This window comes from Lemur catta, unplaced genomic scaffold (assembly GCF_020740605.2).
Source record: "Lemur catta isolate mLemCat1 unplaced genomic scaffold, mLemCat1.pri scaffold_53_ctg1, whole genome shotgun sequence".
Lineage (NCBI taxonomy): Eukaryota > Metazoa > Chordata > Mammalia > Primates > Lemuridae > Lemur > Lemur catta.
Window position 1 is genome coordinate 1,197,818 of NW_025423858.1, and position 57,667 is coordinate 1,255,484.

General features: G+C 42.8%; 3 long non-coding RNA genes and 1 pseudogene across 5 annotated transcripts; 1 reads left to right on the forward strand and 3 right to left on the reverse strand.

Moving 5' to 3' along the window:
* Positions 1 to 357: 357 nt before the first annotated feature.
* Positions 358 to 8,398, reverse strand: LOC123629831. Its single transcript, XR_006732306.1, has 5 exons — positions 8,329 to 8,398; positions 5,094 to 5,178; positions 2,487 to 2,613; positions 2,341 to 2,399; positions 358 to 467 (listed from the first exon to the last, which is right to left on the reverse strand). It is a non-coding gene; the product is annotated as an uncharacterized LOC123629831 (long non-coding RNA).
* A 5-nt stretch (positions 8,399 to 8,403) lies between these two features.
* Positions 8,404 to 14,380, reverse strand: LOC123629834. The gene is made up of 3 exons (XR_006732310.1): positions 14,309 to 14,380; positions 9,454 to 9,531; positions 8,404 to 8,493 (listed from the first exon to the last, which is right to left on the reverse strand). It is a non-coding gene; the product is annotated as an uncharacterized LOC123629834 (long non-coding RNA).
* An 11-nt stretch (positions 14,381 to 14,391) lies between these two features.
* Positions 14,392 to 20,498, reverse strand: LOC123629833. Of its 3 annotated transcripts, none has more exons than XR_006732308.1 (4): positions 20,318 to 20,498; positions 17,508 to 17,887; positions 16,179 to 16,332; positions 14,392 to 14,496 (listed from the first exon to the last, which is right to left on the reverse strand). It is a non-coding gene; the product is annotated as an uncharacterized LOC123629833 (long non-coding RNA). The 3 variants fall into 3 exon arrangements; XR_006732309.1 differs by lacking the exon at positions 14,392 to 14,496 and adding an exon at positions 15,229 to 15,413; XR_006732307.1 differs by lacking the exon at positions 14,392 to 14,496 and having other exon boundaries at positions 16,066 to 16,332.
* On the forward strand, positions 20,440 to 54,045 carry LOC123629830 (annotated as a pseudogene).
* The last annotated feature ends 3,622 nt before the right edge of the window (positions 54,046 to 57,667 follow it).

Here is a 57,667-nt window from a genome sequence, read left to right on the forward strand (position 1 = left end):
AAATTAAGGAACCACAGCCAGAGGTAACTGCCGTGTGCTACTAGAATGAGGCGTCCAGACCACGGTGTGTCCTGGTTTGTCTAAGCAGGGGTCCCGTTCCCAGGTCTCCACACCAGTCAGCAAAAGTTCAGGACGTGCATGACCCACCCCCCCATCCCCACCCCCGCATCTAGGCTGATTCTGGGCTTCTGCTCAGTGGAAAATTAGGAGAGAAAACTGCAGCAGAATTCTTTATATTACGGTTTGATGCCACCCTGACTCGTAATTAGTGGAGATAAAGTTAGAGACGCACCCAAATGTTTTCTCAGTCCTGGCCTTCTGTTGTTTATTTCCTCTGAAAGAAATGAGGCAATGATATTGACAAGGCCTGTGTCCTCAGGGTGGGCTTTATTTTATTTATTTGCTTCCACTTGAAAGAGAAGCCCTTTGATTGCAGAGTATCTTTTGTCCAATTGTCTCCTTTGTCACTGTTTGGTTAGAAAAACACTTCTGTCAGTAGAAATGGAAAGAATTCTGGTGGAAATAGATCAATTGGAGATTATCATTATGCCTGAGATGTTGGCTTTTCCGATTATCACCAGTTGATACTGTTACTCCCTGACAAAATAATAACAAATGTAAAATTCCAGCCCAGGAAAAGGCAATTTAGGAAGGAATTACAATGTTCAGTACAATAATTAATACCTTTGAGGCAGTACCTGTCTTGTCTGTTTCCAGTGCCTTGGAGGTATTATTTGTGAATCTTAAACTATAAAATTTTAAGTCTGGAGATTTCTCTTTCCACATGGCATTTTTGGAGGGTTTACCACCAGAGTTCAAATAATGCAATGGTACTGCTTAAGAAATATATTTTCACAAGGTGTATTTGTAATGTAAAAGTTTTGTATATTACTTTAAAATATATTAGTATAAAAACAGATCGCATTTTACCTCAAATTTAAAACTTCGTCTGTATGATGTTTAATTATGGAACAATCATAGAAAGTCATGGACTAGGAGTCAGATGGCTTGGTGTCTAATCCTAGCTCAGCCGTTCATTGGCCCAGTCATTTGTCCTCTCAGGACTTACGTCTCCTTTATGGTAAAATGATGGTGTTGTGATTCCTGGAGTGTTCTCTAAAGTGTGAAATTCTATGATTCCCTGATGCGCTAGGATCCATGTATACTTTCAGATATGCTGGGAAATTTAGCATTTTTAAAAGTAATTTTAGGAATAATAAAACAATTGAGGACATTTAAAAACCCTTCCTACAAGTTTATTTCATTTCATTTATTAATTCAATTTTTAAAACTTCATCTTTCAGAAATAGAAGTCACTCTGTCAGGCAGCATGTCACTTGCCTTCCTGTTCAATGAATTTGTGAAATTGTGTACCACCTCCCGAGTGCCACGTAAGGGGCGGGCAGTCTTGCAATCCTGCATAGTTATTAATAAAAGATAGCTGTTCTAGTTGGTGGTCCACCTCCTACAACAGTCCTGACAGACACTGGCTTTCATCTCGTAACTGGCAACCATGGTGGTAACAGATGACTTTCAAACAGCTGTCACAAGCTGAAAACAAAGCAAAAAAAGCCACCCTCCCACACTATATACAGACAGCTTGCCAATAGCTGAAATGAATCCTTCCTGGAGTATTTTAACAAATGTTGTTTTCTTCTTTCTTTCTTTCTTTCTTTTTTTTTTTTGGATGCTGTTACAATTAAACAGAAACATAAAACTCAGACAAGCCGGCTTCATGTTTCCCATAAACCTAACTCCCTAAATTTTCTAATGGGATCACAGCAATGAGTGGTTTCCAGATGCATTTAAAATGTGTTAATTGCCTGCATGAATTGGCTTTTAAAACCTACACAAATCTTCAAATTCTTCAACCTCAAGATTCTACTGGAAGTCCCATGAGGTGCTGTGCTGTCTTGGTAATGTTTGTCCACAGTTCAGTGCTTAGGTTGCAAATTATATCAAATAGAGAAAATGGGAAATGAAAAAATTCTGTGTCTTAAGCACACTTTTTCCTCCTCCTCTTATAATGATCGCATCACCAGAGCCCTTGTTATTCTGAAAATCATGAAAATAATCATTCATTCCTACTGGAGAAAAAGCTGGTGTGGACGCCCTTCCACGAAGAAGGCTGTTGGTGTCCTGGGTCATTTCTGGAGAACTCATTTCTGTCCTGCGGTTAATTAAACTACAAACACATCCATCTGACAACTTGGACAACTTTTCCACTCTCTGTGTTGGAATGTCTGGCTTTCTCTCATTTGCTCCTGGACGATTTCTACCTGTCATGAGCATCTTCCTTAACTGAAAGCCCCGAGCCTGTGTTTACACCCAGTGTTTTACCTTTGATTAGGACCCGGCAGAAGGTAAGCTTGTGGTCTGTCTTCTCGCATCTGGCTGGGCTGAAAACAAGACATGAGAATAAAAACATGGCTTTTGATGAAAAAAACGCATTAATTTAACAGGTGATTTTTCTTTCAGTGACTGACATAGTAAACTTCATTTGAGACACGTCTGAGCCTCACGTCCTTCATTTTTTTTTCTTTTAGATTCCGTGCGGACAGCTCATGAACAAAGATGAGAAACTGGTGGTGTTCACCACTCCGTATGAAGACTCTGAAAGGTAATAACAACACTTTGTTTAGAAGTTATAAGCCTCTCATAGTGATATTCTAATGAGAGCTCCTCTGTTTTCTGACAAAGATGGTGAGTTTATTAAGAGTGGATGAGCACCTATCAGGTGGAGCCTTGCAGAAAAGACAGAAACAGATGAGGTGACAGTGAGGGACAAGAATCATGGTAGATAATGAAGGTTATTTGATTTATAAAGTATTTGGCAAATTTCCATTGACAAACCTTGATACTTAGTTTGATTTCTCTTTAATGGCACAAATTTTCTCCTAGGAAACAACTCTGTTTTAGGAATAAGGTGAAGAAGTAGCTGTATCTTTCCTCCTGATTTGTTTAATCCTTAGCTCAGATATATAGCAAGAAGTTGACTAAGTTCCTTATGAAAAAATTCCTTCCTCAGCCGCTTTCCACATTCTTCCAATCTTTCAAGGTTTTGCTCAAGCTTCACTCTACTTGTTGGGGCCCAGAATTATGTCTTTGATTTCTTATTTGGCACCTTTTATGTGCACGATACCCTGCTACGTGCTGGCAGGAGAAGAATCAGATGCGGATCCTACGCTCTAGCTGTTTGCAGTTTAGAAGCGCAAGGCCATGCACACAGCTAAGTACAATATACAGTGGGATGTTTTGCCGCATAAGGAGACACAGACAAACTGCCCTGGGAAATCTGAGGAAAGTAGATTGCTAGAGGTTAGGACAGGGTGCAAGAAGAAGCTGTTGGACCCAATTTCTGGCAAAGGGAAAATGAGGAGAAAGATGGAATAAGAGAAGGGGAGAGTATTCCAGACTGAAGGCAGAGTGTGCACAGAGGTGTGGTGGCAGGAGAGTCGAGTGCTGGTGTCAAGACCAGTGACCGAGGCCGGGCACGGTGGCTCACGCCTGTCATCCCAGCACTCTGGGAGGCTGAGGCAGGAGGATCGCTCAAGGTCAGGAGTTCGAGACCAGCCTGAGCAAGAGCGAGACCCCATCTCTACTAAAAATAGAAAGAAATTATATGGACAGCTACAAATATATATAGAAAAATTAGCCGGGCATGGTGGCGCATGCCTGTAGTCCCAGCTACTTGGGAGGCTGAGGGAGGAGGATCGCTTGAGCCCAGGAGTCTGAGGTTGCTGTGAGCGAGGCTGACGCCACGGCACTCTAGCCCAGGTGACAAAGCGAGACTCTGTCTCAAAAAAAAGACCAGTGACCAGTGACCCGTCCGCCTCGGCCTCTGCCCCGGGCCTGCGGCACAGAAGAAGGACGTCCGGTGGGCATCCCGAGTGAGGACTGAGCGGCCGGGAGTGCCGTCCACAGGCCAGCGTCTCTGTTTAGAAAGACAGAACTTCTGTCGTGCAACATCTTTTGGGCGAAAGATAATGTAAAGAAGTAATAATTAGGTTTCTATTAACACATCAATGTTTCTTAAACTAGGACTCCCAGACCCTGTGTGTCTGGGGCATCTGCTCGGGTTCTCTGTGAGAATCGTTTCATTAAAAGAGACCCACGCGTATTTCCGATATGAAAATCATGGTTGGACGAGGGAGGCCATTACGATTTGGGGATGGGGTCACTAACAGGCTAGCGTAGCAATGGTGTCTGAAACCGACTGGCAATGTGGAAGAATAGGGCTTGGATAAATACAGACATATTGATTTCTCCCTTTCCCCTCAGCCGGTTCCATTCAGTATTTTAACAAGCATGTTAGCCTTTAATTGTGTACGACTCAGCATTTCTCCGTGTGCCGCTCTTCACGACTCTGCGCGGTGTGTTTGGGGTCTCGCCGGCTCAACGCGGTTCCCTCCACCCCGAGGGAAGAGCCAGCACACGGCGAGGCAGCCCTGGGCGTCGTGGGTCTGCAACAGGCCTCGACCCATCTCGTGGACATTTTTTAAAACTTCAGTAAAACTCAAATTTGCCTCACAGGAACAGTCTGAGGACTAACTGATTCTATCAAAAACTTCCAGGATACCATCAGCATCATGGAAACATAGAAAATAGATGATGTTGAACAATTTCTAGGACAGAAGATGCCCCATGCTCCTTTGGTAGCAGAAAAACATGTTTGACTACATGTTATAGTTCAAAAAAGAAAGAATGAAAGGGAGAAGAAAAGAAAGAAAGAGAAAAAGGAAGGGAAGGAGGAAGAAAGGGAGAGGAGGGAGGGAGGGCGGGGAGAGACCCCTGCTTCCCCAGGGGCCGGGGTCACCTCGCCCCAAGCTCGGACTCCCACGGCCATTCCCTCCGTGCCGAGGATCGTAGGGACTTGTACGGGCTCCTGCGTCCCACCTTACAGCCCCCTCTTCCCGGCGATGCTTATTAACGTTCCGATTCTCTGTATCTACTCACGATGAAGATTGTACAGAATTTAGTAGGTAACATACTTTTTTCTCTAGTGGTCAAAAACCCGTATTTCTAAGGGAGAGAGAGAGAGTTGGGGCCTTTGATAGTAATCTAAAATGCCCAGAAGATGCCTTTCAAGTTACCTGTAAGGTCTGCGTGATCCGGGGCTCGGAAGGAAGGATGCGGGGCTGAGGGATGAGCTGCCGTCGCGTCTTGGTCTCAGGGGACCTGGGGGAGAAGGCAGAGAGCGGGGAGATGAGAGGAAACGGCAGGAGCAGAGCGGCGAGCACCTGAGTCACCTTTTTACAATAATTGCAACACTGTAGATTCGGCAAGGGTAGCACTTGCCATCTCCTGACACATTATATTAATATATTGATATTATGGTTGTCATCCCAAGCAAGGTTTCATAAGAAAAGTCAAGGAGTGGAGGAAACAACTTTGATTCTCAGCGTGGGGGATTATCAGCGTAAACACAGTATTTTGTAGTTTTTATGTTTCACTTTCACATAGCCTGGAAGCATATCATTTTAAAGGCAGCCCCATTCCACCTGTTACGATCCTGGGGTCATCCTTTTTTTTGTTTGTTTGAAGTACTCTTATAATGATGCTAGTTCTTCACTTTAATTTCTCAAAAGCAGATGTTTCTCTGTCCAAACAATTCTTTTAAGAAGTATATTTTTAAAAAAAAATGATTGTGCATGCAGAAAATTACAATTATAACCTTGCAAAAAAAACTTTTTTTTTTTTTTTTTTTTTTTTGAGACAGAGTCTCACTCTGTTGCCCAGGCTAGGGTGAGTGCCGTTTCGTCAGCCTAGCTCACAGCAACCTCAAACTCCTGGGCTCAAGTGATCCTCCTGCCTCAGCCTCCTGAGTAGCTGGGACTACAGGCATGCGCCACCATGCCCAGCTAATTTTTTCTATATATATTTTTAGTTGTCCATGTAATTTCTTTCTGTTTTTAGTAGAGATGGGGTCTCGCTCTTGCTCAGGCTGGTCTCGAACTCCTGACCTTCAGCGATCCTCCCACCTCGGCCTCCCAGAGTGCTGGGATTACAGGCGTGAGAAGGAAAACTATTATGATTCATTTTAGCCTGAAGTAGAGCTCATCTCAGAAGAGTAGGATGAACCCAGGTTCTCATGAAGTGCCCATGTCACCTGGCATGAAACTCACTCCTAATGGCAGTCGGTCACCTGCTCTTAAACACAGGGGAATGACATCACTCCCTCCTTGCCTTCTGCTAACAATATACCGGTTCTCACAGGCACATAAGGAGCTCCTGTGTCTTTCCTCCTATTCAAACCATTCAAATGTCTTTATGTAAACCACTGGCATCCTTTAAGAAAACCAACAATAGTTTTGTCTTTTTTCCCTCCGTGTGAACAGCACGCTGCCTCCCAGATACAGCGTTGAGCAGCCAGACAGCTGCTGGCTATTAAAAGTCCCGTAAAGCTCCATTATTTTGCTCATAAAGGGAAGAGAAGTGCAGGGACGTTTATGGGGTGACAGGCAGATGTTTTCGTTGGACTACGCAAGCGGTGAGCGAAAACTAAAATGATCTCTTTTGTGATATCATCAGCATTTTTACAATTCTTTTGGCCTCTTTATTTTTAACCCCCTTCTTACCTGCCCTAAAGTAAGCTATTCTGGAAATGCAGAATAAAGGACCATGGACACAGTTACTGTCCACCTTGCAGGGAAGTTAACGCTGTCTGCCGCTTTCTCATAAAGACAGGCATCCCTGAGTAAGGCTGGTGGCAGGCATCGTTCCTGGCGGGTCTGGTGGGCTTCTTCTTTTTCCACTGGGGAGGGGAGGGTGCCTGCCACCAGCCTTACAAGAACATCAAAGCCACCCTGGGTTTCTGTCCAACAGCTTAATTAAGTTTCTTCTCTTTCCACACTAAGAAAGTAGCTTCTCAACCATGTGTTTATATGTAATATATTAAACAAAATGAACTCTTATTGGATTGGTAAATCCACAGAGATTTAAGACAAGGGACTTTGGGAAAACTTGTGCCTTCAGCCACACTCTCTAAAGCACCTTCTGGAAAAACTTCTTCCATGCAAACAACACTCATGCAGTGGACCTTCCGTTCTCTGAGGCCTGGCTGGGACACAAGGCCCAAGAAGATCCCTAGAGTCCATCTTCATATCTGTCTTTTTTTAATACTTTATGCTTACATAAGCTCTTGGATTCGAAGCAACAATTGCTTCTAAAGCTGCAACCACGTGCTAAGAAGTATTTGGGAGATACCACTGGAAAAAAGACCAGATTAGAACTTTCCCAAGAACCAATTTATCATTTGTCTGGGAAGGATTGGTATTGTTTCCCAGCATGAGATTTGTATGTCTGGAGACTGGAAATTGGCCAGGTTTTTACCTCAATGGAAATGTCTTTGATAAAAACCTCAGAGAGGCCGGGCGCGGTGGCTCACGCCTACAATCCTAGCACTCTGGGAGGCCGAGGCGGGAGGATTGCTCAAGGTCAGGAGTTCGAGACCAGCCTGAGGAAGAGCCAGACCCCATCTCTACTAAAAATACAAAGAAATTATATGGACAACTAAATATATATAGAAAAGAAAATGAGCCGGGCATGGTAGCGCAGGCATGTAGTCCCAGCTACTCGGGAGGCCGAGGCAGGAGGATCGCTTGAGGTCAGGAGTACGAGACCAGCCTGAGCAAGAGCGAGACCCCATCTCTACTAAAAATAGAAAGAAATTAGCAAAACAACTAAAATATATACAAAAAAATTAGCCGGACATGGTGGCACATGCCTGTAGTCCCAATTACTCGGGAGGCTGAGGCAGGAGGATCACTTGAGCCCAGTAGTTTGAGGTTGCTGTGAGTGAGGCTGATGCCGCGGCCCTCTAGCCCGGTCAATAGAGTGAGACTCTGTCAAAAAAAAAAAAAAGAATAACTATTGTCTTTTATTTTGGGGAGTTTGTTTGACTTTAAGGCACACAACATAATTCTTAGAAACTAATTTTAAACACATGAGACACAAAACGATGCCCCGTAACCAGATGTTCCACCGCGAGCCGCAGGAGCCCGGCCGTCCTGCACGGAGCGCCTGTGGTTTCGTGGCCAGCCCTGCTGGGTCCCTCCAGGCACTAACTAAAGCCTGGGCACGGCCACCCTGCTGTGCCCTCTCATGGCACGTCTGATCATCAAGCTTCCTGAACTTTTCTCACACCTCAGAACCTGCTTTCTTGCCCCTCCCCATCCAGACTCATCGAAGCGTCCGGTGACACAGCGTGGAGTCCATCCACAAGCCACCCGGAGTCACCATAGCCACCAAATTTCCCCCCTGACCTTCAAGTCCCACCCTCTTCCCCCGCACCGGGTTCCGCTTTTACTGAGACTCAGAGCGGCTTACCAAAAAGTGACCTTTACTTTCACTCTCACCCGGCAGATCCAGAAGCCAGTTTCACTTTGTGGCACCTTCCTCGGGCTCAGTTCCACCGTGACAGGTTAGTTTCCAGCACAGCTCGGTGAGCGGACGGAGGACTCGGATGGCCGGCTGGGCTGGAGCTCCAGGAATCTGCAAACAAAAGTTTCTCTGAGGCAGTTTACATAAAAATAAACAAACAAAAATGTCTGTTGAGGAAAGGCCAGCCAAGGTGCCTGACTGCCGGCAGGGACTCTCTGATCAGCGATCAATGGCTTCGGCAGGGAGTGTCGCCGCGGTTCTCTCTGAACCGGATCGTTCTACCGTAGGAACAGAGGGCAGCTCGTTGCTGGCCGGGCCCTGTGTGCTCGGGGGTCTCTTTATGACCCCGCAGCCCGGCAGTGACAGCTGCCCACGGCCAAACCTCTGTGTCAACATGAGAAGCGGTGCTAAGAGGCGCGGAAAACCCCGCAGCCTCGCAAGTGCGACCGAGGGACAGATTTGAGAAATCGGGTCTAAATAAAGACGGCCGCGGCCCCCCGCGGTTTTTGAGAAACCGTGGCCGACCGGTGACCTCTTCTTAATGTAAGACTATGCAAAAGGGAATTTGCAATTTTCGTAGGGTCTTCTTTGTAAAAACAACCCTTCTTTAGTTGTTCTGGTGAACCTGGCGCTCAGCAGTCCCGGGTGCGGCTGGTGTCACCTACCCGGGTGAGAACAAGAGCCAGAGGGACCGCCGGCAGCACACTGAGTCCATTCAGGGCAGTAAAGGACGCCAGCGACAGTGCTCACGACGCCCCGACGGACAAGCGAACGAAGTGCCAGATGCCATCCCGGTGTTGCCGGGTGACGGCCCGGCCTGTGACGGTGGCTTTTGGAGAGGGACACTGTTCCCAGGTCGCCCCCAGCCTATACACAGGTTCGCCCTTGCCCAGCATGTGCCCCCCCCACGAGGGCCCTCTGGGCTTGGCCAGGTCCCAACCCTCCCCCAACACGGCAGCCTGCGCGGGACGCTCGGGTGGGTCCCCTGACAGTGACCGGCTCTCACGTCACCTGGCAAAGCTAAGTGTCCTTGGCCTCCCGTGTTCCCTGAGGAAACCAAAGGACACTCACCGCTGGACGTTGTGACTCTCTCTCCTCGGAGCCATTGTTCCCTGGCTGCTGCAGTTGGTCACACACCGTCAGTTCCAGCTGAGTGGGGGGTTGGGGAGATAAAAATCAGTTCACAATGGGCGCGGTGGCTCACGCCTGTGATCCCGGCACTCTGGGAGGCCGAGGCGGGAGGATCGCTCGAGGTCAGGAGTTCAAGACCAGCCTGAGCAAGAGCAAGACCCCGTCTCTACTAAAAATAGAAGGAAATAATATGGACAGCTAAAAATATATAGAGAAAAAATGAGCCGGGCATGGTGGTGCAAGCCTGTAGTCCCAGCTACTCGGGAGGCTGAGGCAGGAGGATCGCTTGAGCCCAGGAGTTTGAGGTTGCTGTGAGCGAGGCTGACGCCATGACACTGACTCTAGCCTGGGCAACAGAGCGAGACTCTGTCTCAAAAAAAAAAAAAAAATCAGTTCAGTGATAAGCCCAATCATGGGTTGAAATCTCTAATCAAAGTCGCCAGTTGCCGCCGCCGCCTCTCCCAGTCCATTGACCCCTCCTCTAACCGGGGCCTTTGGAGTCCTTGTTTTCCTGCCAGACGATGGCATTTCCAAGTAGAAGGACAGAAACATTCGTTTCTCACAGGCCCATGCCTGGCTTCTTTTGCTCTTAAATGAAAACACGGTTCAGTCACAACCAGCCCTACAGGCACCTCTGCAAGCTGCACCCCCTGCAGGTGTTACGTGCACATCCCTGGACGTCTTCTCGCTCCACATTCGTCCCTCACTGGTTCCCTGAGCTGGTGCCACCCCCGTTTCCATGGTGTCTCTCAGGTGTCCTTTTCTCTGGATTTTTCTCTCGATCTTCTATTTTTGTGTCTCATTTTGTTCTATTTTGTATTTTTTTGCTTTGAACTATCTGTCTCCTCTCTTAGCACTCAGCTGGGCCCGCCATGCCCCATCTGGGTTTTCTCACGTTTTTTGTTTGCTTGGTTGGTTGGTTTTAGAATTTCGCTAAACTGCCTCTTAATTTTTTACAACTTTGTATCTCTGGCCATCCAAGAGGATCTGTACTCTTTCCAAAAGATCTCTTTAAAAGATTTACATGTTAAAGACGATCTCTTTCTCATTACCCTCCCTAATTCTTCACTTTTATTAAAAATATTTAAACACCTCAGAGCTGTATGTATATTTTATGACCTAAAACAGTAGATGCTCTCATGAGTCACAACTCAGGCCACAGCAGTCACCTTTGAGAGGAGGGGCTGTGCCCGTAACATGTTCCATGATTTTGTTAACCCTCTCTTTGAACATATCGATATTTTCCAAATAGATATACTAGTTTTTAACTCTATCTAGAGGCAATTAATCTTCCTGATACTTGAGTTGACTTTCACTAGATCTTCCAAGATGTGTTTATTAAAGAACATGACTGCAAATTCACTATAGATTTGTTCAGAGGCAGAATAATGTTACAGTCTTTGTCATTTTTTTAATGGAAACTTTGACATGTAAGCTCCAAAAGATCAGGGATTTTTTTTTCTGTTTTGTTCATTGATACAAGAATATGCCAACCACCAAGAAAAGTATGTGGCCCAAAACAGGTGTTCAATAATTATTTGCTGAATGAATGATAAAATCTAGTCATTTTAAAGTTTTGCCATGTAGCCCTGTAAGGGTAATTTCATAAGCAAATAATCTACAATGCCTTGTAACTCTCTTTGCAACTGAAAGTTTAGGCCGCAAATACCGAGTCCATTTGTTCTGGTTTTTTTCTCTGAATGCAATTCTTTACGATGAAGCCATGTGTGACCTTTCAGCCTCTTCCCACAAACTTGTGCACTTCTCCTGCAGTTTATTTCTTTTGCTTTAGCATTTTGGTTTGAAAAGCCTTAGTAGTATCATTGTTTATCTTTCTAATAATTTATAAAAGAAACAAGAATGAAAATTCTCCTAGCCCAAATCCCCAAGAAAAATCAAATATTTATACTCACCCAGAAATGTCTGTTATCTGTACCCTTTGATTCTTTTCTAGAATCTATTTTTTAAATGACAAACATTTTCATATTTATTCAATGGTTTAAACTGCCTTTGCCTATAAGCTTAGTGACGGTTTCACATGTGTATTTATTCAGCAAGAAACTGTTCCTTCCACAGATTAGATGACTTTATAGCAGTGAGTCTGTATCGTGGCAGTCCGGTGCTCACTGGTGAGGCATTTGCGTTTGTTCCAGGGCTCTCTTTATTAGACAAGAACAGTATCAGCAATCCTCATTTCTCCTTCATGGGGGCTAACATATTTTCAGCAAGGTTTCTAAATTTGCCCTCAAATTCCTTTTGGTGATTACGAGGAGTCCACAGGGAGGTGAAATGCCAGCCCTCGGAGCCAAGGTGAAGGCCTTTCAAGGTTTGGGGTTTTTGTTTGTATATTTTGTTTTTTCTTTAAGTATTATGGCAGGAATATTCACTTCATTTTCTGAAATCCTTGGGCTAGAACAGACCATCAAAGTAATTTGATTCACACAAATGCTCTTCTTCCACATCCTTTTAGAAACACAAAACAAAACAAAACTCTAAATCATCTTAGTTGCTTTGGTTAGCGCTAATTTCACAAATCCCAAGAAAGATTTATTGGCCTGAATCTTATTTCCTGATACATAATGAAATGCTATTAATAATTTCATTTTTATAAAGTGATTTCTACCTTGAGCATAATTCAAGGATCAAATCAGATCTCATTTTTTAAGCTTAGTATTTTAAGTACTTTCTCATGCACTTTTAAAATACTTTCAAACTTACCAAAAATTTCTAAGAAGTGTACAAAAATATGTTTTCCTCAGCCATTTGAAAGCAAGTCATCACTGGGTGACTTGGTATGCATATCCTACAAACAAGGATGCTGTCCAATACAGCCACAAGATTGCCATCAGAATCAGAATGTGAACGTTGATTGATACAGTACTCCCATCTAATACTCAAACCCCATTCAGGTTCTGCCAATTATCCTGTCAATGTCCTCCACAGAAAAAGGAATCCAATCCAGGATCATACATTACATTAGTTTTCATCGTTTTTATTCTCTTGAAATCTGGGGCAGTTCCTCAGTCTTGGCCTGTATGTCCAGAACACTCCAGAAGACCATGGGCCTGATATTCTGTGGAATGTTTCTCAGTTTGTTTTGGGCAAACGCTTCCTCGTAGTTAATTTCAGGTTATGCATTTTTGGCAGGGACACCACAGATGGGGAGCTATGTGTCTTGTCATGCATATGGTCCAGTTTTGATTTTTCCCATTACAAGGGATTCTAACCTCGATCCTTTGATCAAGGTGGTATCTGCCAAGATTCTCCAACGTGAAGTTATTCTTAGTATTTCCTTTAGTTGTCTCTAAGTATTTGGGGGGGACTATGGAATTATGTAAATATTCCATCTCTCATCAAATTTTCAGCCACCAGTTTTAACATCCATTGATATTTCTCATTTGAATTATTAATCATGGTTGTCAGATAGTGATTTTCTAATACCATAATGCTCTCTACATTTATTGGTAAGGCATTCCAATGTAAAGAAAAGCTTTGTCTTATACCCATTTATGTTTATTGGAAGTTTTTTCATCAATATAAATTAATGATTCCTATTTGATGAGTTACAATACATTCTCATCATTATATATTTTGATGTTGAAAGTGTCCTATATCTGATCAGTTCTCTGAGTATTTACTAATTTCTGTCACAAAAGAAATTCCAGGCTCATCAATTTCACATCCCTATGAACATCACAAAAGACAAGAGAGAACACGAATTATTGCAATTTTTTGTAAAACCGACTTACACATGACAGTGTCATGTCTGATCTCTGGGGGACTGTTCCCTGTCTTTCCATCTGGCTGATAGGGTGCAAGCCACTTTTTGTCAGATTCCCCACACTAGTTTTGCTAGAGGTGGTGCAAAATACCCTGAATCAAATCATGATCGGTTATTATCATGTGTGGGGTAACTCGATGTATTTATTAGAACTGTTTCTGAAAAACTTCTACTTAAGCTGTTTGATGTAAGTCTATTACATAAATGTCCAACATTATTGGCAACTCAAAAAACTTTATTAAAAAAGAAGTAATTGTGCTCACTTCAGCAGCACAGACACTAACACTGGAACAAGACATGGAATACACAGGAGTTGGCATGCTCACTAGGATGAATTGTGAATTTGTGAAGTGTTCCATATTTTAAAAAAAGAAAATAAAAGAAATAATTTTCATTAAGAGTTTTAAAATAAATAAAACAAATGAGCTATAATTATTACTCACATGGACACCACCTATTCTCTAGCCCCCGCCTTCCTAAACTCAAAATTCAAAATGAAAACCTTCAGAAAAAGGGGCCTTCGGGAACTTTCTATGGGAACTGAATGCAGAGCGCCCTCTAGAGGCAGCATTGAATTGATGCAATATTTCTAACAGCAAATGGACTATTTTTTTTTCTTTTTTCTTTTTTTAAAAATTTTTATTTATCTATTTTTTTGAGACAGGGTCTCACTCTGTTCCCCGGGCTACAGTGCCGTGGCATCAGCCTAGCTCACAGCAACCTCCAACTCCTGGGCTCAAGCGATCCTCCTGCCTCAGCCTCCCGAGTAGCTGGGACTACAGGCATGTGACACCATGCCCGGCTAATTTTTTTCTATATATATTTTTAGTTGGCCAGATAATTCCCTTCTATTTCTTTAGTAGAGACGGGGTCTCGCTCTTGCTCAGGCTGGTCTCGAACTCCTGACTTCGAGTGATCCTCCCACCTCGACCTCCCAGAGTGCTAGGATTACAGCTGTGAGCCACTGCGCTCAGCCAAGAATGTGATTTTTACAGAACTTTGTCCACAGCTTACCTCTCACTGGGGCTCACACCAGCACCCGCAGCTGCACTTCATCTCTGCTTCGAGTTGGCTGCTCTGCCGGCACTGTCCACCTGGGCACAGATGCAGGAAGTTGGGCTCAGGTGTGCAGCATCAGTACAGCGACCCAGCACATCAACAAAGCAAAGAGGAAATACACAGGGATCCAGCCAAGAATGCACCTTGAGGGCAATGACAGAGTCCGTGTTTGTAAGAAATATTCCCCCATTCTCTGAGCTTTCATTTCAGACGTGCAAAATACAATTTTGAGACATTTATTTAAATTATGAAACCACATACCTTTGGGTAAAACTTTAGAAATATTCATTCTTGCCCAAGGACAATGCTAGTTTAAAAATTCTCTGAGCAAACTTTTTCTCTTCTACTACCTTTTTAAGCCACATCTGTCAATATTTGCAATTACTAAAATAATTCAGATACCTGAACTTAATCACCTAAAACCCATGTACACAGAGTAATTTCTTTATCAAGTAATTTGTTTCTCCCCAAATAGCCAGGAGCAAACTTAAAGTACTAATCGAACACTTAAAGTACTTCTAAGTGTCTAAAGTGTTTAACATAACAGTTTGCAAAAAGTTGAAAACATGACCCTCATGCAAACATAAAATGAAGATATGTCTAAGATTTTATTGAACTCATTCATTAATGAGGTATCCAGAAAGATAAGAAGGCTCATTCAAGGAGCATTTGAAGAGCTGGGTGCTTAGGGGCAATTCAGTAAAGGAATGTCAGAATAAGATGGTTAGATTAGATACAAACCTGCCCTACACAGCAGTAAACCATAACCTTTGAGGTTATCTTTTCTCCCAGACAGAATTCTACAAGTTAACAATGCCTAGGCTCTAATCATCTAATAAAATTTAAATAAACAAACCCTGGATGAGCCTGATAAAGGCATTCAAAGACGCTGCATCCTTTAGGTAATTTTTTAGAGACTCCTGTAAGTACAGATGCTTTTGAACAAGTAATAAACGTACGAGGGCTCCAAATATACCTGCAAATCATTCATGTGTCTTCCCCTGTCCTCTCTGCTTGCTCACTGGGGTGACAGGGCAGATTGTCACTTCCCAGTGTTAGTCTAGGGAAAAACAGCTCACAGTCGTGGATCATGTAGGGAAACTTTTTTTTGAAAAAAATTTTCAGTGTCAAATTGGCTTAACCAACTACCCTGTTGGTAAAATATAATTTATATTAATATCGTTCCTATTTACTTTCTGTGTTGATTTATTCTGTGAGTGAAGGGCAGGAAGGAGGGATTGCACCAAAGGAGGTTTGTGTCTATATAAGTTCAAAATAAGTCATGAATAAGCCACTTGCCAAACAGGGATTTACCGAATGTCACTCTCAGCTCGAGCTCTTAGCCCAATGGTATGGCTTCTATAATTCCCTGTTCACTTGCAATTTAGTAAGAAGGGCCCCTCAAATGAAGATTTTAGTAACTGTGTTTGATTAAAAGATCTATTTCTGAATTTTTATAGTTCCTCCATGGAAAAAAGAAAGAGAAAGAGAGAAAAGAAAGGAACAAAGAAAGAAAAAGAAAGAAAAGAAAAGAAAAGGAAGAGAAAGAAAGAAAGAAGAAAGGAAGAAAGAAAGAAAGATTAAAGTATACTCTTACACCAAAAAAAAAAAGCCACAGTGAGATTTGATTTTAAAGGAGTCCTCATGACAGTAACTAAAGTTGGATCTGTGTGTTCCAACTTATAAGCAGGACAAGAACGTGATAAAAACTATAGACCTTGTCCTCAGAAAGAGACAATAAGCACATAACATTTTTTATTTAGCTTCATTAAGGATGATTCACGGACCCCCTGAATCCTAACCATGGAACTGGTCAAGAACTCACCACTTTAAAAACCGGGGAGTTCCAGAAAGGAGGGGCAAGAGTGGATTCCCGACCCTCATCTCTTCTCTCTCAAGCTTCTCCTAACATCGCCTTTACAAGCCGCCTACATTGCAGCTGGAGCCACCAACAGGTTGTTTTCTTTAAACAGAAAGGCCTGTCAAAATGGAAAATCTAAAACGAATTATTTGGAAGTGAAAGAGCCCTCCACGGTCCTGCTGAATTTATGGTTCCCAGCATCACTGCGAGCCCAGGGACAGAGTGAAAAGTCTCCGGCTTCAGCGTGACCGTCACCCTGCCCATCACGAGTGACGGTGGAGCAGGCACTTAGCCCCACTGACCCCCAAGTCTCCTCACTGAAAAATAAGGATGAGCTCAGGCCAGAGCCCAGAGCACAGGCCACTGCAGTCACAGTTCTCGCTGAATCAGCCGGGCAGATTCAGGGAACACATCCCAGGGCGAGGATGATGTTAGAACTAACGCAAGGATTATATAGGACTGGTTCTGTTTGTGTTTAAAAGTTTGGTAGGGTGTTTCTCTTTCTCTATTCCACTGCAAACCTCAGGTCTTAGTGCTATATTCAGAGTATATAAAAAAATGACACAATTAATGCATTTTTCTCGTGAGTTGTGTTTTTAATGAGAAAATTCCTCCGTCATGCCAACATGATAAAAAGGGAAAGAAAAATCTGATTGGAGGAGAAGATCTGGTTTAAATCTCGGTGTTATCAGTGAACGGTTAAGTGACAGTGAGCAGTTCACTCTGGTTCTCAGCTACATGAAGCCACTGGGCTAGCTTCTCCTTAAGGTAGCTGCCAGATACTCTTCGGCTATAATATAATATTTCCATTTGGCAGCAAGTAATTGCTTAGGGATTTGCTCCCAGGTTAATTGAAGATACACAACAAAAATGGTTAACATGGGCTATAGAATTCTACAGATCTGAGTTTGATCTTGGCTTGCCAACATTTCACAGTTGACCTCACCTAAGTTAGTAAGTAAAATGCAAGGACAGTGACTACTTCAGTGGGTTGTTGTACTCATTGAATAAGAAAAATGTATTAAAGTACCTGGCTCACTGTGGGTGCTCAGTTCTTGTGATTGTTATACTATGGAAATCTCTAAACTTGTCTGCGTCCTCCTTTCCCACTTTGCGTAAGTGTGCAAGTAAGGGAAAATCGAGCTCTAATACTCTTTCGAAGGGCTTTTATGTCACGAACTAATGAAAACAAAAGAAGGTCAGAGTCTGGGAGCTTCTAGAGAGGTATCCGACACAAATAACACCTCCGTGTCATTCACGAGCTCGCTCCACCCTTGCATGATTTGTGATCACCTTTGTAAAATGTGACTTTCCTGTGTCCCCCTGGGCAGGTGTGAAAGCCTGGAGCTGGACAGCCAGATCCGGGCTCTGATTGAGAGAAATGCTTCTGGTGCAAAGCGGGTCACCACGGAGGCCGGGCCGAGTCGCAGAAGTTCCTGTTCTGCAAAGGTAAGAGAGAGAATGCCTTCCTTCCGCTGCGTCTCAATGTGCCCTTCCATAGTTTACTCACCGAGAAGAATCTGTGGGGACAGTCCCCAAATCATTTACAGTCAGTCTCGTACTTCCTTGTCGCCCGAAGTGGAGCCCTATAAACCTTCTCGCACCCAGTCACTTCCTGTCACTAAAGAGCTCCTTCAGCACACGGCACCTTCCAGCTGAAAGTGCTCCGGCAGCTGTGACCACAGGAGAACGAGGAAGAGATCACGCTATTAGAAAGAATGTTGAACACAGTGACAACTCTTTCCTCGGGAGGAAGTAACCCAGTTTGAGTAAACCCATTCAAATTGGGTTACTAAAATCAGCCCAAACGCTGTTTTTGTGTAGTTGCTGTTTCTGTTTCTGTTTTGTTTTGTTTTAAGAAAAGAAAACAGGTTGTACTGATTAAAGGAGTTGTTTGACTTTGGACTTCCTCCTGTTTGAGGAGCTGGATGTCTATGGTGCTTCAAAGAAGCAAATAAAATGCAAGGGTAAGCTCACGCTAGGAACTTTGTGAACCACTTTCTAGAAATGCATCCTAAATTAACAACAGGAACTCAGACTCCATGGTCCTCCTGAGTAGAAACCATCTTTAGTGATTATTACAAAAAAATCTAATGAGTAGATTGACAGCGTGGCTGGCATTAAAAAAATGAAATAATTTATACTTCTGTTTAAAAGTATCTTTAGTTCTTTCTAAAGTAATTCACGCTCATTGTAGGCAATGAATAAACAACAGAATATTGCATGGGACATATGTCTACAAAAAAAAAATTGTTGTCTATAAGAAATTCAAATTTATCTAGATGTCCTGTACTTTTCTGGCAACTTCAGTGTGGAGGCGTCAGGGTTTCAATAACGTACCCTGTGACACTGCCATTGGCACAGATGTAATCTACCCTGGTGGTCTTTTCATCGGTCTCTCTCCTCGGTAGCAGCCACTTAAGCTTCCAGCACATCTCCTGACCTTGGGTCCATGTACTTTGTGTTCAATTTGACGTCGAGCCTTCCTCAAATCCACTCAACCTCAGTTAGCCACTTCTGCATCCTTTCCCAGGAACACAGGAAATGTCTGGCTCTACTTCCACACCACTCTGGGGGGTGAGTTGTCTCAGGACCTCTCTACCTGGACGTGTCACTAGGCCCCATCACAGCTGTGCATCCCGCCGGTAAGGGGAAATTGGGAAATTCTCTGCAAGACGCACCTTTCCTGGAAGGCTGAAGCTGGCTCTGCTGTTTGAGATTCAATCTGGGCAGTTCGACAGGTGATGGATGAGTCCCTACAAGTAGGGGGGTAGGGCTTAGTCTCCTCATGAGGACTGAGTGACATTCAGGCAGTACTCTTCTCCCTTCACCCCACCCTTTTTTTTTGTTTTTTAGACAGACTCTCGCTCAAAAGGAATTAACAAAAGGAATTAACTTTTAAATTTTTAAAAAAATTATTTTGAAAACACTAGTTCTTGCAATTCAAAGGTTTGGGCCGGGTTGTTTTTCCTTCTCTAATGAGCAGTTTTAGTGTTGATAAAGTGTCAATCTCCAGGAAATTTCTGCTTCCATCCCGTAAAGTCAGACCCTGTGTGAGCTGTAACTTTTAGAACTCTGAATGAGCAATTTGATTCCCACCTATAGTTTTGAATACTGCCTTAAGGCCACGTCATTCCTTCTTGGCTCAAGTGTATCCCCAAAACAGACCAAGAAACCAGCAGGAAGTAAACACACAGGCACACTAGCCAAAAGTCTATAAATTGGGTGCCTGGGTATTCAGCTAGTCATCCATGTGTTCATTCAGCAAAACGTGTTGAGCACCTGGCGTGGGCCAGGCAGCCTGTGGCCGAGGTTCTGTGGATGCCACGGTGAAGACAGGAACATAGAAACACAGAATTGTTTTTTTTTTTGTTTGTTTGTTTGTTTTTTGAGACAGAGTCTCGCTCTGTTGCCCGGGCTACAGTGCTGTGGCGTCAGCCTAGCTCACGGCAACCTCAAACTCCTGACCTCAAGTGATTCTCCTGCCTCAGCCTCCTGAGCAGCTGGGACTACAGGCATGTGCCACCATGCCCGGCTAATTTTTTTTTTCTATATATATTTTAGTTGGCCAGATAATTTCTTTCTATTTTTTTAGTAGAGATGGGGTGTTGCTCTTGCTCAGGCTGGTCTCAAACTCCTGAGCTCAAAGGATCCGCCTGCCTTGGCCTCCCAGAGTGCTAGGATTACAGGCATGAGCTGCCATGCCCAGCCCAAAGATAGTCTTAAACTTGAAAGCCAAGTTTAACCTTTCTGCCAATAAAGAAGATGAGATTAGCAAACAATGCCCTTTTTTTTTTGCAATAAATTATTTTCTCTTTTAGGTGCATAAGAACTGGTAGCACTTACAGAATTATGGATGACTCATTAAGTTCGACAAATCTAAACTCACATTTAGAAGGCATTGCCAGAAAACTTTGCCATTAGGGAAACAAGTAACCGAGCTGTCAAACAGTCAACAGTTACCTAACTGCTCTGGGAAGCACAATGAATTTATAGCAGTTCGACTACTGAGGAAAGACTTGGATTGCCCAGGCTTTCTGCGGTGGTGAACTTCCTCTCTCCAGTGGGAGAAACTGCCAGTAAAGGAAGAATGATTTACATACCAGAGCAAGGCTGATCTGCCACAGGTCTTAGTCAGAGCCTGCCCATTTGAGACATCCTGGGAAATCCCCATTTGGAAGAGAAGAAAAGTTAAAATCACAGCTACTGTGCTTATAATCTTATTTTGTGTAACTCATATCCAGAGTTACTTCTGTTTATTTTTAATGAAAAACTATCACTGTTATCTTCTATCATGAGTTAACTGCGGAGTATGTTTTTTAAATTTTGTATATTTGCTCTCACCCTAAAAGATACCATAAGAGACTTTTTTTCCCCTTTTTTTCCCACTGCTTTCCAAGACTCCAGGAAAAACAGCTTCCATGGCACATCTTGTACAGGAAACTTCTAGAATGAGTGCTGCAGAAAGTTCTATGGAGCATGCAGAGGTAAGAACACATTTCTAGGGGATGAATTGAGCACACCTGGCATTGGTAGCATTCCTAGCAGTTAATTGTGCATTGATTAATAGGAGTAGAAACAGCTAGTTTGCTTTTTTTTTAGCTAAGATGTGCTCTATATTTTTAATCAATGTTATTTAACACAGAAAAAGTATCTGGGTAACTGGTGCATTGCTTTTACCCTCTCTGGGCTACATTTCTTCTTTTACAAAATGAGAGGATTAAATCTGTCAAAATTACTTTTGGCCTCCCAACTCCATGGGTTCCATATTTTGCTCTTGATTTATAGGAATTTAGTTCAATATAAAATGTAAAAAGAATATTGGTCTGGTTAGAGATAGAACATATTATAGCAATAGAGTATCTATAGTAAAATTTTTACATATTTACAACTGATATCAGTATTCTTCTTCAGTTATTGCAATAGATACTTGCTAATAATGAATGAAGTAAAGTGCTTTCTTAAAGTTTTTTTTTTTTTGAGATAATCAAGGTATAATGGGAAACCAGGTGGAACTCTTTTGTTCATTTAGGTATTTAATGTAGTAGTGTCAGACCTTAAATATACTAGAAGTTGGTACGGCTGTTATGGTAGAGAAAGGAATGCCCAGCTACTTTGAACACAGATTATACTTCACAAGGAGTAACCATAGGGAATTATTTACAGGGAATAATTGCTCTGTAAGCAGATGCTTACTAGAACCAGTGACTAAAAATCTTTATTAGATACCTTCACTAGCAACTGGAAAGCAAAGTAAATACAAATGAAAAGTGACCACAAACCTTTGTGTTTGATTTATTTCACTTCATTTTAATACACACCTGAGACATATGAACCAGAGTAAAATGTTGCTTAATCGCCAGTGAAACTCCTAGTGACACATTCACGGCTTACGGGCCATTCCGATTCACTGTGCCATCTACCTTCCCTCCCTCTTTCCTCTCCCGCTTATACCTGTGCATACTTCTGAATTTCAGAAATTAGTACTCCTACAGTTACAAATAGATTCTCTTGCAGATTTAGTAACTAGCTTTTCAGTAATCCTTGTTTATAAAATAAAAATCAAGGGTCAAATATTTTACACTTTTCTTCCAGAGAAAATTAGTTATGAAGGTTAAAAAAAAAAAAAAAAACACTGGCTGGGTGCGGTGGCTCACGTCTGTAATCCCAGCACTCTGGGAGGCCGAGGAGGGAGGATGGCTCAGGTTCAGGAGTTCGAGACCAGCCTGAGCAAGAGTGAGACCCCCGTCTCTACTAAAAAAATAGAAAGAAATTAGCTGGACAACTAAAAATATATGTAGAAAAAATTAGCCGGGCATGGTGGCGCATGCCTGTAGTCCCAGCTACTCGGGAGGCTGAGGCAGGAGGATCGCTTGGGCCCAGGAGTTTGAGGTTGCTGTGAGCGAGGTTGCTGGTGGCAAGTTAGGCAGATGGTGGTTTCCGGAGCTTTTGAGCTTTCTTTAAATGAATACTCCCCCTTCTGAAAAAAATACGTCTAAAAAGAAAGGTGGTTAAATTTTTCATTATGCCAATAATTTATAATCAATCTAAATTTGTAATCTAGTGGCTTTACTCAAGGAGCTGACTAAAGTTACAAGGTACCAGATAATCTATGCCCACCTCTATAACATACTTGTGTCATGGTCATTAAAGTATTTTGGTTTGGTTTGGTTTGGTTTTGGGTGTTTTTTTTCTTTTGTTTGTTTTTTGTTTTTTTAGAGACAGAGTCTCCCTCTGTCACCCAGGCTAGAGTGCAGTGGCCTAATCATAGTTCACTGTAACCTCGGACTCCCACCTCAAGCAATGCTCCTGCCTTAGCCTTCAGAATAGCTGGGACTACAGGCGTGTGCCACTATGCACTGCTATAGTTTTTATTTTTTATTTTTTTTGACACAGGGTCTCGCAATGTTGCCCAGGCTAGTGCTAGGATTACAAGTGTGAACCACCACATTTGCAATCAAAGTAATTAACTTATTTAGTTCTGGAATCAACTTGCCACATTTTAGCTGTATGTGTTCTTTATTCTTGATGGTTCTATCACTCCTCTGACTTTTGCTAGGGCTACTCTTCAGAATCTCACTCACATACATGTTCATGGGCACAACTATAAAAATGACTTCTTAGAAATGTATACTATGTAAATGCCTAAAATGTACCCATGAAACTTACATGATTTCTATAAGCCATCATACTCTGAATTGTCATTTTTTTTTGGAAAAGATTGAAATCCAAATTCATGAAATTTTAAATTCTAATCTCTGGCTTGCCCATTGCAGTATATAGATACACTTATAATTTATTAGAGAATCATTTGGGTAACTAATCCATATAAAGGAGTTTAAAATATAATATGAAGCTGATTCATCAACAAGTTACTATGAAGGACTTAGAGTGTGAGGATTTTTACTGCTAGAATCAGGTATTTTTATAAATCATGACATGAGAGTTGGCCAAATGCATGAGGTTTGTGAAGGACAGTATTTCTCCTGCTTATTTTGTAGACTTTTGTTTCAATCTTCCTTTTTTCTTTGTCCTCAGTGTGCTCAATCATCAAGAAGAACGAACTTGACAAATTCTCTTGAACAAAAGATAAGGTGCTTGGAAAAACAGAGAAAAGAGGTAATTTAGAAATATTAGTTGAAACCACATGTGTCGTAGATTAACACTCAAAATAAAATAGTGTAGCACCTCGTGCTTTTTATTTTTATCAGGTCACAGTATTTACCTCTAGGATACTAGTCTGCACATTTTGAAAACAAGTGGTTTTTTCTTATTCACCCACATATCTTGTACTTGGTCTCTCAGTGTTTGTGCAATGATGAATGAGAAATAACAAAGACATAAATCTGGTAATTATAATACTAATTTTCTGAAAACTTAGATCTTTCTTTCACATGGACCACGTGAGCTTATCACCTGTACCCTTTATGCCTTGCAGCTTGACACACCTTGAAACTCAAACTGTCAAAGGCTTCATAAGTACAGTTGACTTGTAATTTTGTAATTTCTTTTCTAACCCATTCTATGTATTATTTAATACATCTTTCATTTCTTCTGTAGTGCCTTCTATTCCTCTTTGATACTGCATTGAATATTGTGCCCATCTGGAAAATTACTGAACTATGGCAGAGTAATGTTGTTATAGCATAGAAATGTGAATCCCTAAAATGCCAGCAGATCAGGTATATTTATATAATAATATTATATAGTCTTATGCTAAATAACCATATCTATTTCCAGTGTAAGATGTATCTAGTAACTGCCACTCTGGATTAGGTATTTTGTCCTTTAATTAGGAGAAGGCCTTGCTATTTTTTAGTCACGCGACTTATCTTCTCAGTGTCTGTTCCATATTGATAAGTGCTGGAATTTCTCTTAATGTAGGAAGCTGTGAGCTTCCCCTACAAAAATACTAAAACACAGATCATAGTGTTCTTTCTACCTTCTAATTAGCAGATAGTTTTAAGATCCTTAAATTATTTGCTGCCTCACATTTTTCTAAATATTTTCTTAGGATGAAACTGTTATTCCTTGAAATCTATACCTTCAAAAAGGTGATATCCATTTGGGCATATATCACAAATCATGTGTTAATCTTTTAAAGCACATTATTCCAAGCCAATGATTATCAGTTAATGGAGTCTAGGATTTGTTAATATAAATTTTGCTTTAAAAGAACTGGAAAAAATATTTCATTATAATGATCAGTGTAAACACATAGACCAATATGGAAAGGTTTGGAGGAAGACGATTCATACATTAATAAATCTTACCAAAAGCTATCATTTCTTATAGACTTTTAACAGATTCTGATTGGATTAAACAAAGAAGATGAAAATTCAAATACTTAAGACAAGTTAATAGTTGCTGATAAACTGTTCAACTGATTTGTCAAGATACATCTAAGACTTAATAGTTGTTCATACATGGATCAATTCCTAAAAGATGATTCTAACGAGAGAGTGTGTCCAATTAAATTATCCTCGCCCAATCAAAACTTGATGGAAGGAATCTCATCCTCACTCATGGTTTCCAAAAAAATCTCAGTAAGGTCACAAAGTGATTTCATTGTAGCCAAATTTCCAGATGGGCGGGCATTCTTTTTTTGATTCATCAAATTTTAATCATTTCAGCTCCTGGAAGTTAACCAGCAATGGGATCAGCAATTTAGAAGTATGAAAAAGTTGTATGAAAGAAAGGTGAGCGCCTCTGTTTGGTCTTTTCTTGAAACCAATCGCCCTGGTGGAGCCAAGAGCATCAGGACTCACCGGCGGGAGCCGCCTGCTGAAAAGCGAGGGAGGGGTGCTGAGTACGTTGTTGGCCTCTCGGTATTGACGATTAACCATCAGCATCAGCGAATTATCTTGAGGGGGCTACAGAAATGTGCTAAAAATAGCCCCCAGCAGCATCTCGGGATTTTTACGCCCATTTATCGCCCATTTATCACAGTCCATCGAGAGTCCGGCCTCAGCTGTGCTGTCGATACCTGCAGCCATCAGCGCCCAAGTTACAGGTGCAGCGAGAAATGTTTAAAGTTCACACGGTTCTAGGCAAGTCTAGCTCTAATTAATCAATTAGAGAGCAAAAGCTGGTCTCCATGGAAACAAACGGTGGCGACAGTGAAAGTGGGAGGACAAACGGGGCCCCCCCTCTTCCTTCTAAAGCACATTTGCCCTCAAGGAGCTTTTGCTCTGGTGAGGAAGGAACTTTTTGGACAAAATCTCCTTTCATAGGTCAAAGGCAATTTATAACTTAAAATCATTCTGTCCTCCAAAAGGGAAAGCGAGTTTCCCTATATAAAGGAAACTCGACCACACGTGAGGAAGAGCAGCATTCGTCCCTTTATTTCCCAGCACGATGTCCCCCAGTGCTCAATTGAAAGGTGTGGCGTCCGCGGGGCGGGAGTTCGCGCCTGTCCCGGGGGCGGCGCCGTCTGGGAGGCCCCGGCCGCCGTCGGTCCGTCCTGCGGGGCGTCGGATTAAAGGCCGCGCCCGTCTCTCTCCGTGCGGGCATGTTCCACCGGCCGCGACGCCCGCTGGCTTTCCCAGACCGTGCCAGGCCGCCCGGAGAGCCGAGAGCAGTGTGACCAACCTGGGGACGCGGCCCCAGCGGTCGACCCCGCGGGCTGAGCCGGGGAGGCCGGAAGCGCGAGGCCGTGCGGGGACAGGCGCGTGCGCCGCGGACTGTCTCCCTCAGTCGCCGAGTCGCGCCCGGCGGGGACGGGGCGTGTCCGTCGCCGCGAGCGCGGGCTCGGCGGCGACCGTCTGTGAACGCCTCCCCAGGTCGCGGAGCTGAGGACGAAACTGGACGCCGCGGAAGGACGGCTGGGCGCGCCGGATGGGGAGCGACGGCAGCAGCGCCCGAGAGACGGCGACGGGCCGCGCGGCCCCGCCCGGAACCCGCCGCGCGAGGAAGTGGGTGGGCGCCGGACGGTCGGAGCGGGGCTTCCTGTGGAAACCCCGTCAGGGCGACGGCGGCTGGCGCGGGGGGGGGGGCGGGCGGGGGAGGGGAAGCGCCGGGCTCGGCCCTCATCGTGCGCAGGCGCGGACGGCCGCAGGCCCGCCGGGAGGGCGCCGGCCCCCGGGACGCTTCGGGCTCGGCGAAAGTTACTTTTCCTTTTATTCATAGTTATTATTTTTATTACTGGCGTTAATAATAATATAGCAATGCCTCGTATTTGTACAAGACAGCTTACAGAGACTTTACAAACAGCTAATGCGTTTGTAATCATAAAAAACAACACTTTTCGAAGCACTTCGGCCTCATCGTCTCCTTTAGCGCTCTCAGCCCGCCTGGGAGGGAAATGTGACTTTTGCTGCAGGAACGACGAGGAGGCCGAGGCTGCAGAGGGTGACCCGCGCGGAGGGGGGACTCGAACCCGGTTCCCGGATGCTGAACCTCCGGCAGTCCCTGCCGCAACCTGGGTAGAGAGGATTGAGACGGCAGTTTCTCCTGAAATAGATCCTTCCCTCCCCCCCTCCCCCGGTTTTACTTTCAATTACTGGACTTCCTGAATAGCGTAGAAACTGGGGAGGAGAAAGCCTTAAATACTAGCGGCCTCCAAGTAAGAGAAAACGCAAGGGTGGCTGTTCCGTGGTGGCGTCTGGCCCCTGACACTGCGAGGCGGTGGCGGTGGCCTAAGACCAGCATGGCACGTGCTGGCCCGGGGGCTCTGGCTCGTGGGACGTGTTTGCCGCAGTGAGGAGGGAAAACGGATTGTGGCGACTCCCTTTCAGCCGGGTAGCCGGCATCTCCTTTTCCAATCACACCCTGACCGGGAATCTTTGTAATTAATTGTTTCCCTGTGCAGTTGGGACCGTTTTCTAGTTAGAATAATTTTCTCTTAAATTAGAAAATGATTGGTTCATTTTCTAAGTCTAGAGGCCATGCTGTTTAACTAAAAGCAAATAAAAAATGTTTGCATTTTTAATGACAATGAATTACCTAAAGTGGATTTTTAAAATTTAATAGTTGCGTTGGGAAAGATCAATTACTAAAATAACGTACTTTAACACATGTATTAGCTATTTTCTTATCTCGAGTTGCCTAAATTCTGCAATATTTATTTTACCTGGTTAAAATCTCAATCTCCTTAAGAATCCAATTTGCTTGACAAAACATTTGCTATCTGGCATCTAAAATTAAGAGATAGGGGACATTGTCTGAATCCAGAGCCTGTTAGTGTCTAAGCAGCTAACCTTCAGTCATTTAGTACACTAGACTTCTTGATAAAGATCTAAAAAATGGAACAGTGGTGGCAATTGAACTAGTTGATTTCTACCTTTTAAAAATAATAATCACAACAATGCAGTGCTCTGAATAATTACCTATAGTGAAGGGTCTTGTTTGCCCAAAAATTGTCTTCTCCCACTCTCTAGTACAGAGTGTTGCAGGATTGAGCTTTCAGATAGAGTATTATTTTGTTGCAATGACAGTTTTTTTCTTTTTAGGAGTTTCAGCTACTTTTCTGAATCACTTATCCATCACTTAGTATATGGGAACTTGTTTATTCTGCAGACCCATTTATTTGACTATTGAAAGTAAGACTTGGGGATCTTGATTTTTTTCCTAGGGTCACAAAACTTCTAAGCTACTCCACTAACTCTTGATAAAAGAAAGATTTCTTCAATCCTAACCTTGTCTTTCACCCAAAGGATATTGGTCAAATGGAATGTTCAGTGAAAATCTTGCAGGTTATGTTATTATTATATCTCAGAAGGGTGACCCTCTCAATCTACCATAGCAGCTGATATATCACTTTTTCTACAATATCGCATTTGACATTTACTGAGTTTGATTTTATTTTCTTGCTCTTTACCTCAGAAGGAAAAGGAAAGCCTAAATGAAGAATTGCATGAATTGAAGAAAGAAAATAAGCTTTTGAAGGAAAAAAATGCTCTTGCAAACAAGAAGAAGGAACATTTAGAATGTGAAATAAGACGCCTCAATAAGGTATCAGGCCAGCCCAAGCATGGGAAATCAGAATGAGAGGTCCCTGTGTAAGGACACTTTCCTACTGAGAGTCACAACAAAATCTAGCCTGCAACATGGGTCCCAGCCTTGGGGGCTTGCACAAGACATTATCTGTAATTTTAGAAATAACTCATGTCTACAGCTTTCAGCCATACATGGATAAGGAGGCTTTAGGGAATTTATGTCCCTGCAAAGAATCATCATGAAAAAGAGAAGTGAAGAGAAATTATAGACTATAAGAACTGTTTTTTTTTTAGTTTGAAGAAGCACACAAAGCAAGTGGGTGTTTGCGAACAGTAACGTATCTCTTGGTCAACCACAAAAGCTTCCTGAGGAAACAAGCTGCTCTTTAAAATGATCACTAGAGCTGGGTGTGATGCCCACTATATGGAAGCATGCTAAATGCCAGACCCAAGGCTGAGATGGTGGCCCTCCCAAGTGCAAGCCTAAAACCCACTTTTATTGGGGGCAGGATGTAGGGGGGGGGTCAGGAATAGTCAAGGCTTTTAGGAAAATGCAAGTGTTATAATAACTCCAACGTAATTCTTCAGAGGGGCAGCCTATGAATTGCTGCAAAAGGATAATGCGTGTGTGTGTGTGTGTGTGTGTGTGTGTGTGGTTTTATGGACTAATTACTTATCAGGGGGAAGGGGTCGATGACTAGTTCAGGGGAAAAATAAAAATTCGTTTGCTCTTGACTTCCAAGCGCCAAGCCATGTGTGGAACATGGGAATGCTGTAGCACGTGGTTGAGTTGAGATACGCATCTCTCAACTAGCTATCTCATGACCAAAGCCATAGAAATTGTCTTTCTTCTGAAAGGAGAGTAGGTGTTTGGCCTTGAAAATGTGCTCAGACCCTGTGTTTTGGACTGAATGCCCATGGCTGTAGTTAACCAGAGTTCCCAGGTGTCATTTAAAGATCCTCAATGCTAAGCATGTGCCTGCATAGTTGATAGGATGCTTTGCAGATGTGACCCTGTATTAGATCTGTTTGTGGAACAAGTTATTCATCAGGAGAAAATGGCAAGGTGGAGATTGACTTCACAGGCAATGTACTTTATCCTCTAAAAAAGAAAAACAATGTTTAGACAGACAAATTTAGGGCAAATATGTATCTTTTTCCTCCTATTCTCTGCTGGAAAATCTTCTGCAAATGAATTAGAGGAACTAATTAAGATTATATTAAAAATCCCTCGCATTTTTGACACCGTATTACAAGTTTTCTTATATTCTGTAGTTCATGTCCCTAAATGTGGGCACAAAGATATAAATCTCATAGATATCAGAACAGCCAAGAATGCTGTTTTTTTGCTTATGTCCATGTGCACACTTCATCTTTATTTATCTGTATTTATAGTTCATAATTTTTTGAAGTTAGAAAAATAATAATTTTATAATTCTGGTGATTATAATCATAAAATATCAATGAGAAAAATTGATTTATGTAAACGCAGATATTTATACAAATGTCACCTCCCAAAGATAACTTTTCTGGCTATCCTAATTAAAATTACATACTCCTCATACTTCCTGCTTTAATTTTTCCTTGGAATTTGTTACTACCTAATATATGTTTAATGTCTTATATTTATTATCTTATTTGTTTTCTGTCTCTCAATCTTGATTACAAGCTACATAAGGCTAGGATTTTTGTACAGCTGTCTTCATTAAGCACTGTAGACACAGTGTCTAGGGACCACAATACGTTTAGGGGCCCATAAATGTTTACTGTCATTTAAAATCAAAAGAAAAAATAAACTTTTGTTGAATATATGTTTTCATATATATTTGCCTTTATAGCAAGGCAGTTGTAAAATATAATTTTAATACGTATTTTTATGGAGAAAGGGACTCACAAAGGCAACAGCACAATGTGGTCCTGACTTTTTTTCTGTTTTGTGTACTGCCATATCTTGAGTGCCTAAACAGGGCCTTGCTTACAATAAGTTCTTAAATATTTGTTGAATGGGTAGATGAATGAATAGATGAATAAACAAATTTAATTAGCTAGTATGTAATATGTTCAATAGCCAATTCTAGACCCAAGATTTATGCTTTAATGAGCATAATACATTACTTATGGGCAGTGAGAAAAATAAAAGGACACTTAAAGCCAGAAGAGATTTTGTCCCACATGTCTGTTTACACCTTGAACTGTCACTTGAAAACATACATATTAAGTGATAGTTACGAAAAGAGATTTTTTTTCTCATTTAGCACATGTGTTAGAAGATCATGACGTGTAAGATGTTATTGTTCTTCTATGTTACAATGAATATTTTTCTTTTCTTTTTTACCATTTTGATGTTACTCAAAATGTTGATTTCAGCAGCGGACTGTGCACACCGTGCACCACAGCACGGAATTGGGGCCTGCCCTCCTTGTACAAGCTGACTGCCTGCTGACCCATTCACTCAGCAGAAATCTGTAATACGTCAGCCTAGTAATGAACTTGTGATTGTCAGAAGTTCACACAACTGTGTACTCAATCCAGTTTATTTGCTTTGAAGAAAATACCCAAGGGTTTTATTTTCATCCCTCTCTCCTGTTGGGGGTATGGCATGGTTGTATAGCAGAATATTACTCAAAACATCATTTGGGACATTTCTCAGCTTTTGAGAAACTCAGATTCTCAGACTCTACCCCCAGATCTGCTGATGCAGAATCTCAGACTGGCAGTGCCCAGGGATGGGCATGTTTGCTACCTCTCATGCTCCCTGAGGTCTGAGCATCATCTACAGAGTTAAATGTAATTAAACCAGAGAATCTAGAAAAAGGCGATAGATATGGTTTCCTTTCCTATTTGGCTAGGTAGAGGAGGGTCCAACATCAAAGCCCCCCTAGGTAATAATGGGGATTGAATAGCATAAGCATTATCATGGAGAAAAGACAGAGATTCTGGGGAAAAAAATACATAATGCAAAAAATCAAAAAGAAGAAAGTTATTCAGTCCTGTAAGCAACATTAAAGATGAAATTCTACCTTGTGGGTGCATTTGAAATGATTGTAACTGTTATAAATGGATTCATGTGATGTGGTAAATCTTAGATCACCCGTGTGCTTATCTGCTACCACAGGCTCTTCAGGATGCCCTGAGCATCGAGTGTTCTTCATCTTCCGGGGGTTGTTTGTGGAAGTCTGGAGAGCGCCGCCTTCAAGAGCTGAGGACAGAAATGGAAGTTCTCAAGCAGCAGGTGAGAAGCTGGAAGTGGCATGAACACAAGAAGACAGGGGTTTGTCACACTCCTTTGGACACTTGTTTTGCTGCTCAGAATATGTCAAAAGTTTTTTGCATTTATTTTAATTAGAATTATCTAATTTTACAGCTTGATAGGAAGACTATAGATCAGTTAGTTCGTTCCCACACTGTATAAAAGAGGGAATTGAGTGTCTGCTGGATTAAATGGCACGGCCAAGCTCACACAGTCAAAAGAGGGGTATGCTAATTAACCCTTGGGTGAGATTCTGTTAGCACTGGGTCTAGAGAGTTTCATGTAGAGATTATTTTTAAAATGCTGTTTTCTGTTTTTTTTTTTTTTTGAAACAGAGTCTCGCTCTGTTGCCCGAGCTAGAGTGAGTGCTGTGGCGTCAGCCTAGCTCACAGCAACCTCAAATTCCTAGGCTCAAGCGATCCTCCTGCCTCAGCCTCCCAAGTAGCTGAGACTGCAGGCCTGCGCCACCATGCCCGGCTAATTTTATCTATATATATTTTTTAGTTGGCTAGATAATTTTCTTTCTATTTTTAGTAGAGATGGGGTCTTGCTCTTGCTCAGGCCGGTCTTGAACTCCTGACCTTGAGCGATCCACCTGCCTCAGCCTAGACAGAGTGTTAGGATTACAGGTGTGAGCCACCACGCCCGGCCTAAAAATGCTATTAATCCAAATTCTGGGCCTTTTCAGAAAATGGTGGCAGCCAGATTGTGATTTCGTAGCTGCTGGCCTCCAGACTTTTGAACAGGAAGGGCAATTTTAAAGGGCATCCTTTGCACTGGGCATAATCACTGAAGAGCCAGGTCTGCTCAGCTGTTCCCATGTGTGGGTAGCACCACCTGGCAACTTACTGATGCCCATCAGCTCCCTCCTCCCCACTCACCCAGCTTCCCTCACTGTTGCCAGGTGGGCAGCAAGAGTAAGGATGCGCTTGCTACAACAGTTCATGCACGTATCTGCCAGCAGCTTAGGGCTGTAGGGATGTAGCAGCCTACACTGTTTGTGTCTAACTGTAGTTCATTCAGCTGGTGTGCGCTTGGCTGAGGGCCCAACCATGCATAGCACATCTCTTTTGCTGTGAAAGGTTAAATAAACTAATGTAGGTAAAAGGCTGGAACAGTTCATGGCAGTGTCGATAAATACAGGACACATACAGGAATCCCAATGCCTGAAGCCCATGTTGCTGGTAATGTATTAGCAGTGGGGAAGAGGGCGTCATAGAAGAAAGGGATGGAAAGTGTCTTTTTCTGATGTCCCTGGGTTTGATTTGTTGACTGTTTTGCTCTGAGCAAGTGCCAATGACAACGATTTTTGATGCAGTACATGAAAAGATTGAGCACTTGTGTTATTGTTGTTATTTATTGTTATTATTTCATAGGAAGTAGCCTATCTGTAAGTAGATCTAAAAATGTCATAACACTTGATGGTGAAGTTGGGTTTTCTCTTCTACCAAGTTCATTTGAATAATCGTGGTCATATGCATGGCTTAAAAGTAAACCCATGAAGAGAATAGGGTAATATGCAGAGTGTCAAAGCTCTGTCAAATTCTCAATCCCTAAAACACTGTTGGTACTAGCTAGGATTCCTTTGAAAAATAAAAAGAACGCATTGCTTATGTTCAAAGACTTGAATCCTCTTTGGTGTTGATGTATAATGTACATAATGTGTCACTCTTACACATGGAGTTTACAGTAATGGATTAGCTCATATTTGACAAAGACAGTGACAGGTATGATTTTTTTCATAATCCCCAGTGGGAGATCCATCTTCTTAGTTTTGGGGTGGCTCTGTTGGTAACTTTCTTCATAAGCATTTTAACTGCACATTTCTAACTGGGCACCCACAATCACCACATCACCAAGTGCCACGTGAAACACTAAAGGGCTTAAATACACAAAGAAATTGAATTAGAGTCTTTGCCTCTACCTGGCTGAACTGATGACATTGCCAGGGTGTTCCACTCTAATCAGATGGCCTGGTCCCATGTAAAAGGCTTCTGGTAATTGTTTACAGAGCGTTAAACTGTCTCTGGAATTGCACCTCAGTTCTCAACCAAGAAAATAAAAATAAAAATAAAAATGCCAGCTTGGCTGTATATAGCTTCTTTGCAATGCTTCTGGTAAATAAAGCCTTAAAAATGGAATATGTACATCTGCATCTAGAGCTATCGAAAGTGTTTAATTTTTTGTCTTGCCTATTTTGTTCTATTATTGTTGACTTAAAATTGAAAAACCCTTAGTTAAAATTTATTGCACTGTTGGTGATGAAGGTACAACGTGCATTAGTGTTTATAGACAAAAATCTAGCTACTGTGTTCCAATGTAAGTAATTTAAGTCATGGTCTAAGAGGAATTTTTTTGCCTCATTAGCTGAGTTTCCTTTGTTTTCATAACTTCACATGCTAGTCTACAAGCCACCAGTCAACACTATGCCCATTAAAAGCAACAACAATAATTAAATCTATTTTTCTTTTTAGATTGATCACCTTCTGGAATATTTGAAGTACCTCTCAAGAGGTGTTCCACTAAAATATTACTTATAAAGGGCAAAATTTGTGAACGCCTTACTTTTCCACACACATCAGGCTTTCATTTCTATTTTGCACTCAACCTATACTTTATACTTGGGCGCTTTAGCATGTCAGTATTCTGTGGCTTCCCTTCACAGCTCTTGTCAGTAAACTGTCGTTTAGAACTTCAAGCAGTGTCATGCATCGGAGCCCTTGTGTTGGTGCCAGATGACTGGTCCAGAGGGTTCATCACCACGGTGGAGAGTGTGCAGCAGAGAGGAATTGTTTCAAAACATACATATTGTTACTTTCCTTCTGAATTCCTGATGCAGGAATTGTTGAGAGTTGCCACTGTAAACAAAGTGAAAGATAAAATTAAATAGTCCTGTGTATTTCTCCATCATACCATGAAGAAATATTCATGAAGAGAGCATAGGAACATCTCAGATTGCAAAGGCCCAGAAAACACCTTTTCTGAAATCTTTTAAATGGCTTAAGAGTAAAGGAAGCTTTTATAACCGCAAGTTAATGTTTCTTAGGTGCAAATATATGAAGAAGACTTCAAAAAAGAATGATCGGATCGAGAAAGACTTAATCAAGAGAAAGAGGAGCTACAGCAGATTAATCAGACTTCCCAGTCCCAGCTGAACAGGCTCAATTCTCAGGTACAAATCAAAACAAAATACTCTTTGCCAGAATATGTGTATTTTATTTTATTTTTTTTCTTTAAAAAAAAAAAAGAAGACTTTTTGACTTCTGTTAGTTGACACTGGATTTTCTGGAGAGATTAGCACCTGCAATGAAATCATTCTTAAACAATCTTGTGAGGAGATGAAAATGACTGGAAATTTTTTTTAACTAAAGTATAGTAAAGTATTACCCAAGAAATTGGATTCCAAATCTTTTATAAAATACAGTTCTTTTGATCTTTTTCTCATAATATTTATCTTGGTGGAATGGGAGTTGAACGACCTAGTACTCAAATAGAGTGAAGTGGTTTCTAAATTCTTGTCATTTTCTTTGAAGAGCTATGTGAGAGTGCTCCTGTCTGCCAAAAACATACATATTTCTAAAGGCCATTTACATGTGAAACTGAGGATTTTGTTCTGTGGGTTTCCAGATTTAATGTAACTGGAACACTTTCAAGGAAGCCAGATAATGGTTACCAGTTTATTAAAATAGAATATATTAAATGTAAGCACGCTAAAATTAAGTGTAATAGGATATATTAAAGTAGACTCAGGAAGTTGCCATGATGGGTAAATACTGATGTTAATGAAGAAAAATGTAGCTAACACAATTTGGCTTAAAAAAATAAAATGAAACGCAACTTTTTTTTTTTTTTTTTTTTTTGAGACTGAGTCTCACTTTGTTGCCCGGGCTAGAGTGAGTGCCGTGGCGTCAGCCTCACTCACAGCAACCTCAAACTCCTGGGCTTAAGCATCCTCCTGCCTCAGCCTCCCGAGTAGCTGGGACTACAGGCATGCACCACCATGCCTGGATAATTTTTTCTATATAGATTTTTAGTTGTCCAGATAATTTATTTCTATTTTTAGTAGAGACAGGGTCTCGCTCAGGCTGGTCTCAAACTCCTGACTTCGAGTGATCCACCCGCCTCGGCCTCCCAGAGTGCTAGGATTACAGGCGTGAGCCACTGTGCCCGGCCGAAACGCAACATTTTTGATTTGCAAAATCTTGCAATGCTTTTGAATAAATAAGAGATCGTTGTGGTACCTTCTGTGGCAGCTCTTAGCTTTAAGATTCTTAGTCTTACAAGACATTTTAAACTCTTAGTCATCCCCTTCCTCCTCCAAATACAAAGTAGATTGTGAATCAAACTTAATTTCTTTTCTGATTTTTATTGAAGGATTAATTTGAAATTTCTAATTCTACATGGAAAAAATTTTCAAGAGAACAATTTTCTCTCTAAGAAATTAGAGGAATAAAATAGTAAAATATAATAAAATAATTTTCTGAAAATAATTTATGCAACCTAATACATAATTTATAAACAGTGGGTAAGAAAATATTCTGGTTACTCTAGGTTAAGAAATCTCTCTTTTAGCTTTATTTCTTACATGCAGAGCTTCCTTAATTTCTTTTGTCACTGTATAAATAGTTTCACTTCCTACTATATTTGAGTTTTATCCATTCTTCTATAATAAGTTCAGATTGGTGATGAATTGATGTCTAAGACTGGCAATGTCCTTGCCATTACAGAACTTTTATCCAGCCCAGGAACATCTGTTCATCCATGCCATGTTATATGCTATAATCCACAAGTCATTTCCTGTGCCATCTGTAATTTTTGATAGTTATCAACAAAATAAATGTATTGTCTAGACACAGTATGGTATAATTGTGCTTATAAACTAAGGGACAATCTTAATGATATGTAAATGATATCTTAAAACTATTAAAATTTTCCTTTAAAATAATGATAGCCCAATCATTTATTTTTCAAAAGTGTCCTTCACTTTGGAAAAAGGATGTTAGAACTCACAAAGAAATATAGTAGATGGTTTGATGATCTTTGTTAAGTGTATTTACAGCAGGTTAAATGCTATGATATAATAAAAAGGACTGGGGTTACCTTACTTGAATAACATATTATTTATTGTCCTAGTGGACTTTTAAAGGAATGTTTAGGTCAAATCATTCTGGAACTAGTTGCTGACACACCAGAACCGATTCATTCTGTCACTGGGGATGTTTTTAAGGCAGCAACAATGGTAAGATAGCAACGTGGTGAAGTGAGACCTGCTTAAGTACTCAGGAGTCGGAGAAATTTGGGGGGAAAGACCTGGTGGTCCTGCCACTCTAGTGCTCAGTTGGTGTGACCTTGAGCAGGTTATTCAACCTGCAGTGACTCCCTTTCTTCATCTGTCGGATGACAGAGTTGGACTAGATGAGCTCTAAAATGTTTCTTATAACTCTAAAACCTCTCTCTTTAAAAAATAAGTTACCTAACCTCTCTGAGTATCCTCACCTGTAAAATAGGGATAACGATGCCTGCTTCATGACTTCACAGAGTTGTTCTCAGGGTTAAGTAGGGGAAAAAAGCCTTTATAAAAACACCGAGCTGAAGTCATGACTCAAAGGTATTTCATAAATTATTTTAGTCTGTTAGAAGGGTGCATGTTTAATAGTTTCATTTAGTTATATGAACATGCTACTTTCAGTTCCTTGTATTCTAATTCCTGTGCTTTTTTTCTGCAAGGCATTCTGCTTTGTACTGTAAAGGAATAAAATACCAGTTCTTGTTATTAAAGAACTCACGATATAATTAGAGAGACATACACAGTCTGTTCTGAGCATCGCAGATTCCGTATATGTGAATTTGCCTGTGCACTGACGTGTGTTCCCCCAGATCGGCCCCTGCAGTGCTCTCCTGGCACATTCGCACACCTGAGCAACCAGATTCCGTATATGTGAATTTGCCTGTGCACTGACGTGTGTGTGTTCCCCAGATCAGCCCCTGCAGTGCTCTCCTGGCGCATTCGCATGCCTGAGCAGGCAGTGGCAGAGTCACCTGACATGCACATTCCTGGCTGAGGTTGAACACGGCGCTGCTGCCTTGCTGTTTCAGTTCTCACACTGTAGAAAGTTTCTTTCTTGTGATCCATTTAGTGCCATGTGTTTCACAGCTTTGTGCTTTTTGTTGGTAATTTCATTGTTTACAATGGCCACGAAGCATAGTGCCGAAGTACTGTCAGTGTTCCTAAGCGCATGAAGGCTGTGACATGCCTTTACTGAGAACACGTGTGTTAGGTAAACTTCATGCAGGCGTAAGTTGTAGTGCAATTGACCATGAGTTCTGTGTTAATGAATCAGCAATATATAAAACATAAACACATAAAACAGCAACACATAAAACAAAGTTATGTATCAATTAGTTGACAAAAATACTGTGACCAGAGGCCTGCAGGAACTGAAGCCTGCATTTCTTCTAGGAACAATGGTTCAGAATTCACTAACCCGGTATTTGTTATGACTTTATGGAACATAACTACTGCCAGGAGCAAGAATTGACTATACATAGCACATATTGGACAAAGCCTCATAGTAAACACACGACTCCACGTGGGAAGACCAAGGGAGGAGGGAATAATTCTGAAGAGCGCAACTTGGAAAGATATCGCCCAGGAGGAGACATTTGGCCATGCCTTTTAGGGATGCGGAAAATGGGGTATAGGGATAAGGGTGGCATTAATAAACACTCAGAGAAAAAGGGGCTTCCTCTAGGTGTGTCAGATGTGGAGGGACCCCAGGGCAGGTGACTGTGCTAGATGTGGCTGGGAGAAGTCGGTGTGACTTTGAATAAGTTACTCAACATCTCATGTGTGGATGTCCTCATCTCCAAAATGGAGATAATAATATTAAGTATCACCTGGGGGCATTAAGAGGATTCAATAAGTTATTGTACGTGAAGGATTTAGATCAGTGTCTGGCCTGTGTTAAGTGCATGTACAGCATCTAACATTTATTGTGGGGGCTTTTGAATGTCAGAATGACCAATTCCAGCTTCATTCAGTCAGCAGTGGAAGCCGTTTCTGTATCTATATCTAAATAGATCAGCTTAAAACTCAGAATTACAATAGCCTCAAAAAGTTGGAATAGGATTTAAAGCTATCCAGCTTTCCACACTTCATTTGGGAATTTCAAGATAGGATCAGTGTGTGATTGGAAAAACCAGAATGTGACTGTTTTTGTTGGCGTTCCTGCTGCCAGCGCCTCAGCGCTCAGGTCTCTGAGTCTGTCGCTGACAGCTGGGTCAGGAGTGCGTTTGGAACCAATGACTTGAACTCTTCTTGATAAGCAAATGCTTTTGTTTTGTCCATAGACAAAAGCTTGTCAGGTGGAGAAAGAAAAACTGGAAAAGCAATTAAAACAGGTATGTTGGTCCTTACCTAAGCCCTCTTGTCACAGTTGAGGTGGCAACTGCAAGTCACTCACACGTTTATTCCCATGTACAGCGTTTCTCGTGGTCCCGGTTAAAGGCGTGCGCTGCTGCAGGTGGCCCAGAGCAGCCTGTGCCTTTCATTACCGACTGAACCGTCAGTGGGTGGACCACGCTTGGGAACTACCAAAGACTTTCAGCCGTCACACTCGGGCAGAACACGCGCTTTCTGGAGCATGTTTCCAGCGGCACAAGCCTTAGTGTGTGTTCACTCAGATGGAGATTCTTTGTACACCCACAAACATCTGGGAAATATATTTCCTTGGTATTTCTTGCAGTTGCTCACACAATTTACAGTGGAAAACCATAGCAAAGATTTTGCCTCTTTCAAGAAAATGTCTTGATCACTGAAGCATTCTATCCTGTGGGTTCTCTAGTGGCCTTAAAGAATGAATATTGTTTCTCTTAATTCCTAATTTCCTTTCTGGACTTGAGTTGTCTCTGACTGCAATCTAAGAAAACTTACTTTATGCCTCAGTGGATGGTTTTTCTTCAGTGAGGACCCTCTATGACGATAACTCAGAAACAAAAAAGTTAACTCTGTATACTTTTCAAGTGTTTCTAATTCCTTCAAAATGAAGAAGTGACTATAGTTTCACCTTAGATAAAATTTGGCCTTGGAGTCTCGTCTGTATTGGTCCTGAATCTATACTGACATATTTACTATTTTGAGTTAGAATTATTCCAGATTGGGCACCTCAAGATTGAAACCCAAGCTTGTTGTGTAGAGCACGTGTCAGTGTAACTCCCCAGTTTCACCCACTGCCCATGAACCGACAGCCTTGTTCTCCCCAGATGTGTTTGCCAACCTGTCACTGCGGCTTGGTTTTCCACCTGCGGGATCCCTGGGGACCAGCAGGCCCTGCGGCTGTGCAGAATCCACAGGAGCACCCAGTAAGTAAGAGCTTTCATTGTGGCAAATAAATGCTTAGTGTTCTCTTTAGGTAAAAATTATGTGCATCTCTGGAGTTTTGGCATGTAATACTACTATCTGTAGAAAGAGCTTCTATTTTCTCTCATCCCCTAATTTGTACTGTTCCGGTGGTCGGTGTACAATATAATTATCTTTGAGACACTGAATCCACAGGACACATAGATATGAATAAATTAACTGAAAGGTCTCAAACTGAGGTATGATTTCTTGAACAAACATGTAACATTTCATATGGGTCATTTTCAATTGGCATGCCCAACTCTACTCAAAGGATGTTTTTATGTGTAAAGAAAAGCAAAGTAAATATGGGCAAACAAAAAATGAGATGCTTCTTTTAGTTATAAACATAAATTGAACAACTATGGATATGGCTGCCTGTGTGCAAAATAGCTTTTGACATTTTTCAATTGAAAGGATTTTCTTAAAGGATCCAAAAAAAAGTGACCCACTTAAACTGTTCTCCACGGCTGTGTCTGCCCAGGCAGAATGAAGCGAACAGTTGAGCAATTATTTGTGAGTGGAATTGATTTGGACAGTCAACCTGAATAAGTCAAACCCGAAGTGCCCTTCCTTTCCTTCTCAGTGGCAGTATCTGCCCCCTCCTCTCCCCACAGTCTGAATTCTGCTTCTGCTCTCCATTTTGCCTATGTAGACAGAAACTTTATCCAGGAAAAGAGTTACACATTTTTCTAGATTTTGGATTTGCTCGGACAGTTCACCCCACATTCCTTAGTTTTTATTAATGGTGTTTCCAATGATGCAAAAAATTTGAGATTTTAACTGGGATTTTCCTGGCAAGGCACATACAGACCGCCTGATTCTCTTGGTTGCCTGAAACCTCTCATACTTTGGTACTTGAGTGTGACTCAAAGCCCGTGTCTCAAGGGAGGATATGACGACTCTCTGGGTGGCATGAGCATGTCAGGATTTAATGAGCATCTCTGATTTGGCCCTGGTGTGACACAGCACACTGCCGAGAACTGGGTTTTCATGTTACCCGTTGCTAGTGCTGTTCCCTCTTCCTTTCTCATTTCCTCTTTTCTTTACCTGTTTCTTTACCTCTTCCTTTCTCATTTCCTCTTTTCAGTCTTTACTAGAAACATTTCTGGGAATCTTCAAACACAGCTATTATTCCTTAAAATTTTTTTTTTCCAAGAATGTAGGAGTAGACTAAGATTGTGGGAAACATAAAGAGAAATCTATTTAGGAGTTAGCTTCTACAGGTTGGGGAATTGGAGAGAGATTTTTATAAAAGATTAACAATAAAACCAGTAAGTCATTCAAGTTTAGGAGTAGAAATGGCATTTTTGTCAACTCTTCATTTACAGAAGGAAGAAAGGACTTCACCTTCTCATTAGACTTTCCTGTCACCTGGAAGGGGCGAGGCCATCAAGACCACACAAACTTAGCACCAACACAGATCCACGTTTGAAAACAGGACTCCAGGCCATGCGTAATGGCCTACAGTTTCAAGCTGTATTCAGTTTTTTAAAAAATCTTACATAATGGCAGAATTTACAGCAAAATCCTCAGAGTTAATTTCAAAAGAATATTCTATGTTTCTTGCTAATAGCTAAGCCTGAATTCAGTAACAGGCGATGATGCTGGTGACATGATGGCATATTCACCTTTTGGTGACTCTTCTGAGCTATAAAACTGAGGCTCACATCACTTACCCTGTGTGTTACTGGAGACATCTAAAAATAGATGAGAAGATAAAAAGCAGAGGTGATCTCATTTCCCCTTTTAGCTTTTTCATGAGCCAAAGGAGCCAGGAGCCCAGGTGCCTGAGTGGGGCAGGGTGAGGTCACACTGTCCCGGCTCTGAGACAGGCGGCGTTCCCAGTGTTGTGTCAGGTCATCGAACTTTGTAGGCTACTGTTAGTGGCTGGGCAGCCCTATCAGTGCTCTCTAGTGGCTCACGTTAGAGAAATTTTCCTCAAGTTATTTTTAGGAGATAATTGAATAATGGCACAAAAGATGTATATTGTCTGTGTCTTGTGCGGAAGTAGGAGGCTGGGGTGGGCATTCGGAGCGGAAGGCAGGCCTACTTTGTGGCCAGGTAAAGCTGAGCTTGCTCCGTTCCAAGGAGTTAAATACAAAGATGCTGGCCTTGGAGCTATCTTAATAGTTCAGGTCTGTAGCTTATTGTTTATTCAATGCAATTTGTTTGACATGCTCCCTGACATTCAATATCTAGCTGTTCTTAACTAGTATAAACCTAAGAGAAAATCCCACGAGAAAAATCTGGTCTTTCTAGACTAGCCTGGTGCAGCAATTTGGAGAGTAGGTTCTGCTGGAGAACCGTGCAGAGGGAAGGGTGAGCCCTGCGTCGCCATCCCCGTCCCCGTCTAACAGCTTAGGTTTCTTCCTTGAAGAAAATAGAAAACATATATTAAACTTGCATTTTTTTTCCTGGCCTCCTCATTGCCTCCAGTGTGAGGGTTTTTAAAAAAGTATGTGTCGATGGTAAGTTGCTTTGTTTTATGTATGGGCTATGGTCAGTTTTACACAAGTGTTTATACTTCTGCAGATATCCAAAACACATCTGTTTCCAGAGTGGATACGTTTTCTTTCTTTCTTTCTTTCTTTTTTTGAAACAGATGTGTCCTTCTCCACGCCAGCACAGCTCGGCAGCTCGCAGAGGCTTGTCTGCACCAGGGAGAGGGCTGACCATGGCTGGGGGGCCACGAAAGGAATTCTCGGCTCGGAAATCTGCCTGTGTGGGTTTGCCATGGCTCCTTCTGGCTCCACAGCCAGTGGTGTATGTCACAGCTGAAGCCAGGTCACCTGACTCGGCAAGAGCTCTGAAATCACCCTTGTCACAAATGATTCACGTGCCAGCATATAATGTCAGTAGTGATTCTTGTTTTTTGGTTCATTTAATTGGAAAGCTCTTTTTGGTTGTCGTAGAAAAAAAGCCAAACTCTGTAAAATAATTTTAAAGAGATTTATTCTGAGCCAAATTTGAAGCTCAAAGCCAAGAAGCCTTGAGCAAGTGGACTCGCTGTGGCTGGGTTACAGTTTGGTTTTACACATTTCAGGGAGACAGGGGTTACAGGTAAAGTTATAAATCAATACGTGGGAGGCTACATTGGAAGGGGTGGGGCTTACAGGTGGGTTTAAAAATTCTTTGACTTGTAATTGGCTAAAGACATGAAGCTTTGTCTAAAGGCTTGGAGTGTTTTAAGATAAGGAGGTGTTAATCAGAGAGAAGCCACAGGACTTACATTTGTTGTGTAAACTGAGGACCTGCAGGTCTGTCTTGCATCCCCTTAGGCCTGTTAGTGGGTTACAAAGATGTCCCCAAAAAGGGAGGGGGCGTGATAAGGCCTGTCTGACCCCCCTCCTCCTGGCAGACAGTTTAGTTTTAGGATATTCCCTTGGCCAAGAGGGGGTCCATTCAGTCATCCCATGGGGGGTGAGCCTTAAGATTTTATTTTAGTTCACAGGTCTGTAGGTTTAACTAAATTGCTCAGAATTATACAATAATTTTGTGGTCTTGATCATTAGGGAATTATAGGTTTAAAAATCTTTTGATTGTGCAGACATTTTTGTTATGATGGAAGACATTGTTTTACTATATGACTGATATATTCAGGAATATACTAGTCAATATGCCATATTTTGGGCTGAAAATATGAAAGTTCAAGCGATGGAAAGAAAAATGAGTAGAAAAATAAAACTATATCTCTGATAATCTATAAGCAAAAATTATTTCTTAAAATTCCTATTTTATTCCTTTAGTAAATGCTTATATTTTACTCATATTTATAAGAAATGAACCTTTTAGAAATGAGGATATTTAATATTGACCAGTATATTGTGCGTTATAGATCATCCAGTTCTGTTTTGACTAATTTCCTGCAACTCCTGAAAAATTACTTTTCTGACCCACAATAAATGTATCACATTATATTTTGATCCTAGTATCTTCGTCTTACGACAGCTCAACCTGAAGTAGTAGCTCTATTAAATGTTTACAGAGAAGTAGCTTCATTCGATTAATAAAAGGCATGGCAGGTGATTACATTTCAATAATACCACTGGATTCTCCTCTGACATTTCTGAGGCCTCGCACAAGAATAAATGGGGAACTGTGTGTTATGTAGTATTTTTATATATATGGAGTTACGCGAATTAATGAATCAATCTCAGAAACTCACATAGTCTATCTTCGTCCTACCCGAGTACAACTTAGAAAGCTCAGATTCAAAACCACCCAGGGCCGGCACATGGTGGCACAGGGAGCCCTGAGTGTTGGCCGCCTGGGACCCACCACTTTCCGACTGTGAGGACCCTTGAGCGTGGACATGGGGACAGCCCAGCTGGCACATCCCAACTCTGTCCACTTGCCCCCCACTACCCTACACATAGCACCCCTTAGTCAGCCTTCAGGCCTGCGAAGAGGACAGCCTGCATCCTGGGAGTGGGCCCAAGGTCACTTGGGCAGTGACTTTGGGGGTCTGCGTTTGGGTGCCAGGAGCTTGTTCTGGAGGGACGGATAGTCTCGCTGTGAGGGGGGATGTGGCTGGGGGGGCCAGAGCGGATCCCCTAAAGCATGGGGACCAGTGAAGGCCCCCCGGCCAGGGGCTGTAGGTGCTGAGTGCCACCCCAGTCTTCCCGTCAGCGGATTTTCGCCTTGCTCCATTACTGTCGGTGGTTATTGTAGAATGCTCTGGAGACACATTGAAAATCAACTTTTCTTTCAAAAACTGAAGATTTTAAGTGAAGGTTTTCAAGTCATTTGAGACTTGGCTTTCTATCTTCATGGCATTAAATAATGATGTTTTTCATACATGGAAGTCCACAGATGTTAATGGGTTACAGTTTCTGTTTAGAAGCATTTACAAAAGAACATTTTGATCTTGTCTCATCTGTTATCAGAATAAGATGCAAAATGATTTCTATGCCTCCAGAACAATGATGGCATAGTAGAGTTAGTATAACCTTGAAAACATGTTGTTTGTTTCCTCCTTTCTGAAATGTCCGCAGGCTAAGTTTTCTGACTGCATTGCATGCCAGCCACTTCTGTCCATTCCAAATTTTTCATGTGGTGCAGAGTTGAACTTGGTCTAATGAGCTCGAGCTCGATTCTTGCATGGTTGGAAAGGCATGAAATGTAGGCTTGTGAGATTGTGCTGTGAGCAAACATAGTTCTTTCTTTACAATATAGAAGATCAAAGCCTAAATATTATAGCTGGCCTATACTAATGTCTAATAATCACTAATTAACCGAATCCTGACTGAATTCATTTCCTAGGACTGCCGTAGCAAAGTACCACAAACCGGGTGGCTTAAAACAGCAGAAACTTTTTCTTCACAGCTTTGGAGGCCAGAAGTCCGAAGTCAAGGCGTGGGCTGGGTCGGCCTCCCTCTGGACCCCCAAGGGAGGGTCTTTCCTGGCCTCTCACAGCTTCAGGCAGCCCCTCTGAGCTGCGCCTCCTTCCTCCCAGGCCAGCTTCCCTCTGTGTCTGCGTCCCCATTTCCTCTTCCAGTTAGTGTCGTACAACAGTCCACCCTAATCCAACGTGACCACTTTTTAACCCAATTACAGGATTACGTTGCAGTCATATTTCAAAGAAAGGTCATATTCACAAGTTCCAGGGTTGAGGACATAAATATATCTTTTTTTTTTTTTTTTTAGAGACAGAGTCTCACTCTGTTGCCCAGGCTAGAGTGAGTGCCGTGGCATCAGCCTAGCTCACAGCAACCTCAAACTCCTGGGCTCAAGCGATCCTCCTGCCTCAGCCTCCCGAATAGCTGGGACTACAGGCATGCGCCACCATGCCCGGCTAATTTTTTCTATATATATTTTTAGTTGGCCAGATAATTTGTTTCTATTTTTAGTAGAGACGGGGTCTCGCTCTTGCTCAGGCTGGTCTCGAACTCCTGAGCTCAAACGATCCACCCACCTCAGCCTCCCAGAGTGCTAGGATTACAGGTGTGAGCTACCTCACCCAGCCCATAAATATGTCTTCTGAGGAGACAGAATTCAAGTCATGACACTAACTATATGCTAAGCGGCCTTTGCTGTGGGTGATCTGGAGTCAGAAAGGAAACTTCCAGATCCAGAAGGGAGAGACAGAAGCATCCTCCCTCCCGATGCTCTTCCTTCCTTCATCCCCTGCCAGGTGTCCCTCTTTCATCCATTCTATTTTAGCAGGTAGCTTCCATGCTAAAATTTCCTTCATTGGTCTTTGGGGATATTAATTTCTGTTGTTTGGTGCAGCACTGTGTAGCAGACACTTGGTTTTCTTCCTGAGAGCCCCTTTCCTCACTCTAGAACCCGTATTTGGTGTAGGTCTCAGGGAAGATGAGTCTTGTCCCAGTGGCTACCCCCAGCCGATCACAAGGCAGCACAGCTGTTCCTTCCCAGTGTGGGATTGGGCTGGGAAGAAGCACCTGACCCGATTGATTCTAAGTTACAAGACGTGCGTGGACATCAATGCGGATGAGGTGTCCTTGAGGGAAAGATTCTAAGCTCTTAAAAAGAGGCATGAGAGAGAAAGCCCTTTTGTTTATTTATTTTGTCTCTGGACATCCGTGTGTGAGGCTGTGTAAGGTCTGGAGATAGAGTCATTTTGCAAACATGACAGGGCCTCACCAAGGCAAGGCAGGCAGGACACAAGGATGACGCCGGATACTTAATAGTGTCCTTGATGTGCTCAATTGACGAACCCTGCAGCCTCCCTACGTCTGTGTGGTAGTGAAGTTTCCATGTTGACCCAGCTGCTGAGAGGAAAAGTCGGAAGCCTGTCTCTCCAGCAGTCTGGGAGCAGCTAATCCGCCCATTTTCAGTCAGCTTGGGTTGTTCGCCATAGTAATACACATGTATTCCATGCTTATTCTTGTCAGCCTCAGTCTGTGATTTCATTTTGAGCAATCATTTGGCATTTTTGAAATGGTTTGCCTATTGCTAGGCTGCATCTTAGTCCCTGTGCTTTCTGAAAAGACAAAGTGGAACACAAGAGGCATGTATGAGAAAAAAGTCATGAGATCTACAGCTCAAATAATAAATAGCCTCGTGTAAGGTCTTATTTCAAACTTGAAACTTTGGCCTAAATTTTAGTGTCCTTTATACGGAATGGATGTATTTCAGAGTGTTGGCTGTGTTACAAAGCTAACATCGTACATTTACCTGTTGTAATACATAATGAAATTAAAGGCATATTCCCCATCAAAAACACCGCCAAGTAGAATTGAATTTTAAAACTTCCAGCAAAAGACATGATCAGGTTTGCAAGTTGCTTGCCGTTGTACTACTTGATGTCATTCACAGTTGTTTGAGAATTTGCAAAGATTTCTCAGATGGGAGATTTTTATTCTAGCATTGCCGTCAATTTTCAGGGTCATGGAACTTCTCACATTCCCAAAATTCTTTTGATCACATGTTTGTGGTTCCCTAAATTTAACATTTTCTTCTTTTTTTTTTACTGGTACATGATAGCTGTACGCATTTTGGGGGTCCATGTGGTATTATGATGCCTGTATACAATGTGTAATTATCAAATCACGGTGATGGGAATATCCATCACCTCCAACACTTGTCTTTCTCTCTGTGTTGGGAAACCTAAAATTCTCCCCTTCTAGCTATTTTGAAATATACTATACAAATGACAATCCAAAAGTTTGAAATTCTAGCTTCCCCACACCTGTCTCTGTGCCCAGACCCACAGCTCAAACATCATTTCCTCATCTCACACAAGGTGGTGAGCTGGACCCAGCATTTCTAAAAGTTGCACACTGGGAACCCTAAATGGCAAGACAATAATAAATGTGCTTGGAACATAGACTCTCTTGGAAGGTCTCCATCAGAGATGAAAAACTGAGGGCCAATTTTGCAGTCTAAGTCATGACCTATATTTGTTTTCGTATCTGAATATTGAGTAAATTGAGACAGCAAAAAATGTGCCATGCAAACTCCAAACACACTGTATTCCTTCAGTAATACACATTCAGTAGTTTTAAAACTTGACAGAACACTCTCTTCCTTTTCTAAATGTCAGGAATGTGTTTCTAATGATGTTAGACCACAATATCATACGTTGCAATAGGTGCCACCACTTAAAATCCTTTGCCAGGATGTGAAAATTCCTTAGTCCAACATTCATAAACTAATTAGTGTGTTTTAGTATAAAACTAGCTTCATAAATGTAGACAGTGCATAAAGTGATTTTATTTAAAATAGGAATACTTCCACGAGGAATCTAGAAAAAGTTAAGTTCTGTGGCTGAATGCTGTGAAGAGAGGCTATGTGAGATGTAGTGAAATCAGTGGGGAATGGACGCATCTCATGGACAGGCATCGTTATTTTACTGGAGTTTGGAAAACCAAACTTGCTATTATGATAGATCATGCACCTATTTGACCCTTTAAAATAAAAAGCTTATTCACAACTATATTCTATGTTAAAACAATTCTCTCTTCTTAAAGAAAAAGAAATACTGTGAAGAGTTGTAGAAAACACGTGGGAATTGGAATTGAACAGACTCCAGTTTGATTTCAGTTCTTCCTCTTAATATTTGGACAATCTTAAGCAATTTTACTTCACCTTTTCTTTCCTTTTTTTCACAGAGTTTTCGTAAGATTAATAATGTATGTAAATCATTGGGCACATAGTAAAGGCATGCAAAAAACAGCAGCTGCAGGTAATAGCCGTGTTTCGGCACAGTGTGGCATCGGCCCAGGTGACGCAGGGCCAGGCATCAGTGGCTGCACTGGTTTCCCAGGGTGGCTGTAACGCTCCTTCCAGAACTCTTTAAGGGTGTCTTCAGAAATGCTTTAAAAATGAATAGTTAAGGCCTAGCGCGGTGGCTCACGCCTGTAATCCTGGCACTCTGGGAGGCCGAGGCAGGAGGATCGCTCGAGGTCAGGAGTTCGAGACCGGCCTGAGCAAGAGCGAGACCCCCGTCTCTACTAAAAATAGAAAGAAATCATCTGGCCAACTAAAATATATATAGAAAAAATTAGCCGGGCATGGTGGCACATGCCTGTAGTCCCAGCTACTCGGGAGGCTGAGGCAGGAGGATCGCTTGAGCCCAGGAGTTTGAGGTTGCTGTGAGCGAGGCTCATGCCATGGCACTCTAGCCCGGGTGACAGAGTGAGACTCTGTCTCAAATAAAAAAAAAATGAATAGTTAAGATCTCCATGCTTTAAGTGAGATTTTGAAGTATGAAAACAGAAGCCATATACGTCCCACTACAGGAATTTCGCTTGCAATAGGTTTTGTAAAGACTTGGTTTTTGGGGTTTTTGTTTTTTAATTATTTGTTTTCATTCTTTCCGAATCTTCTCATTGGAAGACCTTGTTTATTTTTAGTTTGGTACCCGGAAACCTCTCCATTCCCCAGCAGTGTTCTGGTGGTCCTGGCAGTGACGGCGGTGGTCTTCCCTTTCCAGGTGCTTGGGCCTGTCTAGAGCGTTATGAGCAATGACAGCTGAGTCCTTAGAAGCCGTCCACCCGGGCAGTGAATGACGTCATGACGGCTACAACTCCGTTTATTTCTTTCACAAAATAAAATCATGCATAAAATTCCTAAGATTGACCAAGAAAAGGTTGAAGGCTGTTTAACAATTTACATAAGTAATCTTGACAATAAGTTTTTTGTTGAAACACAGTTCAAATGAAAGCAGAGGGGAAACCTTTTGGGTGGTTGGACACAATCCAGCAAGACCAAGACCAAACCACTAGGGCCTCGTAAATGACCTGGCTTCAGATCACTGACGTGCTGGCACCAATGGAGGGTAAGAAGAAAAACTACTTTACAAACGACAAACACACGGCAAGAATTCTTGTTTGGAGAGTCAGAAAGCCAGTGTTAGTGTTGATGATAGAGATTTTTAAAAGTCAGCTGTCTTGCTTTGATGCAGTGAATAAGTCTGTTTGGAAACCTCTTCAGAGCAGCAACATCATGACGTGACAACGGTCGGCTTTGCAAATCCTACCACCGCTTGTGTCCCTTCTGCCCCCAGGACCCTTGTCCTGCAGCTTCCTCTCCAGGTCCTGTCCCATTGGTTCCACAGCACTTTCAAGATGTCATTGGTTCTAGAAGGGAGAGTCACATCTATGTGTGATTTTCTTAAGCTTTCCTCATGAGAACAGTCCTGCAATAATGACTGTATGTTCTGAACATGCTGTTTGCCTTGGGCTCGTGTGCGATGAGCACACTTCCCGAAGGCCAACCAGTAGGGGACAAATACAGGGACCAGGTGACCCTCCATGTTTGGAAAGCCCCACGTACAAGCAGCAAGGACAAAAAGGTGCTGAGCTCAAATTGGGTGCTGACGCGACGTGACCAAAGTGGACAAGAGCGAGTCTCTCCTGATGGGTCCGTCTGGGGTCTGTGCTTACCTGGTTCCACCCATGGGCAGGGTGCAGAATGGCACCACTGGCAGCTGGCAGCCTGGGGAGAGGGCTCACGGCGGTTCCTCTGTGTACACGGCTAATGCTCTGCGTTAGTCTCAGCCTTTCGCACTTACATGGGCACAGTCAAGATAATAACCATGCCACAAAAGCACAGCGTATGACTAGAAGGGGACAGATGGCTTTCCCTGGCATGACAGAGCCATAACTGAAGGGCGAGGCTACATGACGCTGATGTCAGCTCGTCTTTATTTTACCATCTGGCTCCTTGTCTAGGGCTTCCTCAAAAGGGATGTCCCCGCTACCCTGCGCCGGGGCCTCCTCTCCCACACGGCAGTCCGTGCGGAAACACAAAGGAGGTGGATGGTGCTGGTGTTCTGCGTAAGCCCCATGCCAGGCTTGTTAGCAGAAGCCTCTTCCTTCACCCTGGCTGGCTTCCCCTTCGCAGCCAGGAGTCTCCACTTAAGTCCTTTTTAATGAGAGGAGCTCAGCGCTCACTCAGTGGTCCCCACCTTCCTCGTAAAGGAACTGAGCTCCACCCCCCCCAGCAGCCACTTCCGACAGCATCCCTAATAGGAGCCTGACGCCTTCCTGTGACGCCTATTCAGCGCCTGCACTTCTCGTCTTCAGAACCAACAGTGCTGTTTTTCAGAACAACAGCGTGGTGTTAAACTCACCCCATTGGAAATCCGACCCCACCACCCCCTGCTCTCCCGAGTCAGCTTGCAGACTGAGGGTTACGTGTTCACATACCGGCCCATACGGATAATCCAGACTAATGACAGGCCTGGTCGCTCACGGATGAATATCGAAAACTTCACCAGTTTGAGCTTATTCCACTGGAGCTCTGCCTCGACGATCATGTCGTTGGGTGAAGACTATTCACGGAAGAGAGGTGTTCAGTGCTCAGAGAAGAAAGGGCAGAGTACAAGAGCTGCTTCTGTTTCCAGTTACTTGAGTGATTTTTCAGGGGCTAAATAAGCCACTTTATCTAGAAGTGCTTAAACAATTGCTTAAATAATGCATGGGTGAGGGGAGGCTTTCTGAATCCCAGTGGTGCCTTTTATTTGAGAAAGATTCGTTACAGGTTCCCAGACCTGCTTGTGGACATCACCAGGACATCCGTTCTACTATTCTCTTTGTCCTTGTTTCCAACTGGTGGCATTCTTCAAATACAGAGCGGCATGGTAAAAAATATTTGCAGCACAAATTTTATTCTGATTCATGATTGGAGCAAATATCTGCCCTGAAATTTACCTTTAGAGAATTTTTTAAATCATTTAATAGAAAATTTAAAACAAACATTCTATTTTTTTTTCCACATCCTTCATTTATTTGGCATGACCCAAACAGCCTTGCCTCACATTGCGATCAACTCTCTCCACAGAGGTAGAATTTCTGAAACGCTGCTGTATTTCACCTGTCATTTGCGTGTGGAATCTTTGGCAAGTGGTCTGGGCAGAGCTGGTGACATCTCTCAGAGCAGAGTGAGACGTGCACACAGCCGCTCAAGTGTTGCTCGTACCTCGGCAGCCTTGGCACAGCGCTCGGTGAACTGTCCAAAATCTGTGACTTTTTCCATTTAGACACTGATTTCCTCATTCTAAGAAAGGACATTATTCATCTTTAGAAACAGTGGTTCTCAAATTGCAGTACCCAGGCCAGGAACATCAACATCAGCCAGGAACTTGCTAGAAATGCACACTCTCAGGCCACACTACGAGATTTGAACCAGAAACTGGAGGAGTGGGGGCCACCAGCCGGGTTTAACAATCCCTCCTGGGGCTTTATTGCACACCGAGAGCCACTTAGCAGAAGAGCAGACTTTACCTGCTGTGAATTGGGTGACACAGAGTGGCAGTTCTCTTGTGCTGCTGAAAGTCTGACAGAGCAGGTAGCACTCACTGAACCATCTCCCCCTTGCTGTGCGATGTTGTAATCACAACTTAAAAATCTGATCAATAAGATACAGAAGACCTTAAATAACCTTTTAAGCCCCTGGCCTTTACGACAGACATGCTGAAATTTCAATATTTTCTTGTTCTCACCCAAATCCATTTTAACACATTAATCATAGTCTTTTAAACAGGAAGCCAGTTGGAAAGGGGTGGGGGAGCAGTCACAGGGCAGGACGGCAGCAGAAACACCGCAGATTTGTGCAGAAAGTATCGTGCCCAGGAAATAACCCTCAGGCTATGCCTGTTCTAAAAATTTTCAAAATAAGTCTCTTCATCTGTAGGATCTTCCCTTTCTTCATTAGTGAAGCTAAATCTTGGGTTCAGAACGTTGTCATCTTGCCTGAAAACTCCGTGACCTTCTCCTAATCAGCTTTCTTCTTGAGCAAATTTCTTTTTTGTCTTCTCAGATCAGCTCTAAATACAGCCACGCAAATACTGTTTTCTGTTGCTGCGTATTGACTTGGCACACTGGTAATTTCCTTTAGTCTTTTTCCATGACTCTCCCAGCGCGCATCTCGAGCACGCATGGCTTTTGTCATCTTCACCAGGCTTCTTGTCCCTGTGTGGTCTTCTCTGTGTATTTACTCATGAACTTCTACCCATACCGTTATTTCCTTTAACCTGGACTTTGAGTCTTTTATCTTTGCCTTTTTCCACTGTCTACTTAGTATGGGACAGCATCCCCTGGCTTATGAACAGGTGAGCTGAGGAGCTGGCCATGGTGGCAGGGTGAGCTAAGGACAGTCCCCTCCCTTGTGAGTGAAATAGCTTAACACACAATCTCTCTGCAGAGAAGAATGAAGGTTCCTGAGCGCAAGAGACGACAGACAGTCATCCCGGTTGGCCACGCGGAGTCCTCGTGTCTTTACCATCACCTGCTCATTCTGGACATCTTGCGCCATCTCCGATTCCATGGCAACCCTGTTTCCATGTCTCTTGCAGCCTCCAGCATACCCCATGCCTTTGTGCAGATTACAAAACAGTGGTCTCTCTAGGGACATCAATGATAAAAAGACACACCCAGAGGCAGACAATTTTACAGGACCCCTTGGTTGGACAAAACACAGACAGGTGGCCCTTCCGTTAGGTGGGTGTTGCCCTCAGGGCTTGGCAGGTCCAGCCTGGGCTGGATTCCATTCCCACCCCACTGCCTGTCCCGGTGCCTTTGCTTTGTGCAGAACTGCACAGTCTGATCTGCGGCGCTGCTGTCTCTGCCCCCTTTCCCACTGCTGTGTCTAGAGCAGCCGTTCTCCAAGCACAATTCTTGGACCGGTGGCACCGTCACCTAGAGACATGCTGGAAACACAAGCTCTCAGTCCCCACTGCAGAGTTCCTGGCTCAGCAAGCAGCAATCTGTGTTTAATCAAACCCTCCAGATGATTCTGATGTACACCAGAAAAGCACTTGGCACACAGTAGGTCTGCAGTAAATGCTTGTTTGTTGAATGAATAAATGAATTTCTCCTTCACAATGAAGCTCAAGCACCCTCTCCTTGAGACAGCCCCTTCCCCAGCCTCCCGCTTGCTCGGCTCTGTCCTCTCCGTGCTTGCACGGTGCTCCCTGCCGCCGTGCGCTGGGCCGCGGTGCTCTGCGAGAAGCTCTCTCCGTGCCCTGCCCTGGCTCTCCACGAGCACAGAGATGGTGGTGCCCAAGCTGCACCCCTGTCGCCCCCAGCACAATGCTTGGGCCACGCTGGAGACCCAGTTCACGTGGGCAGAAGACACAGCAAACAGCAAACGATAAAGTCATCACTGGGCCTGGCGTCTGTACCTGCCCAAAGACCATGGGATTCCAATCAATTCAAGAACCCATGCTAAGAAGAAACTATTTTGTCATTATGCCTCAAATGTGCCATTTCCTCTTGTTTAGTTGTTGTGCATACTCACAGTTTAGTAATAAAATTTGTTTATTAAAATATTTAAGCCACTTGTGATTTGTCCAGGGCAGTGTTTGTGTCCGTTTCTAGGCCTACGTGTAAATGAGGTCGGGGGCTGGACCTAACCGGACCCTCGAGATGCTGATCCAGTCACCGGCAGGAGGACAGGAGGCTGAGAAGGTGACTTCTGTGGGTGACGCTCCTGGAAAGGGAATTTATCGTGATGGGAAATGTTGGTCCACGTCTTCCTTTCTAGGCACCTGCTGCTCACGTTACCTCAAAGGACATTTTTATCAGGGTTTTCCCCTTCCACTTCCCCACTGGTGTCCTCCTTCAGCACAGCATATGAAGGGTTAGATGTTAAATCTATAAAACTGCTTTACCGTAGAACAGGAGTATCTGAAGAAACTAGTTTCACATGGCGTTTCAGTGTTCTAAGACGGCCGTAACAGAATAACCTGAGACTGAGTGGCTTAGAGAACAGAAATCAGTTTTCTCACAGTTCTGGGCACCACAAGTCTGGTATTAAGGTATCAACAGATTTGGGTTCTTCTAGCAACTTTCTCCTGGACTTGCTGGTGGCTGCATTCTCACTGTGTCTCCACCTGGTCTCTCCTCTGTGCTCATCCCTGGTATCTGTCCGAATTTCCTCCTCTCACCAGTCAGCTGGATGAGGCCACCCTGACAGTCTCATTTAGTCACCTCCTGAAAGGCCTTCTCACCAAATGCAGTCACATTCTGAGGTGCTGGGGGTTAGGGCCTCCACATCTGACTTGGACGTACTGGAAACTCAGTTCAACCCTTACATACGGGGAAGCAAAGTAACGGGTCTCCTGTTCTTGAGTAGAGTCGGGAACAGGTTCAGCCACTAATCAGGATTAACTTGCAGACGTTCTTTCCCAGGTAGGCAGATGCACTGTTTGCCGCCCCCTTCTACCTTGGTTATCTGCACCCAGACTTGTCTGAATCGCTGGATCCCAGCCCCATGACAGAGCTGTCCAGCATCTGTCCTCTTACTTTTCTGGACATGCAAGCCCACAGTTCGCTTCACTTCACTGTTCCTGATTTTATCCAAAAATCTTTGAATTGTTCCTTCAATCTCTCTCATCTTCAGCAAAGCATTTTTTTTTATTATTGTTGTAGTAAAATATACATAACATAAAATTTATGATTTTAACCATTTTAGGTGTACAATTCAGTGTCATTAATTACATCCACAATGGTGTGTAACCGTCATCATTATTCCCAGAATTTTTCATTATCCAAAACAGAAACATTGTACTCACTAAACAATAACTCCCCAATTTCCGCCCCCCACCCTCACCCCCGCAACTTCTAGCCTTCTAGTTCCAGTATCTACGCATTTGCCCAATATCCTTGTGTGTCTGGCTTATTTCACTTAACGTAATGTTGTTCATGTTCACCCTTGTTGTAGCACATGTCAGAACTTCACTCTTGGTCAGCAAGATGGGGGAACAGGAGGTTTCTGTTTTGTGTCCCCGACACAAACAATGATCCGGCAGCCGTACACAGACACAAGTGCTTTTGTGGGAGCTTTGGGATCCAGGAGGGAGGCCGCGGAACTCCCATGAAGCCCAAGACCAAGGAGCGCCATTTTGAGGAGGTCGTCCCACACCACAGTGACAGGCGTTCCAGACACGGTCCTGGCCAAGGACAGAAAGTGGCTTCATCCCAGTGAACTTGGCTCCTTCTCCTCTGGCCGTGGTCCTGCACCCAACCCCCACTGGCAAGGGACCGGGAGGAGCCCCGTCTGCCCACGTCCCTTGTAACAGGCCCACCAGCCTTGGGTCCCTGACCACGGACCCTGCAGCAGCTCCATGTCCTGGTTCCAGCCCTACGTACCGTTCCTGTGTACACTGGTGAGTGAGCCTTTACTGACCTCAGTCTGGTATGTAAGCAGATAAGAAATGATTTCAGAAATAAAGCAGAAAAAAAAAGAACCTCGCTCGTTTCTAAGGTTGAATAATAATATCTCATTATATGATTATATTTATACACTTTGTCCATTGATGGAACCTTGGGTCGTTTCCACCTTTTGGCTTTTGTCAGTAATAATAATAATAATGATGATGACCAGTACAGCCTTTTCTGCATGGAGTAATTCAGTGCTTTCAAACTGCTTTCCATGAAGCATTTTTTCGCCTGATTTAGGTATCAGCATTTCATTTAAGGCTTAAAAATTAGTTTTGCTGGTGAAATAGAACAAGTCCGGAGTTTGAAGTCAGACGGCAAATGCCGTTTCTGCCTTCTGTTTGCTGTGTGAATTTGGGGCAAGCGATGTAACTCCTCTGCCTTCAGCCTCTTCCTCTCTGACGTGGATCTGGCGATTTCTGCAGCGCACGTCGTGGGAATGAATGAGAGACAGTAAAGCACCTAGAGTGTGCGTGGCGTCCAACACCCAGCGGGAGCGCAGCAGACGCCGGCCGTCAGCGCTGTTTCCAGACAGCCGCGCGTGGCAGCCACCAGGCTTTTAAAGACACTGCGTTTTAATCAAGCTGCTTTCTTCATCCCATCATGACACATCGACACTTGGCTCCTACTCTTTCCTCTAATAGCTGTGAAGTTCTGTTTCAATCACTTACATAGATCACACCACCGTTCCAGGTTTGTCAACCCGTTTCACATTTCATTCTCAAAAGGTCTGTTCTGCCAGATTTACCTTTAGATCTATGTTATAACTTCTACTATGGAGAAAAATCATTAGAGAAGAGGTTCAGGATCATTCATGTCTGAATTATTTTGTGTCTATGAAGAAGTACTTAAATGGTGACAAAGACATTTGCTAAGACTGCTCATGCCAGGGAAAGAACAACGATGATTAACTTTTGAAGGCTAGATAGAAGATATTCTTTCACTGGGATGTTTTATAATTTCAAAGTGGCATTTTGTCACCCCAAAGATACGTGGAAATCTCTGATGGGGCGCTATTTCATATGCCTCAATCCAGGAAAAACTTTGGAAAGCCCTAGAATTGGCTTCGATGTGTGCAAAAGAGGAAGATTCTGTTCAGTCTTAGCCTGCCCTGGTGGTCGGTCTGTCTGCTTGGTGTTGGTGCAGTCACTGTCCAGCAATGTGATGGGTAAAAGAGACCCACAGATGTCCTGGCTCAGTCCAGACACCCTCATGCCTGGAAACCAGATCTGCACGTCTTAAAAGACCCACTCAGAGCTCAACCATTTTAATTCTGAACAAAATAAATCATGATGCAATCAACCATTTTGGTCTTTTGGTAAAAAATCAATTCTAGATATAGTTCACAGCCATTTATAGAAGGTTCGGGTTTTAAGTTCATGAAAAGCAGGGCAATAGTGACAAGAACTGTGACTTCAGGTATATTTTATTCAAAGTGTCCGGAAGTTTACACTGTAGGCCTTCAATCTGCTTTTAGAGATAGTGTAGCTGGAATTAACACTCCACAAAATCAATTTTAAAAATCCAACCATGCTAACATTTTGAAATTATCCAGATAATAAATACAGATATTTGAATGAAGCATCTGAATTGATTGGCGATTTAGCTAGCATGTGGCAACTTAGAGGTGAAGATTTTATTTCTCCAATAGTTCATTTTAGACAATCATTTACATTAATAGGCAGTGCCTCCTGAACTATATGAATGAAGCAATTGCCAGTGTCTGTGGCTGCTAG